Source organism: Eutrigla gurnardus, assembly GCF_963514095.1.
Source record: "Eutrigla gurnardus genome assembly, chromosome: 5".
Classification (NCBI taxonomy): Eukaryota; Metazoa; Chordata; class Actinopteri; order Perciformes; family Triglidae; genus Eutrigla; species Eutrigla gurnardus.
In genome coordinates, this window is record NC_139919.1 from 791 (window position 1) to 72,879 (window position 72,089).

Consider the following 72,089-nt stretch of genomic DNA (forward strand, 5'->3'; position numbering starts at 1 on the left):
CTGGAATCACATTGAAACGAAAGAAGATCCACTCCAGAGTGCTGTTATGACTTAAATGTGTTGATCTCGGTGGGACATTGAAGAATGCAGCTTATTTGACAACTCACACTGCAATAGTGGTTAAAACGTGTGTTACCTGCAAATAACAGCTTAAAAGCCTCTTCCCTGTGTGAAACAGCTATTACAGCCTTTTCCCCACATTAAACTTGTAAAAGCATTGTTTTGCACTTATTTGATGTTTAGGCGCCATTTTGTGTTCAAAGACACTGGAATCACATTGAAACGAAAGAAGATCCACTCCAGAGTGCTGTTATGACTTAAATGTGTTGATCTCGGTGGGACATTGAAGAATGCAGCTTATTTGACAACTCACACTGCAATAGTGGTTAAAACGTGTGTTACCTGCAAATAACAGCTTAAAAGCCTCTTCCCTGTGTGAAACAGCTATTACAGCCTTTTCCCCACATTAAACTTGTAAAAGCATTGTTTTGCACTTATTTGATGTTTAGACGCCATTTTGTGTTCAAAGACACTGGAATCACATTGAAACGAAAGAAGATCCACTCCAGAGTGCTGTTATGACTTAAATGTGTTGATCTCGGTGGGACATTGAAGAATGCAGCTTATTTGACAACTCACACTGCAATAGTGGTTTAAACGTGTGTTACCTGCAAATAACAGCTTAAAAGCCTCTTCCCTGTGTGGAACAGCTATTACAGCCTTTTCCCCACATTAAACTTGTAAAAGCATTGTTTTGCACTTATTTGATGTTTAGACGCCATTTTGTGTTCAAAGACACTGGAATCACATTGAAACGAAAGAAGATCCACTCCAGAGTGCTGTTATGACTTAAATGTGTTGATCTCGGTGGGACATTGAAGAATGCAGCTTATTTGACAACTCACACTGCAATAGTGGTTAAAACGTGTGTTACCTGCAAATAACAGCTTAAAAGCCTCTTCCCTGTGTGAAACAGCTATTACAGCCTTTTCCCCACATTAAACTTGTAAAAGCATTGTTTTGCACTTATTTGATGTTTAGGCGCCATTTTGTGTTCAAAGACACTGGAATCACATTGAAACGAAAGAAGATCCACTCCAGAGTGCTGTTATGACTTAAATGTGTTGATCTCGGTGGGACATTGAAGAATGCAGCTTATTTGACAACTCACACTGCAATAGTGGTTAAAACGTGTGTTACCTGCAAATAACAGCTTAAAAGCCTCTTCCCTGTGTGAAACAGCTATTACAGCCTTTTCCCCACATTAAACTTGTAAAAGTATTGTTTTGCACTTATTTGATGTTTAGACGCCATTTTGTGTTCAAAGACACTGGAATCACATTGAAACGAAAGAAGATCCACTCCAGAGTGCTGTTATGACTTAAATGTGTTGATCTCGGTGGGACATTGAAGAATGCAGCTTATTTGACAACTCACACTGCAATAGTGGTTAAAACGTGTGTTACCTGCAAATAACAGCTTAAAAGCCTCTTCCCTGTGTGAAACAGCTATTACAGCCTTTTCCCCACATTAAACTTGTAAAAGCATTGTTTTGCACTTATTTGATGTTTAGACGCCATTTTGTGTTCAAAGACACTGGAATCACACTGAAACAAAAGAAGATCCACTCCAGAGTGCTTTTATGACTTAAATGTGTTGATCTCAGTGGGACATTGAAGAATGCAGCTTATTTGACAACTCACACTGCAATAGTGGTTAAAACGTGTGTTACCTGCAAATAACAGCTTAAAAGCCTCTTCCCTGTGTGAAACAGCTATTACAGCCTTTTCCCCAGATTAAACTTGTAAAAGCATTGTTTTGCACTTATTTGATGTTTAGACGCCATTTTGTGTTCAAAGACACTGGAATCACATTGAAACGAAAGAAGATCCACTCCAGAGTGCTGTTATGACTTAAATGTGTTGATCTCGGTGGGACATTGAAGAATGCAGCTTATTTGACAACTGACACTGCAATAGTGGTTAAAATGCATGTAACCTGCAAATAACAGCTTAAAAGCCTCTTTCCTGCGTGAAACAGCTGTTTCCGGCTTTTTGCCCACATTAAACTTGTAAAAGCATTGTTTTGCACTTATTTGATGTTTAGACGCCATTTTGTGTTCAAAGACACTGGAATCACATTGAAACGAAAGAAGATCCACTCCAGAGTGCTGTTATGACTTAAATGTGTTGATCTCGGTGGGACATTGAAGAATGCAGCTTATTTGACAACTCACACTGCAATAGTGGTTAAAACGTGTGTTACCTGCAAATAACAGCTTAAAAGCCTCTTCCCTGTGTGAAACAGCTATTACAGCCTTTTCCCCACATTAAACTTGTAAAAGCATTGTTTTGCACTTATTTGATGTTTAGGCGCCATTTTGTGTTCAAAGACACTGGAATCACATTGAAACGAAAGAAGATCCACTCCAGAGTGCTGTTATGACTTAAATGTGTTGATCTCGGTGGGACATTGAAGAATGCAGCTTATTTGACAACTCACACTGCAATAGTGGTTAAAACGTGTGTTACCTGCAAATAACAGCTTAAAAGCCTCTTCCCTGTGTGAAACAGCTATTACAGCCTTTTCCCCACATTAAACTTGTAAAAGTATTGTTTTGCACTTATTTGATGTTTAGACGCCATTTTGTGTTCAAAGACACTGGAATCACATTGAAACGAAAGAAGATCCACTCCAGAGTGCTGTTATGACTTAAATGTGTTGATCTCGGTGGGACATTGAAGAATGCAGCTTATTTGACAACTCACACTGCAATAGTGGTTAAAACGTGTGTTACCTGCAAATAACAGCTTAAAAGCCTCTTCCCTGTGTGAAACAGCTATTACAGCCTTTTCCCCACATTAAACTTGTAAAAGCATTGTTTTGCACTTATTTGATGTTTAGACGCCATTTTGTGTTCAAAGACACTGGAATCACACTGAAACAAAAGAAGATCCACTCCAGAGTGCTTTTATGACTTAAATGTGTTGATCTCAGTGGGACATTGAAGAATGCAGCTTATTTGACAACTCACACTGCAATAGTGGTTAAAACGTGTGTTACCTGCAAATAACAGCTTAAAAGCCTCTTCCCTGTGTGAAACAGCTATTACAGCCTTTTCCCCAGATTAAACTTGTAAAAGCATTGTTTTGCACTTATTTGATGTTTAGACGCCATTTTGTGTTCAAAGACACTGGAATCACATTGAAACGAAAGAAGATCCACTCCAGAGTGCTGTTATGACTTAAATGTGTTGATCTCGGTGGGACATTGAAGAATGCAGCTTATTTGACAACTGACACTGCAATAGTGGTTAAAATGCATGTAACCTGCAAATAACAGCTTAAAAGCCTCTTTCCTGCGTGAAACAGCTGTTTCCGGCTTTTTGCCCACATTAAACTTGTAAAAGCATTGTTTTGCACTTATTTGATGTTTAGACGCCATTTTGTGTTCAAAGACACTGGAATCACATTGAAACGAAAGAAGATCCACTCCAGAGTGCTGTTATGACTTAAATGTGTTGATCTCGGTGGGACATTGAAGAATGCAGCTTATTTGACAACTCACACTGCAATAGTGGTTAAAACGTGTGTTACCTGCAAATAACAGCTTAAAAGCCTCTTTCCTGCGTGAAAAAGCTGTTTCCGGCTTTTTGCCCACATTAAACTTGTAAAAGCATTGTTTTGCACTTATTTGATGTTTAGACGCCATTTTGTGTTCAAAGACACTGGAATCACATTGAAACGAAAGAAGATCCACTCCAGAGTGCTGTTATGACTTAAATGTGTTGATCTCGGTGGGACATTGAAGAATGCAGCTTATTTGACAACTCACACTGCAATAGTGGTTAAAACGTGTGTTACCTGCAAATAACAGCTTAAAAGCCTCTTCCCTGTGTGAAACAGCTATTACAGCCTTTTCCCCACATTAAACTTGTAAAAGCATTGTTTTGCACTTATTTGATGTTTAGACGCCATTTTGTGTTCAAAGACACTGGAATCACATTGAAACGAAAGAAGATCCACTCCAGAGTGCTGTTATGACTTAAATGTGTTAATCTCGGTGGGACATTGAAGAATGCAGCTTATTTGACAACTGACACTGCAATAGTGGTTAAAACGTGTGTTACCTGCAAATAACAGCTTAAAAGCCTCTTCCCTGTGTGAAACAGCTATTACAGCCTTTTCCCCACATTAAACTTGTAAAAGCATTGTTTTGCACTTATTTGATGTTTAGACGCCATTTTGTGTTCAAAGACACTGGAATCACATTGAAACGAAAGAAGATCCACTCCAGAGTGCTGTTATGACTTAAATGTGTTGATCTCGGTGGGACATTGAAGAATGCAGCTTATTTGACAACTCACACTGCAATAGTGGTTAAAACGTGTGTTACCTGCAAATAACAGCTTAAAAGCCTCTTCCCTGTGTGAAACAGCTATTACAGCCTTTTCCCCACATTAAACTTGTAAAAGCATTGTTTTGCACTTATTTGATGTTTAGACGCCATTTTGTGTTCAAAGACACTGGAATCACATTGAAACGAAAGAAGATCCACTCCAGAGTGCTGTTATGACTTAAATGTGTTGATCTCGGTGGGACATTGAAGAATGCAGCTTATTTGACAACTGACACTGCAATAGTGGTTAAAACGTGTGTTACCTGCAAATAACAGCTTAAAAGCCTCTTCCCTGTGTGAAACAGCTATTACAGCCTTTTCCCCACATTAAACTTGTAAAAGCATTGTTTTGCACTTATTTGATGTTTAGACGCCATTTTGTGTTCAAAGACACTGGAATCACACTGAAACAAAAGAAGATCCACTCCAGAGTGCTTTTATGACTTAAATGTGTTGATCTCAGTGGGACATTGAAGAATGCAGCTTATTTGACAACTGACACTGCAATAGTGGTTAAAATGCATGTTACCTGCAAATAACAGCTTAAAAGCCTCTTTCCTGCGTGAAACAGCTGTTTCCGGCTTTTTGCCCACATTAAACTTGTAAAAGCATTGTTTTGCACTTATTTGATGTTTAGACGCCATTTTGTGTTCAAAGACACTGGAATCACATTGAAACGAAGAAGATCCACTCCAGAGTGCTGTTATGACTTAAATGTGTTGATCTCGGTGGGACATTGAAGAATGCAGCTTATTTGACAACTCACACTGCAATAGTGGTTAAAACGTGTGTTACCTGCAAATAACAGCTTAAAAGCCTCTTCCCTGTGTGAAACAGCTATTACAGCCTTTTCCCCACATTAAACTTGTAAAAGCATTGTTTTGCACTTATTTGATGTTTAGACGCCATTTTGTGTTCAAAGACACTGGAATCACATTGAAACCAAAGAAGATCCACTCCAGAGTGCTGTTATGACTCAAATGTGTTGATCTCGGTGGGACATTGAAGAATGCAGCTTATTTGACAACTGACACTGCAATAGTGGTTAAAACGTGTGTTACCTGCAAATAACAGCTTAAAAGCCTCTTCCCTGTGTGAAACAGCTATTACAGCCTTTTCCCCACATTAAACTTGTAAAAGCATTGTTTTGCACTTATTTGATGTTTAGACGCCATTTTGTGTTCAAAGACACTGGAATCACATTGAAACGAAAGAAGATCCACTCCAGAGTGCTGTTATGACTTAAATGTGTTGATCTCGGTGGGACATTGAAGAATGCAGCTTATTTGACAACTCACACTGCAATAGTGGTTAAAACGTGTGTTACCTGCAAATAACAGCTTAAAAGCCTCTTCCCTGTGTGAAACAGCTATTACAGCCTTTTCCCCACATTAAACTTGTAAAAGCATTGTTTTGCACTTATTTGATGTTTAGACGCCATTTTGTGTTCAAAGACACTGGAATCACACTGAAACAAAAGAAGATCCACTCCAGAGTGCTTTTATGACTTAAATGTGTTGATCTCAGTGGGACATTGAAGAATGCAGCTTATTTGACAACTGACACTGCAATAGTGGTTAAAATGCATGTTACCTGCAAATAACAGCTTAAAAGCCTCTTCCCTGTGTGAAACAGCTATTACAGCCTTTTCCCCACATTAAACTTGTAAAAGCATTGTTTTGCACTTATTTGATGTTTAGACGCCATTTTGTGTTCAAAGACACTGGAATCACATTGAAACGAAAGAAGATCCACTCCAGAGTGCTGTTATGACTTAAATGTGTTGATCTCGGTGGGACATTGAAGAATGCAGCTTATTTGACAACTCACACTGCAATAGTGGTTAAAACGTGTGTTACCTGCAAATAACAGCTTAAAAGCCTCTTCCCTGTGTGAAACAGCTATTACAGCCTTTTCCCCACATTAAACTTGTAAAAGCATTGTTTTGCACTTATTTGATGTTTAGACGCCATTTTGTGTTCAAAAGACACTGGAATCACACTGAAACAAAAGAAGATCCACTCCAGAGTGCTTTTATGACTTAAATGTGTTGATCTCAGTGGGACATTGAAGAATGCAGCTTATTTGACAACTCACACTGCAATAGTGGTTAAAACGTGTGTTACCTGCAAATAACAGCTTAAAAGCCTCTTCCCTGTGTGAAACAGCTATTACAGCCTTTTCCCCACATTAAACTTGTAAAAGCATTGTTTTGCACTTATTTGATGTTTAGACGCCATTTTGTGTTCAAAGACACTGGAATCACATTGAAACGAAAGAAGATCCACTCCAGAGTGCTGTTATGACTTAAATGTGTTGATCTCGGTGGGACATTGAAGAATGCAGCTTATTTGACAACTCACACTGCAATAGTGGTTAAAACGTGTGTTACCTGCAAATAACAGCTTAAAAGCCTCTTTCCTGCGTGAAAAAGCTGTTTCCGGCTTTTTGCCCACATTAAACTTGTAAAAGCATTGTTTTGCACTTATTTGATGTTTAGACGCCATTTTGTGTTCAAAGACACTGGAATCACATTGAAACGAAAGAAGATCCACTCCAGAGTGCTGTTATGACTTAAATGTGTTGATCTCGGTGGGACATTGAAGAATGCAGCTTATTTGACAACTCACACTGCAATAGTGGTTAAAACGTGTGTTACCTGCAAATAACAGCTTAAAAGCCTCTTCCCTGTGTGAAACAGCTATTACAGCCTTTTCCCCACATTAAACTTGTAAAAGCATTGTTTTGCACTTATTTGATGTTTAGACGCCATTTTGTGTTCAAAGACACTGGAATCACATTGAAACGAAAGAAGATCCACTCCAGAGTGCTGTTATGACTTAAATGTGTTAATCTCGGTGGGACATTGAAGAATGCAGCTTATTTGACAACTGACACTGCAATAGTGGTTAAAACGTGTGTTACCTGCAAATAACAGCTTAAAAGCCTCTTCCCTGTGTGAAACAGCTATTACAGCCTTTTCCCACATTAAACTTGTAAAAGCATTGTTTTGCACTTATTTGATGTTTAGACGCCATTTTGTGTTCAAAGACACTGGAATCACATTGAAACGAAAGAAGATCCACTCCAGAGTGCTGTTATGACTTAAATGTGTTGATCTCGGTGGGACATTGAAGAATGCAGCTTATTTGACAACTCACACTGCAATAGTGGTTAAAACGTGTGTTACCTGCAAATAACAGCTTAAAAGCCTCTTTCCTGCGTGAAAAAGCTGTTTCCGGCTTTTTGCCCACATTAAACTTGTAAAAGCATTGTTTTGCACTTATTTGATGTTTAGACGCCATTTTGTGTTCAAAGACACTGGAATCACATTGAAACGAAAGAAGATCCACTCCAGAGTGCTGTTATGACTTAAATGTGTTGATCTCGGTGGGACATTGAAGAATGCAGCTTATTTGACAACTCACACTGCAATAGTGGTTAAAACGTGTGTTACCTGCAAATAACAGCTTAAAAGCCTCTTCCCTGTGTGAAACAGCTATTACAGCCTTTTCCCCACATTAAACTTGTAAAAGCATTGTTTTGCACTTATTTGATGTTTAGACGCCATTTTGTGTTCAAAGACACTGGAATCACATTGAAACGAAAGAAGATCCACTCCAGAGTGCTGTTATGACTTAAATGTGTTAATCTCGGTGGGACATTGAAGAATGCAGCTTATTTGACAACTGACACTGCAATAGTGGTTAAAACGTGTGTTACCTGCAAATAACAGCTTAAAAGCCTCTTCCCTGTGTGAAACAGCTGTTTCCGGCTTTTTGCCCACATTAAACTTGTAAAAGCATTGTTTTGCACTTATTTGATGTTTAGACGCCATTTTGTGTTCAAAGACACTGGAATCACATTGAAACGAAAGAAGATCCACTCCAGAGTGCTGTTATGACTTAAATGTGTTGATCTCGGTGGGACATTGAAGAATGCAGCTTATTTGACAACTCACACTGCAATAGTGGTTAAAACGTGTGTTACCTGCAAATAACAGCTTAAAAGCCTCTTTCCTGCGTGAAAAAGCTGTTTCCGGCTTTTTGCCCACATTAAACTTGTAAAAGCATTGTTTTGCACTTATTTGATGTTTAGACGCCATTTTGTGTTCAAAGACACTGGAATCACATTGAAACGAAAGAAGATCCACTCCAGAGTGCTGTTATGACTTAAATGTGTTGATCTCGGTGGGACATTGAAGAATGCAGCTTATTTGACAACTCACACTGCAATAGTGGTTAAAACGTGTGTTACCTGCAAATAACAGCTTAAAAGCCTCTTCCCTGTGTGAAACAGCTATTACAGCCTTTTCCCCACATTAAACTTGTAAAAGCATTGTTTTGCACTTATTTGATGTTTAGACGCCATTTTGTGTTCAAAGACACTGGAATCACATTGAAACGAAAGAAGATCCACTCCAGAGTGCTGTTATGACTTAAATGTGTTAATCTCGGTGGGACATTGAAGAATGCAGCTTATTTGACAACTGACACTGCAATAGTGGTTAAAACGTGTGTTACCTGCAAATAACAGCTTAAAAGCCTCTTCCCTGTGTGAAACAGCTATTACAGCCTTTTCCCCACATTAAACTTGTAAAAGCATTGTTTTGCACTTATTTGATGTTTAGACGCCATTTTGTGTTCAAAGACACTGGAATCACATTGAAACGAAAGAAGATCCACTCCAGAGTGCTGTTATGACTTAAATGTGTTGATCTCGGTGGGACATTGAAGAATGCAGCTTATTTGACAACTCACACTGCAATAGTGGTTAAAACGTGTGTTACCTGCAAATAACAGCTTAAAAGCCTCTTCCCTGTGTGAAACAGCTATTACAGCCTTTTCCCCACATTAAACTTGTAAAAGCATTGTTTTGCACTTATTTGATGTTTAGACGCCATTTTGTGTTCAAAGACACTGGAATCACATTGAAACGAAAGAAGATCCACTCCAGAGTGCTGTTATGACTTAAATGTGTTGATCTCGGTGGGACATTGAAGAATGCAGCTTATTTGACAACTGACACTGCAATAGTGGTTAAAACGTGTGTTACCTGCAAATAACAGCTTAAAAGCCTCTTCCCTGTGTGAAACAGCTATTACAGCCTTTTCCCCACATTAAACTTGTAAAAGCATTGTTTTGCACTTATTTGATGTTTAGACGCCATTTTGTGTTCAAAGACACTGGAATCACACTGAAACAAAAGAAGATCCACTCCAGAGTGCTTTTATGACTTAAATGTGTTGATCTCAGTGGGACATTGAAGAATGCAGCTTATTTGACAACTGACACTGCAATAGTGGTTAAAATGCATGTTACCTGCAAATAACAGCTTAAAAGCCTCTTTCCTGCGTGAAACAGCTGTTTCCGGCTTTTTGCCCACATTAAACTTGTAAAAGCATTGTTTTGCACTTATTTGATGTTTAGACGCCATTTTGTGTTCAAAGACACTGGAATCACATTGAAACGAAAGAAGATCCACTCCAGAGTGCTGTTATGACTTAAATGTGTTGATCTCGGTGGGACATTGAAGAATGCAGCTTATTTGACAACTCACACTGCAATAGTGGTTAAAACGTGTGTTACCTGCAAATAACAGCTTAAAAGCCTCTTCCCTGTGTGAAACAGCTATTACAGCCTTTTCCCCACATTAAACTTGTAAAAGCATTGTTTTGCACTTATTTGATGTTTAGACGCCATTTTGTGTTCAAAGACACTGGAATCACATTGAAACGAAAGAAGATCCACTCCAGAGTGCTGTTATGACTTAAATGTGTTAATCTCGGTGGGACATGGAAGAATGCAGCTTATTTGACAACTGACACTGCAATAGTGGTTAAAACGTGTGTTACCTGCAAATAACAGCTTAAAAGCCTCTTCCCTGTGTGAAACAGCTATTACAGCCTTTTCCCCACATTAAACTTGTAAAAGCATTGTTTTGCACTTATTTGATGTTTAGACGCCATTTTGTGTTCAAAGACACTGGAATCACATTGAAACGAAAGAAGATCCACTCCAGAGTGCTGTTATGACTTAAATGTGTTGATCTCGGTGGGACATTGAAGAATGCAGCTTATTTGACAACTCACACTGCAATAGTGGTTAAAACGTGTGTTACCTGCAAATAACAGCTTAAAAGCCTCTTCCCTGTGTGAAACAGCTATTACAGCCTTTTCCCCACATTAAACTTGTAAAAGCATTGTTTTGCACTTATTTGATGTTTAGACGCCATTTTGTGTTCAAAGACACTGGAATCACATTGAAACGAAAGAAGATCCACTCCAGAGTGCTGTTATGACTTAAATGTGTTGATCTCGGTGGGACATTGAAGAATGCAGCTTATTTGACAACTGACACTGCAATAGTGGTTAAAACGTGTGTTACCTGCAAATAACAGCTTAAAAGCCTCTTCCCTGTGTGAAACAGCTATTACAGCCTTTTCCCCACATTAAACTTGTAAAAGCATTGTTTTGCACTTATTTGATGTTTAGACGCCATTTTGTGTTCAAAGACACTGGAATCACACTGAAACAAAAGAAGATCCACTCCAGAGTGCTTTTATGACTTAAATGTGTTGATCTCAGTGGGACATTGAAGAATGCAGCTTATTTGACAACTGACACTGCAATAGTGGTTAAAATGCATGTAACCTGCAAATAACAGCTTAAAAGCCTCTTTCCTGCGTGAAACAGCTGTTTCCGGCTTTTTGCCCACATTAAACTTGTAAAAGCATTGTTTTGCACTTATTTGATGTTTAGACGCCATTTTGTGTTCAAAGACACTGGAATCACATTGAAACGAAAGAAGATCCACTCCAGAGTGCTGTTATGACTTAAATGTGTTGATCTCGGTGGGACATTGAAGAATGCAGCTTATTTGACAACTCACACTGCAATAGTGGTTAAAACGTGTGTTACCTGCAAATAACAGCTTAAAAGCCTCTTTCCTGCGTGAAAAAGCTGTTTCCGGCTTTTTGCCCACATTAAACTTGTAAAAGCATTGTTTTGCACTTATTTGATGTTTAGACGCCATTTTGTGTTCAAAGACACTGGAATCACATTGAAACGAAAGAAGATCCACTCCAGAGTGCTGTTATGACTTAAATGTGTTGATCTCGGTGGGACATTGAAGAATGCAGCTTATTTGACAACTCACACTGCAATAGTGGTTAAAACGTGTGTTACCTGCAAATAACAGCTTAAAAGCCTCTTCCCTGTGTGAAACAGCTATTACAGCCTTTTCCCCACATTAAACTTGTAAAAGCATTGTTTTGCACTTATTTGATGTTTAGACGCCATTTTGTGTTCAAAGACACTGGAATCACATTGAAACGAAAGAAGATCCACTCCAGAGTGCTGTTATGACTTAAATGTGTTAATCTCGGTGGGACATTGAAGAATGCAGCTTATTTGACAACTGACACTGCAATAGTGGTTAAAACGTGTGTTACCTGCAAATAACAGCTTAAAAGCCTCTTCCCTGTGTGAAACAGCTATTACAGCCTTTTCCCCACATTAAACTTGTAAAAGCATTGTTTTGCACTTATTTGATGTTTAGACGCCATTTTGTGTTCAAAGACACTGGAATCACATTGAAACGAAAGAAGATCCACTCCAGAGTGCTGTTATGACTTAAATGTGTTGATCTCGGTGGGACATTGAAGAATGCAGCTTATTTGACAACTCACACTGCAATAGTGGTTAAAACGTGTGTTACCTGCAAATAACAGCTTAAAAGCCTCTTCCCTGTGTGAAACAGCTATTACAGCCTTTTCCCCACATTAAACTTGTAAAAGCATTGTTTTGCACTTATTTGATGTTTAGACGCCATTTTGTGTTCAAAGACACTGGAATCACATTGAAACGAAAGAAGATCCACTCCAGAGTGCTGTTATGACTTAAATGTGTTGATCTCGGTGGGACATTGAAGAATGCAGCTTATTTGACAACTGACACTGCAATAGTGGTTAAAACGTGTGTTACCTGCAAATAACAGCTTAAAAGCCTCTTCCCTGTGTGAAACAGCTATTACAGCCTTTTCCCCACATTAAACTTGTAAAAGCATTGTTTTGCACTTATTTGATGTTTAGACGCCATTTTGTGTTCAAAGACACTGGAATCACACTGAAACAAAAGAAGATCCACTCCAGAGTGCTTTTATGACTTAAATGTGTTGATCTCAGTGGGACATTGAAGAATGCAGCTTATTTGACAACTGACACTGCAATAGTGGTTAAAATGCATGTTACCTGCAAATAACAGCTTAAAAGCCTCTTTCCTGTGTGAAACAGCTGTTTCCGGCTTTTTGCCCACATTAAACTTGTAAAAGCATTGTTTTGCACTTATTTGATGTTTAGACGCCATTTTGTGTTCAAAGACACTGGAATCACATTGAAACGAAAGAAGATCCACTCCAGAGTGCTGTTATGACTTAAATGTGTTAATCTCGGTGGGACATTGAAGAATGCAGCTTATTTGACAACTGACACTGCAATAGTGGTTAAAACGTGTGTTACCTGCAAATAACAGCTTAAAAGCCTCTTCCCTGTGTGAAACAGCTATTACAGCCTTTTCCCCACATTAAACTTGTAAAAGCATTGTTTTGCACTTATTTGATGTTTAGACGCCATTTTGTGTTCAAAGACACTGGAATCACATTGAAACGAAAGAAGATCCACTCCAGAGTGCTGTTATGACTTAAATGTGTTGATCTCGGTGGGACATTGAAGAATGCAGCTTATTTGACAACTCACACTGCAATAGTGGTTAAAACGTGTGTTACCTGCAAATAACAGCTTAAAAGCCTCTTCCCTGTGTGAAACAGCTATTACAGCCTTTTCCCCACATTAAACTTGTAAAAGCATTGTTTTGCACTTATTTGATGTTTAGACGCCATTTTGTGTTCAAAGACACTGGAATCACATTGAAACGAAAGAAGATCCACTCCAGAGTGCTGTTATGACTTAAATGTGTTGATCTCGGTGGGACATTGAAGAATGCAGCTTATTTGACAACTGACACTGCAATAGTGGTTAAAACGTGTGTTACCTGCAAATAACAGCTTAAAAGCCTCTTCCCTGTGTGAAACAGCTATTACAGCCTTTTCCCCACATTAAACTTGTAAAAGCATTGTTTTGCACTTATTTGATGTTTAGACGCCATTTTGTGTTCAAAGACACTGGAATCACACTGAAACAAAAGAAGATCCACTCCAGAGTGCTTTTATGACTTAAATGTGTTGATCTCAGTGGGACATTGAAGAATGCAGCTTATTTGACAACTGACACTGCAATAGTGGTTAAAATGCATGTTACCTGCAAATAACAGCTTAAAAGCCTCTTTCCTGTGTGAAACAGCTGTTTCCGGCTTTTTGCCCACATTAAACTTGTAAAAGCATTGTTTTGCACTTATTTGATGTTTAGACGCCATTTTGTGTTCAAAGACACTGGAATCACATTGAAACGAAAGAAGATCCACTCCAGAGTGCTGTTATGACTTAAATGTGTTGATCTCGGTGGGACATTGAAGAATGCAGCTTATTTGACAACTCACACTGCAATAGTGGTTAAAACGTGTGTTACCTGCAAATAACAGCTTAAAAGCCTCTTCCCTGTGTGAAACAGCTATTACAGCCTTTTCCCCACATTAAACTTGTAAAAGCATTGTTTTGCACTTATTTGATGTTTAGACGCCATTTTGTGTTCAAAGACAGTGGAATCACATTGAAACGAAAGAAGATCCACTCCAGAGTGCTGTTTTGACTTAAATGTGTTGATCTCGGTGGGACATTGAAGAATGCAGCTTATTTGACAACTGACACTGCAATAGTGGTTAAAACGTGTGTTACCTGCAAATAACAGCTTAAAAGCCTCTTTCCTGCGTGAAAAAGCTGTTTCCGGCTTTTTGCCCACATTAAACTTGTAAAAGCATTGTTTTGCACTTATTTGATGTTTAGACGCCATTTTGTGTTCAAAGACACTGGAATCACACTGAAACAAAAGAAGATCCACTCCAGAGTGCTTTTATGACTTAAATGTGTTGATCTCATTGCGACATTGAAGAATGCAGCTTATTTGACAACTGACACTGCAATAGTGGTTAAAATGCATGTTACCTGCAAATAACAGCTTAAAAGCCTCTTTCCTGTGTGAAACAGCTGTTTCCGGCTTTTTCCCCACATTAAACTTGTAAAAGCATTGTTTTGCACTTAGTTGATGTTTAGACGCCATTTTGTGTTCAAAGACACTGGAATCACATTGAAACGAAAGAAGATCCACTCCAGAGTGCTGTTATGACTTAAATGTGTTGATCTCGGTGGGACATTGAAGAATGCAGCTTATTTGACAACTGACACTGCAATAGTGGTTAAAACGTGTGTTACCTGCAAATAACAGCTTAAAAGCCTCTTCCCTGTGTGAAACAGCTATTACAGCCTTTTCCCCACATTAAACTTGTAAAAGCATTGTTTTGCACTTATTTGATGTTTAGACGCCATTTTGTGTTCAAAGACACTGGAATCACATTGAAACGAAAGAAGATCCACTCCAGAGTGCTGTTATGACTTAAATGTGTTGATCTCGGTGGGACATTGAAGAATGCAGCTTATTTGACAACTCACACTGCAATAGTGGTTAAAACGTGTGTTACCTGCAAATAACAGCTTAAAAGCCTCTTCCCTGTGTGAAACAGCTATTACAGCCTTTTCCCCACATTAAACTTGTAAAAGCATTGTTTTGCACTTATTTGATGTTTAGACGCCATTTTGTGTTCAAAGACACTGGAATCACATTGAAACGAAAGAAGATCCACTCCAGAGTGCTGTTATGACTTAAATGTGTTGATCTCGGTGGGACATTGAAGAATGCAGCTTATTTGACAACTGACACTGCAATAGTGGTTAAAACGTGTGTTACCTGCAAATAACAGCTTAAAAGCCTCTTCCCTGTGTGAAACAGCTATTACAGCCTTTTCCCCACATTAAACTTGTAAAAGCATTGTTTTGCACTTATTTGATGTTTAGACGCCATTTTGTGTTCAAAGACACTGGAATCACACTGAAACAAAAGAAGATCCACTCCAGAGTGCTTTTATGACTTAAATGTGTTGATCTCAGTGGGACATTGAAGAATGCAGCTTATTTGACAACTGACACTGCAATAGTGGTTAAAATGCATGTTACCTGCAAATAACAGCTTAAAAGCCTCTTTCCTGTGTGAAACAGCTGTTTCCGGCTTTTTGCCCACATTAAACTTGTAAAAGCATTGTTTTGCACTTATTTGATGTTTAGACGCCATTTTGTGTTCAAAGACACTGGAATCACATTGAAACGAAAGAAGATCCACTCCAGAGTGCTGTTATGACTTAAATGTGTTGATCTCGGTGGGACATTGAAGAATGCAGCTTATTTGACAACTCACACTGCAATAGTGGTTAAAACGTGTGTTACCTGCAAATAACAGCTTAAAAGCCTCTTCCCTGTGTGAAACAGCTATTACAGCCTTTTCCCCACATTAAACTTGTAAAAGCATTGTTTTGCACTTATTTGATGTTTAGACGCCATTTTGTGTTCAAAGACAGTGGAATCACATTGAAACGAAAGAAGATCCACTCCAGAGTGCTGTTTTGACTTAAATGTGTTGATCTCGGTGGGACATTGAAGAATGCAGCTTATTTGACAACTGACACTGCAATAGTGGTTAAAACGTGTGTTACCTGCAAATAACAGCTTAAAAGCCTCTTTCCTGCGTGAAAAAGCTGTTTCCGGCTTTTTGCCCACATTAAACTTGTAAAAGCATTGTTTTGCACTTATTTGATGTTTAGACGCCATTTTGTGTTCAAAGACACTGGAATCACACTGAAACAAAAGAAGATCCACTCCAGAGTGCTTTTATGACTTAAATGTGTTGATCTCATTGCGACATTGAAGAATGCAGCTTATTTGACAACTGACACTGCAATAGTGGTTAAAATGCATGTTACCTGCAAATAACAGCTTAAAAGCCTCTTTCCTGTGTGAAACAGCTGTTTCCGGCTTTTTCCCCACATTAAACTTGTAAAAGCATTGTTTTGCACTTAGTTGATGTTTAGACGCCATTTTGTGTTCAAAGACACTGGAATCACATTGAAACGAAAGAAGATCCACTCCAGAGTGCTGTTATGACTTAAATGTGTTGATCTCGGTGGGACATTGAAGAATGCAGCTTATTTGACAACTGACACTGCAATAGTGGTTAAAACGTGTGTTACCTGCAAATAACAGCTTAAAAGCCTCTTCCCTGTGTGAAACAGCTATTACAGCCTTTTCCCCACATTAAACTTGTAAAAGCATTGTTTTGCACTTATTTGATGTTTAGACGCCATTTTGTGTTCAAAGACACTGGAATCACATTGAAACGAAAGAAGATCCACTCCAGAGTGCTGTTATGACTTAAATGTGTTGATCTCGGTGGGACATTGAAGAATGCAGCTTATTTGACAACTCACACTGCAATAGTGGTTAAAACGTGTGTTACCTGCAAATAACAGCTTAAAAGCCTCTTCCCTGTGTGAAACAGCTATTACAGCCTTTTCCCCACATTAAACTTGTAAAAGCATTGTTTTGCACTTATTTGATGTTTAGACGCCATTTTGTGTTCAAAGACACTGGAATCACATTGAAACGAAAGAAGATCCACTCCAGAGTGCTGTTATGACTTAAATGTGTTGATCTCGGTGGGACATTGAAGAATGCAGCTTATTTGACAACTGACACTGCAATAGTGGTTAAAACGTGTGTTACCTGCAAATAACAGCTTAAAAGCCTCTTCCCTGTGTGAAACAGCTTTTACAGCCTTTTCCCCACATTAAACTTGTAAAAGCATTGTTTTGCACTTATTTGATGTTTAAACGCCATTTTGTGTTCAAAGACTCTGGAATCACACTGAAACGAAAGAAGATCCACTCCAGAGTGCTTTTATGACTTAAATGTGTTGATCTCAGTGCGACATTGAAGAATGCAGCTTATTTGACAACTGACACTGCAATAGTGGTTAAAATGCATGTTACCTGCAAATAACAGCTTAAAAGCCTCTTTCCTGTGTGAAACAGCTGTTTCCGGCTTTTTGCCCACATTAAACTTGTAAAAGCATTGTTTTGCACTTATTTGATGTTTAGACGCCATTTTGTGTTCACAGACACTGGAATCACATTGAAACGAAAGAAGATCCACTCCAGAGTGCTGTTATGACTTAAATGTGTTGATCTCGGTGGGACATTGAAGAATGCAGCTTATTTGACAACTCATACTGCAATAGTGGTTAAAACGTGTGTTACCTGCAAATAACAGCTTAAAAGCCTCTTCCCTGTGTGAAACAGCTATTACAGCCTTTTCCCCACATTAAACTTGTAAAAGCATTGTTTTGCACTTATTTGATGTTTAGACGCCATTTTGTGTTCAAAGACACTGGAATCACACTGAAACAAAAGAAGATCCAATCCAGAGTGCTTTTATGACTTAAATGTGTTGATCTCAGTGGGACATTGAAGAATGCAGCTTATTTGACAACTGACACTGCAATAGTGGTTAAAACGTGTGTTACCTGCAAATAACAGCTTAAAAGCCTCTTCCCTGTGTGAAACAGCTATTACAGCCTTTTCCCCACATTAAACTTGTAAAAGCATTGTTTTGCACTTATTTGATGTTTAGACGCCATTTTGTGTTCAAAGACACTGGAATCACATTGAAACGAAAGAAGATCCACTCCAGAGTGCTGTTATGACTTAAATGTGTTGATCTCGGTGGGACATTGAAGAATGCAGCTTATTTGACAACTCACACTGCAATAGTGGTTAAAACGTGTGTTACCTGCAAATAACAGCTTAAAAGCCTCTTCCCTGTGTGAAACAGCTATTACAGCCTTTTCCCCACATTAAACTTGTAAAAGCATTGTTTTGCACTTATTTGATGTTTAGACGCCATTTTGTGTTCAAAGACACTGGAATCACATTGAAACGAAAGAAGATCCACTCCAGAGTGCTGTTATGACTTAAATGTGTTGATCTCGGTGGGACATTGAAGAATGCAGCTTATTTGACAACTGACACTGCAATAGTGGTTAAAACGTGTGTTACCTGCAAATAACAGCTTAAAAGCCTCTTCCCTGTGTGAAACAGCTTTTACAGCCTTTTCCCCACATTAAACTTGTAAAAGCATTGTTTTGCACTTATTTGATGTTTAAACGCCATTTTGTGTTCAAAGACTCTGGAATCACACTGAAACGAAAGAAGATCCACTCCAGAGTGCTTTTATGACTTAAATGTGTTGATCTCAGTGCGACATTGAAGAATGCAGCTTATTTGACAACTGACACTGCAATAGTGGTTAAAATGCATGTTACCTGCAAATAACAGCTTAAAAGCCTCTTTCCTGTGTGAAACAGCTGTTTCCGGCTTTTTGCCCACATTAAACTTGTAAAAGCATTGTTTTGCACTTATTTGATGTTTAGACGCCATTTTGTGTTCACAGACACTGGAATCACATTGAAACGAAAGAAGATCCACTCCAGAGTGCTGTTATGACTTAAATGTGTTGATCTCGGTGGGACATTGAAGAATGCAGCTTATTTGACAACTCATACTGCAATAGTGGTTAAAACGTGTGTTACCTGCAAATAACAGCTTAAAAGCCTCTTCCCTGTGTGAAACAGCTATTACAGCCTTTTCCCCACATTAAACTTGTAAAAGCATTGTTTTGCACTTATTTGATGTTTAGACGCCATTTTGTGTTCAAAGACACTGGAATCACACTGAAACAAAAGAAGATCCAATCCAGAGTGCTTTTATGACTTAAATGTGTTGATCTCAGTGGGACATTGAAGAATGCAGCTTATTTGACAACTGACACTGCAATAGTGGTTAAAATGCATGTTACCGGCAAATAACAGCTTAAAAGCCTCTTTCCTGCGTGAAACAGCTGTTTCCGGCTTTTTGCCCACATTAAACTTGTAAAAGCATTGTTTTGCACTTATTTGATGTTTAGACGCCATTTTGTGTTCAAAGACACTGGAATCACATTGAAACGAAAGAAGATCCACTCCAGAGTGCTGTTATGACTTAAATGTGTTGATCTCGGTGGGACATTGAAGAATGCAGCTTATTTGACAACTCACACTGCAATAGTGGTTAAAACGTGTGTTACCTGCAAATAACAGCTTAAAAGCCTCTTCCCTGTGTGAAACAGCTATTACAGCCTTTTCCCCACATTAAACTTGTAAAAGCATTGTTTTGCACTTATTTGATGTTTAGACGCCATTTTGTGTTCAAAGACACTGGAATCACATTGAAACGAAAGAAGATCCACTCCAGAGTGCTGTTATGACTTAAATGTGTTGATCTCGGTGGGACATTGAAGAATGCAGCTTATTTGACAACTGACACTGCAATAGTGGTTAAAACGTGTGTTACCTGCAAATAACAGCTTAAAAGCCTCTTCCCTGTGTGAAACAGCTATTACAGCCTTTTCCCCACATTAAACTTGTAAAAGCATTGTTTTGCACTTATTTGATGTTTAGACGCCATTTTGTGTTCAAAGACAGTGGAATCACATTGAAACGAAAGAAGATCCACTCCAGAGTGCTGTTATGACTTAAATGTGTTGATCTCGGTGGGACATTGAAGAATGCAGCTTATTTGACAACTGACACTGCAATAGTGGTTAAAACGTGTGTTACCTGCAAATAACAGCTTAAAAGCCTCTTTCCTGCGTGAAAAAGCTGTTTCCGGCTTTTTGCCCACATTAAACTTGTAAAAGCATTGTTTTGCACTTATTTGATGTTTAGACGCCATTTTGTGTTCAAAGACACTGGAATCACATTGAAACGAAAGAAGATCCACTCCAGAGTGCTGTTATGACTTAAATGTGTTGATCTCGGTGGGACATTGAAGAATGCAGCTTATTTGACAACTGACACTGCAATAGTGGTTAAAACGTGTGTTACCTGCAAATAACAGCTTAAAAGCCTCTTTCCTGTGTGAAACAGCTGTTTCCGGCTTTTTGCCCACATTAAACTTGTAAAAGCATTGTTTTGCACTTATTTGATGTTTAGACGCCATTTTGTGTTCAAAGACACTGGAATCACATTGAAACGAAAGAAGATCCACTCCAGAGTGCTGTTATGACTTAAATGTGTTGATCTCGGTGGGACATTGAAGAATGCAGCTTATTTGACAACTGACACTGCAATAGTGGTTAAAACGTGTGTTACCTGCAAATAACAGCTTAAAAGCCTCTTCCCTGTGTGAAACAGCTATTACAGCCTTTTCCCCACATTAAACTTGTAAAAGCATTGTTTTGCACTTATTTGATGTTTAGACGCCATTTTGTGTTCAAAGACACTGGAATCACATTGAAACGAAAGAAGATCCACTCCAGAGTGCTGTTATGACTTAAATGTGTTGATCTCGGTGGGACATTGAAGAATGCAGCTTATTTGACAACTGACACTGCAATAGTGGTTAAAACGTGTGTTACCTGCAAATAACAGCTTAAAAGCCTCTTCCCTGTGTGAAACAGCTATTACAGCCTTTTCCCCACATTAAACTTGTAAAAGCATTGTTTTGCACTTATTTGATGTTTAGACGCCATTTTGTGTTCAAAGACACTGGAATCACACTGAAACAAAAGAAGATCCACTCCAGAGTGCTTTTATGACTTAAATGTGTTGATCTCAGTGGGACATTGAAGAATGCAGCTTATTTGACAACTGACACTGCAATAGTGGTTAAAACGTGTGTTACCTGCAAATAACAGCTTAAAAGCCTCTTCCCTGTGTGAAACAGCTATTACAGCCTTTTCCTCACATTAAACTTGTAAAAGCATTGTTTTGCACTTATTTGATGTTTAGACGCCATTTTGTGTTCAAAGACACTGGAATCACACTGAAACAAAAGAAGATCCACTCCAGAGTGCTTTTATGACTTTAATGTGTTGATCTCAGTGCGACATTGAAGAATGCAGCTTATTTGACAACTGACACTGCAATAGTGGTTAAAATGCATGTTACCTGCAAATAACAGCTTAAAAGCCTCTTTCCTGTGTGAAACAGCTGTTTCCGGCTTTTTGCCCACATTAAACTTGTAAAAGCATTGTTTTGCACTTATTTGATGTTTAGACGCCATTTTGTGTTCAAAGACACTGGAATCACATTGAAACGAAAGAAGATCCACTCCAGAGTGCTGTTATGACTTAAATGTGTTGATCTTGGTGGGACATTGAAGAATGCAGCTTATTTGACAACTGACACTGCAATAGTGGTTAAAACGTGTGTTACCTGCAAATAACAGCTTAAAAGCCTCTTCCCTGTGTGAAACAGCTATTACAGCCTTTTCCCCACATTAAACTTGTAAAAGCATTGTTTTGCACTTATTTGATGTTTAGACGCCATTTTGTGTTCAAAGACACTGGAATCACACTGAAACAAAAGAAGATCCACTCCAGAGTGCTTTTATGACTTAAATGTGTTGATCTCAGTGGGACATTGAAGAATGCAGCTTATTTGACAACTGACACTGCAATAGTGGTTAAAACGTGTGTTACCTGCAAATAACAGCTTAAAAGCCTCTTCCCTGTGTGAAACAGCTATTACAGCCTTTTCCTCACATTAAACTTGTAAAAGCATTGTTTTGCACTTATTTGATGTTTAGACGCCATTTTGTGTTCAAAGACACTGGAATCACACTGAAACAAAAGAAGATCCACTCCAGAGTGCTTTTATGACTTTAATGTGTTAATCTCAGTGCGACATTGAAGAATGCAGCTTATTTGACAACTGACACTGCAATAGTGGTTAAAATGCATGTTACCTGCAAATAACAGCTTAAAAGCCTCTTTCCTGTGTGAAACAGCTGTTTCCGGCTTTTTGCCCACATTAAACTTGTAAAAGCATTGTTTTGCACTTATTTGATGTTTAGACGCCATTTTGTGTTCAAAGACACTGGAATCACATTGAAACGAAAGAAGATCCACTCCAGAGTGCTGTTATGACTTAAATGTGTTGATCTCGGTGGGACATTGAAGAATGCAGCTTATTTGACAACTGACACTACAATAGTGGTTAAAACGTGTGTTACCTGCAAATAACAGCTTAAAAGCCTCTTCCCTGTGTGAAACAGCTATTACAGCCTTTTCCCCACATTAAACTTGTAAAAGCATTGTTTTGCACTTATTTGATGTTTAGACGCCATTTTGTGTTCAAAGACACTGGAATCACATTGAAACGAAAGAAGATCCACTCCAGAGTGCTGTTATGACTTAAATGTGTTGATCTCGGTGGGACATTGAAGAATGCAGCTTATTTGACAACTGACACTGCAATAGTGGTTAAAACGTGTGTTACCTGCAAATAACAGCTTAAAAGCCTCTTCCCTGTGTGAAACAGCTATTACAGCCTTTTCCCCACATTAAACTTGTAAAAGCATTGTTTTGCACTTATTTGATGTTTAGACGCCATTTTGTGTTCAAAGACACTGGAATCACATTGAAACGAAAGAAGATCCACTCCAGAGTGCTGTTATGACTTAAATGTGTTGATCTCGGTGGGACATTGAAGAATGCAGCTTATTTGACAACTCACACTGCAATAGTGGTTAAAACGTGTGTTACCTGCAAATAACAGCTTAAAAGCCTCTTCCCTGTGTGAAACAGCTATTACAGCCTTTTCCCCACATTAAACTTGTAAAAGCATTGTTTTGCACTTATTTGATGTTTAGACGCCATTTTGTGTTCAAAGACACTGGAATCACATTGAAACGAAAGAAGATCCACTCCAGAGTGCTGTTATGACTTAAATGTGTTGATCTCGGTGGGACATTGAAGAATGCAGCTTATTTGACAACTGACACTGCAATAGTGGTTAAAACGTGTGTTACCTGCAAATAACAGCTTAAAAGCCTCTTCCCTGTGTGAAACAGCTATTACAGCCTTTTCCCCACATTAAACTTGTAAAAGCATTGTTTTGCACTTATTTGATGTTTAGACGCCATTTTGTGTTCAAAGACACTGGAATCACACTGAAACAAAAGAAGATCCACTCCAGAGTGCTTTTATGACTTAAATGTGTTGATCTCAGTGCGACATTGAAGAATGCAGCTTATTTGACAACTGACACTGCAATAGTGGTTAAAATGCATGTTACCTGCAAATAACAGCTTAAAAGCCTCTTTCCTGTGTGAAACAGCTGTTTCCGGCTTTTTGCCCACATTAAACTTGTAAAAGCATTGTTTTGCACTTATTTGATGTTTAGACGCCATTTTGTGTTCAAAGACACTGGAATCACATTGAAACGAAAGAAGATCCACTCCAGAGTGCTGTTATGACTTAAATGTGTTGATCTCGGTGGGACATTGAAGAATGCAGCTTATTTGACAACTGACACTGCAATAGTGGTTAAAACGTGTGTTACCTGCAAATAACAGCTTAAAAGCCTCTTCCCTGTGTGAAACAGCTATTACAGCCTTTTCCCCACATTAAACTTGTAAAAGCATTGTTTTGCACTTATTTGATGTTTAGACGCCATTTTGTGTTCAAAGACACTGGAATCACACTGAAACAAAAGAAGATCCACTCCAGAGTGCTTTTATGACTTAAATGTGTTGATCTCAGTGGGACATTGAAGAATGCAGCTTATTTGACAACTGACACTGCAATAGTGGTTAAAACGTGTGTTACCTGCAAATAACAGCTTAAAAGCCTCTTCCCTGTGTGAAACAGCTATTACAGCCTTTTCCTCACATTAAACTTGTAAAAGCATTGTTTTGCACTTATTTGATGTTTAGACGCCATTTTGTGTTCAAAGACACTGGAATCACACTGAAACAAAAGAAGATCCACTCCAGAGTGCTTTTATGACTTTAATGTGTTGATCTCAGTGCGACATTGAAGAATGCAGCTTATTTGACAACTGACACTGCAATAGTGGTTAAAATGCATGTTACCTGCAAATAACAGCTTAAAAGCCTCTTTCCTGTGTGAAACAGCTGTTTCCGGCTTTTTGCCCACATTAAACTTGTAAAAGCATTGTTTTGCACTTATTTGATGTTTAGACGCCATTTTGTGTTCAAAGACACTGGAATCACATTGAAACGAAAGAAGATCCACTCCAGAGTGCTGTTATGACTTAAATGTGTTGATCTCGGTGGGACATTGAAGAATGCAGCTTATTTGACAACTGACACTACAATAGTGGTTAAAACGTGTGTTACCTGCAAATAACAGCTTAAAAGCCTCTTCCCTGTGTGAAACAGCTATTACAGCCTTTTCCCCACATTAAACTTGTAAAAGCATTGTTTTGCACTTATTTGATGTTTAGACGCCATTTTGTGTTCAAAGACACTGGAATCACATTGAAACGAAAGAAGATCCACTCCAGAGTGCTGTTATGACTTAAATGTGTTGATCTCGGTGGGACATTGAAGAATGCAGCTTATTTGACAACTGACACTACAATAGTGGTTAAAACGTGTGTTACCTGCAAATAACAGCTTAAAAGCCTCTTCCCTGTGTGAAACAGCTATTACAGCCTTTTCCCCACATTAAACTTGTAAAAGCATTGTTTTGCACTTATTTGATGTTTAAACGCCATTTTGTGTTCAAAGACACTGGAATCACACTGAAACGAAAGAAGATCCACTCCAGAGTGCTTTTATGACTTAAATGTGTTGATCTCAGTGCGACATTGAAGAATGCAGCTTATTTGACAACTGACACTGCAATAGTGGTTAAAATGCATGTTACCTGCAAATAACAGCTTAAAAGCCTCTTTCCTGTGTGAAACAGCTGTTTCCGGCTTTTTGCCCACATTAAACTTGCAAAAGCATTGTTTTGCACTTATTTGATGTTTAGACGCCATTTTGTGTTCACAGACACTGGAATCACATTGAAACGAAAGAAGATCCACTCCAGAGTGCTGTTATGACTTAAATGTGTTGATCTCAGTGGGACATTGAAGAATGCAGCTTATTTGACAACTCACACTGCAATAGTGGTTAAAACGTGTGTTACCTGCAAATAACAGCTTAAAAGCCTCTTCCCTGTGTGAAACAGCTATTACAGCCTTTTCCCCACATTAAACTTGTAAAAGCATTGTTTTGCACTTATTTGATGTTTAGACGCCATTTTGTGTTCAAAGACACTGGAATCACACTGAAACAAAAGAAGATCCACTCCAGAGTGCTTTTATGACTTTAATGTGTTGATCTCAGTGCGACATTGAAGAATGCAGCGTATTTGACAACTGACACTGCAATAGTGGTTAAAATGCATGTTACCTGCAAATAACAGCTTAAAAGCCTCTTTCCTGTGTGAAACAGCTGTTTCCGGCTTTTTGCCCACATTAAACTTGTAAAAGCATTGTTTTGCACTTATTTGATGTTTAGACGCCATTTTGTGTTCAAAGACACTGGAATCACACTGAAACAAAAGAAGATCCACTCCAGAGTGCTTTTATGACTTAAATGTGTTGATCTCAGTGGGACATTGAAGAATGCAGCTTATTTGACAACTGACACTGCAATAGTGGTTAAAATGCATGTTACCTGCAAATAACAGCTTAAAAGCCTCTTTCCTGTGTGAAACAGCTGTTTCCGGCTTTTTGCCCACATTAAACTTGTAAAAGCATTGTTTTGCACTTATTTGATGTTTAGACGCCATTTTGTGTTCAAAGACACTGGAATCACATTGAAACGAAAGAAGATCCACTCCAGAGTGCTGTTATGACTTAAATGTGTTGATCTCGGTGGGACATTGAAGAATGCAGCTTATTTGACAACTGACACTGCAATAGTGGTTAAAACGTGTGTTACCTGCAAATAACAGCTTAAAAGCCTCTTCCCTGTGTGAAACAGCTATTACAGCCTTTTCCCCACATTAAACTTGTAAAAGCATTGTTTTGCACTTATTTGATGTTTAAACGCCATTTTGTGTTCAAAGACTCTGGAATCACACTGAAACGAAAGAAGATCCACTCCAGAGTGCTTTTATGACTTAAATGTGTTGATCTCAGTGCGACATTGAAGAATGCAGCTTATTTGACAACTGACACTGCAATAGTGGTTAAAATGCATGTTACCTGCAAATAACAGCTTAAAAGCCTCTTTCCTGTGTGAAACAGCTGTTTCCGGCTTTTTGCCCACATTAAACTTGTAAAAGCATTGTTTTGCACTTATTTGATGTTTAGACGCCATTTTGTGTTCACAGACACTGGAATCACATTGAAACGAAAGAAGATCCACTCCAGAGTGCTGTTATGACTTAAATGTGTTGATCTCGGTGGGACATTGAAGAATGCAGCTTATTTGACAACTCACACTGCAATAGTGGTTAAAACGTGTGTTACCTGCAAATAACAGCTTAAAAGCCTCTTCCCTGTGTGAAACAGCTATTACAGCCTTTTCCCCACATTAAACTTGTAAAAGCATTGTTTTGCACTTATTTGATGTTTAGACGCCATTTTGTGTTCAAAGACACTGGAATCACACTGAAACAAAAGAAGATCCAATCCAGAGTGCTTTTATGACTTAAATGTGTTGATCTCAGTGGGACATTGAAGAATGCAGCTTATTTGACAACTGACACTGCAATAGTGGTTAAAATGCATGTTACCGGCAAATAACAGCTTAAAAGCCTCTTTCCTGCGTGATACAGCTGTTTCCGGCTTTTTGCCCACATTAAACTTGTAAAAGCATTGTTTTGCACTTATTTGATGTTTAGGCGCCATTTTGTGTTCAAAGACACTGGAATCACATTGAAACGAAAGAAGATCCACTCCAGAGTGCTGTTATGACTTAAATGTGTTGATCTCGGTGGGACATTGAAGAATGCAGCTTATTTGACAACTCACACTGCAATAGTGGTTAAAACGTCTGTTACCTGCAAATAACAGCTTAAAAGCCTCTTCCCTGTGTGAAACAGCTATTACAGCCTTTTCCCCACATTAAACTTGTAAAAGCATTGTTTTGCACTTATTTGATGTTTAGACGCCATTTTGTGTTCAAAGACACTGGAATCACACTGAAACAAAAGAAGATCCACTCCAGAGTGCTTTTATGACTTAAATGTGTTGATCTCAGTGGGACATTGAAGAATGCAGCTTATTTGACAACTGACACTGCAATAGTGGTTAAAACGTGTGTTACCTGCAAATAACAGCTTAAAAGCCTCTTCCCTGTGTGAAACAGCTATTACAGCCTTTTCCTCACATTAAACTTGTAAAAGCATTGTTTTGCACTTATTTGATGTTTAGACGCCATTTTGTGTTCAAAGACACTGGAATCACACTGAAACAAAAGAAGATCCACTCCAGAGTGCTTTTATGACTTTAATGTGTTGATCTCAGTGCGACATTGAAGAATGCAGCTTATTTGACAACTGACACTGCAATAGTGGTTAAAATGCATGTTACCTGCAAATAACAGCTTAAAAGCCTCTTTCCTGTGTGAAACAGCTGTTTCCGGCTTTTTGCCCACATTAAACTTGTAAAAGCATTGTTTTGCACTTATTTGATGTTTAGACGCCATTTTGTGTTCAAAGACACTGGAATCACATTGAAACGAAAGAAGATCCACTCCAGAGTGCTGTTATGACTTAAATGTGTTGATCTCGGTGGGACATTGAAGAATGCAGCTTATTTGACAACTGACACTACAATAGTGGTTAAAACGTGTGTTACCTGCAAATAACAGCTTAAAAGCCTCTTCCCTGTGTGAAACAGCTATTACAGCCTTTTCCCCACATTAAACTTGTAAAAGCATTGTTTTGCACTTATTTGATGTTTAGACGCCATTTTGTGTTCAAAGACACTGGAATCACATTGAAACGAAAGAAGATCCACTCCAGAGTGCTGTTATGACTTAAATGTGTTGATCTCGGTGGGACATTGAAGAATGCAGCTTATTTGACAACTGACACTACAATAGTGGTTAAAACGTGTGTTACCTGCAAATAACAGCTTAAAAGCCTCTTCCCTGTGTGAAACAGCTATTACAGCCTTTTCCCCACATTAAACTTGTAAAAGCATTGTTTTGCACTTATTTGATGTTTAAACGCCATTTTGTGTTCAAAGACACTGGAATCACACTGAAACGAAAGAAGATCCACTCCAGAGTGCTTTTATGACTTAAATGTGTTGATCTCAGTGCGACATTGAAGAATGCAGCTTATTTGACAACTGACACTGCAATAGTGGTTAAAATGCATGTTACCTGCAAATAACAGCTTAAAAGCCTCTTTCCTGTGTGAAACAGCTGTTTCCGGCTTTTTGCCCACATTAAACTTGTAAAAGCATTGTTTTGCACTTATTTGATGTTTAGACGCCATTTTGTGTTCACAGACACTGGAATCACATTGAAACGAAAGAAGATCCACTCCAGAGTGCTGTTATGACTTAAATGTGTTGATCTCAGTGGGACATTGAAGAATGCAGCTTATTTGACAACTCACACTGCAATAGTGGTTAAAACGTGTGTTACCTGCAAATAACAGCTTAAAAGCCTCTTCCCTGTGTGAAACAGCTATTACAGCCTTTTCCCCACATTAAACTTGTAAAAGCATTGTTTTGCACTTATTTGATGTTTAGACGCCATTTTGTGTTCAAAGACACTGGAATCACACTGAAACAAAAGAAGATCCACTCCAGAGTGCTTTTATGACTTTAATGTGTTGATCTCAGTGCGACATTGAAGAATGCAGCGTATTTGACAACTGACACTGCAATAGTGGTTAAAATGCATGTTACCTGCAAATAACAGCTTAAAAGCCTCTTTCCTGTGTGAAACAGCTGTTTCCGGCTTTTTGCCCACATTAAACTTGTAAAAGCATTGTTTTGCACTTATTTGATGTTTAGACGCCATTTTGTGTTCAAAGACACTGGAATCACACTGAAACAAAAGAAGATCCACTCCAGAGTGCTTTTATGACTTAAATGTGTTGATCTCAGTGGGACATTGAAGAATGCAGCTTATTTGACAACTGACACTGCAATAGTGGTTAAAATGCATGTTACCTGCAAATAACAGCTTAAAAGCCTCTTTCCTGTGTGAAACAGCTGTTTCCGGCTTTTTGCCCACATTAAACTTGTAAAAGCATTGTTTTGCACTTATTTGATGTTTAGACGCCATTTTGTGTTCAAAGACACTGGAATCACATTGAAACGAAAGAAGATCCACTCCAGAGTGCTGTTATGACTTAAATGTGTTGATCTCGGTGGGACATTGAAGAATGCAGCTTATTTGACAACTGACACTGCAATAGTGGTTAAAACGTGTGTTACCTGCAAATAACAGCTTAAAAGCCTCTTCCCTGTGTGAAACAGCTATTACAGCCTTTTCCCCACATTAAACTTGTAAAAGCATTGTTTTGCACTTATTTGATGTTTAAACGCCATTTTGTGTTCAAAGACTCTGGAATCACACTGAAACGAAAGAAGATCCACTCCAGAGTGCTTTTATGACTTAAATGTGTTGATCTCAGTGCGACATTGAAGAATGCAGCTTATTTGACAACTGACACTGCAATAGTGGTTAAAATGCATGTTACCTGCAAATAACAGCTTAAAAGCCTCTTTCCTGTGTGAAACAGCTGTTTCCGGCTTTTTGCCCACATTAAACTTGTAAAAGCATTGTTTTGCACTTATTTGATGTTTAGACGCCATTTTGTGTTCAAAGACACTGGAATCACATTGAAACGAAAGAAGATCCACTCCAGAGTGCTGTTATGACTTAAATGTGTTGATCTCGGTGGGACATTGAAGAATGCAGCTTATTTGACAACTGACACTGCAATAGTGGTTAAAACGTGTGTTACCTGCAAATAACAGCTTAAAAGCCTCTTCCCTGTGTGAAACAGCTATTACAGCCTTTTCCCCACATTAAACTTGTAAAAGCATTGTTTTGCACTTATTTGATGTTTAAACGCCATTTTGTGTTCAAAGACTCTGGAATCACACTGAAACGAAAGAAGATCCACTCCAGAGTGCTTTTATGACTTAAATGTGTTGATCTCAGTGCGACATTGAAGAATGCAGCTTATTTGACAACTGACACTGCAATAGTGGTTAAAATGCATGTTACCTGCAAATAACAGCTTAAAAGCCTCTTTCCTGTGTGAAACAGCTGTTTCCGGCTTTTTGCCCACATTAAACTTGTAAAAGCATTGTTTTGCACTTATTTGATGTTTAGACGCCATTTTGTGTTCACAGACACTGGAATCACATTGAAACGAAAGAAGATCCACTCCAGAGTGCTGTTATGACTTAAATGTGTTGATCTCGGTGGGACATTGAAGAATGCAGCTTATTTGACAACTCACACTGCAATAGTGGTTAAAACGTGTGTTACCTGCAAATAACAGCTTAAAAGCCTCTTCCCTGTGTGAAACAGCTATTACAGCCTTTTCCCCACATTAAACTTGTAAAAGCATTGTTTTGCACTTATTTGATGTTTAGACGCCATTTTGTGTTCAAAGACACTGGAATCACACTGAAACAAAAGAAGATCCAATCCAGAGTGCTTTTATGACTTAAATGTGTTGATCTCAGTGGGACATTGAAGAATGCAGCTTATTTGACAACTGACACTGCAATAGTGGTTAAAATGCATGTTACCGGCAAATAACAGCTTAAAAGCCTCTTTCCTGCGTGATACAGCTGTTTCCGGCTTTTTGCCCACATTAAACTTGTAAAAGCATTGTTTTGCACTTATTTGATGTTTAGGCGCCATTTTGTGTTCAAAGACACTGGAATCACATTGAAACGAAAGAAGATCCACTCCAGAGTGCTGTTATGACTTAAATGTGTTGATCTCGGTGGGACATTGAAGAATGCAGCTTATTTGACAACTCACACTGCAATAGTGGTTAAAACGTCTGTTACCTGCAAATAACAGCTTAAAAGCCTCTTCCCTGTGTGAAACAGCTATTACAGCCTTTTCCCCACATTAAACTTGTAAAAGCATTGTTTTGCACTTATTTGATGTTTAGACGCCATTTTGTGTTCAAAGACACTGTAATCACACTGAAACAAAAGAAGATCCACTCCAGAGTGCTTTTATGACTTAAATGTGTTGATCTCAGTGGGACATTGAAGAATGCAGCTTATTTGACAACTGACACTGCAATAGTGGTTAAAATGCATGTTACCTGCAAATAACAGCTTAAAAGCCTCTTTCCTGTGTGAAACAGCTGTTTCCGGCTTTTTGCCCACATTAAACTTGTAAAAGCATTGTTTTGCACTTATTTGATGTTTAGACGCCATTTTGTGTTCAAAGACACTGGAATCACATTGAAACGAAAGAAGATCCACTCCAGAGTGCTGTTATGACTTAAATGTGTTGATCTCGGTGGGACATTGAAGAATGCAGCTTATTTGACAACTCACACTGCAATAGTGGTTAAAACGTCTGTTACCTGCAAATAACAGCTTAAAAGCCTCTTCCCTGTGTGAAACAGCTATTACAGCCTTTTCCCCACATTAAACTTGTAAAAGCATTGTTTTGCACTTATTTGATGTTTAGACGCCATTTTGTGTTCAAAGACACTGGAATCACACTGAAACAAAAGAAGATCCACTCCAGAGTGCTTTTATGACTTAAATGTGTTGATCTCAGTGGGACATTGAAGAATGCAGCTTATTTGACAACTGACACTGCAATAGTGGTTAAAATGCATGTTACCTGCAAATAACAGCTTAAAAGCCTCTTTCCTGTGTGAAACAGCTGTTTCCGGCTTTTTGCCCACATTAAACTTGTAAAAGCATTGTTTTGCACTTATTTGATGTTTAGACGCCATTTTGTGTTCAAAGACACTGGAATCACATTGAAACGAAAGAAGATCCACTCCAGAGTGCTGTTATGACTTAAATGTGTTGATCTCGGTGGGACATTGAAGAATGCAGCTTATTTGACAACTGACACTGCAATAGTGGTTAAAACGTGTGTTACCTGCAAATAACAGCTTAAAAGCCTCTTCCCTGTGTGAAACAGCTATTACAGCCTTTTCCCCACATTAAACTTGTAAAAGCATTGTTTTGCACTTATTTGATGTTTAAACGCCATTTTGTGTTCAAAGACTCTGGAATCACACTGAAACGAAAGAAGATCCACTCCAGAGTGCTTTTATGACTTAAATGTGTTGATCTCAGTGCGACATTGAAGAATGCAGCTTATTTGACAACTGACACTGCAATAGTGGTTAAAATGCATGTTACCTGCAAATAACAGCTTAAAAGCCTCTTTCCTGTGTGAAACAGCTGTTTCCGGCTTTTTGCCCACATTAAACTTGTAAAAGCATTGTTTTGCACTTATTTGATGTTTAGACGCCATTTTGTGTTCACAGACACTGGAATCACATTGAAACGAAAGAAGATCCACTCCAGAGTGCTGTTATGACTTAAATGTGTTGATCTCGGTGGGACATTGAAGAATGCAGCTTATTTGACAACTCACACTGCAATAGTGGTTAAAACGTGTGTTACCTGCAAATAACAGCTTAAAAGCCTCTTCCCTGTGTGAAACAGCTATTACAGCCTTTTCCCCACATTAAACTTGTAAAAGCATTGTTTTGCACTTATTTGATGTTTAGACGCCATTTTGTGTTCAAAGACACTGGAATCACACTGAAACAAAAGAAGATCCAATCCAGAGTGCTTTTATGACTTAAATGTGTTGATCTCAGTGGGACATTGAAGAATGCAGCTTATTTGACAACTGACACTGCAATAGTGGTTAAAATGCATGTTACCGGCAAATAACAGCTTAAAAGCCTCTTTCCTGCGTGAAACAGCTGTTTCCGGCTTTTTGCCCACATTAAACTTGTAAAAGCATTGTTTTGCACTTATTTGATGTTTAGGCGCCATTTTGTGTTCAAAGACACTGGAATCACATTGAAACGAAAGAAGATCCACTCCAGAGTGCTGTTATGACTTAAATGTGTTGATCTCGGTGGGACATTGAAGAATGCAGCTTATTTGACAACTCACACTGCAATAGTGGTTAAAACGTCTGTTACCTGCAAATAACAGCTTAAAAGCCTCTTCCCTGTGTGAAACAGCTATTACAGCCTTTTCCCCACATTAAACTTGTAAAAGCATTGTTTTGCACTTATTTGATGTTTAGACGCCATTTTGTGTTCAAAGACACTGGAATCACACTGAAACAAAAGAAGATCCACTCCAGAGTGCTTTTATGACTTAAATGTGTTGATCTCAGTGGGACATTGAAGAATGCAGCTTATTTGACAACTGACACTGCAATAGTGGTTAAAATGCATGTTACCTGCAAATAACAGCTTAAAAGCCTCTTTCCTGTGTGAAACAGCTGTTTCCGGCTTTTTGCCCACATTAAACTTGTAAAAGCATTGTTTTGCACTTATTTGATGTTTAGACGCCATTTTGTGTTCAAAGACACTGGAATCACATTGAAACGAAAGAAGATCCACTCCAGAGTGCTGTTATGACTTAAATGTGTTGATCTCGGTGGGACATTGAAGAATGCAGCTTATTTGACAACTGACACTGCAATAGTGGTTAAAACGTGTGTTACCTGCAAATAACAGCTTAAAAGCCTCTTCCCTGTGTGAAACAGCTATTACAGCCTTTTCCCCACATTAAACTTGTAAAAGCATTGTTTTGCACTTATTTGATGTTTAAACGCCATTTTGTGTTCAAAGACTCTGGAATCACACTGAAACGAAAGAAGATCCACTCCAGAGTGCTTTTATGACTTAAATGTGTTGATCTCAGTGCGACATTGAAGAATGCAGCTTATTTGACAACTGACACTGCAATAGTGGTTAAAATGCATGTTACCTGCAAATAACAGCTTAAAAGCCTCTTTCCTGTGTGAAACAGCTGTTTCCGGCTTTTTGCCCACATTAAACTTGTAAAAGCATTGTTTTGCACTTATTTGATGTTTAGACGCCATTTTGTGTTCACAGACACTGGAATCACATTGAAACGAAAGAAGATCCACTCCAGAGTGCTGTTATGACTTAAATGTGTTGATCTCAGTGGGACATTGAAGAATGCAGCTTATTTGACAACTGACACTGCAATAGTGGTTAAAATGCATGTTACCTGCAAATAACAGCTTAAAAGCCTCTTTCCTGTGTGAAACAGCTGTTTCCGGCTTTTTGCCCACATTAAACTTGTAAAAGCATTGTTTTGCACTTATTTGATGTTTAGACGCCATTTTGTGTTCAAAGACACTGGAATCACATTGAAACGAAAGAAGATCCACTCCAGAGTGCTGTTATGACTTAAATGTGTTGATCTCGGTGGGACATTGAAGAATGCAGCTTATTTGACAACTGACACTGCAATAGTGGTTAAAACGTGTGTTACCTGCAAATAACAGCTTAAAAGCCTCTTCCCTGTGTGAAACAGCTATTACAGCCTTTTCCCCACATTAAACTTGTAAAAGCATTGTTTTGCACTTATTTGATGTTTAAACGCCATTTTGTGTTCAAAGACTCTGGAATCACACTGAAACGAAAGAAGATCCACTCCAGAGTGCTTTTATGACTTAAATGTGTTGATCTCAGTGCGACATTGAAGAATGCAGCTTATTTGACAACTGACACTGCAATAGTGGTTAAAATGCATGTTACCTGCAAATAACAGCTTAAAAGCCTCTTTCCTGTGTGAAACAGCTGTTTCCGGCTTTTTGCCCACATTAAACTTGTAAAAGCATTGTTTTGCACTTATTTGATGTTTAGACGCCATTTTGTGTTCACAGACACTGGAATCACATTGAAACGAAAGAAGATCCACTCCAGAGTGCTGTTATGACTTAAATGTGTTGATCTCGGTGGGACATTGAAGAATGCAGCTTATTTGACAACTCACACTGCAATAGTGGTTAAAACGTGTGTTACCTGCAAATAACAGCTTAAAAGCCTCTTCCCTGTGTGAAACAGCTATTACAGCCTTTTCCCCACATTAAACTTGTAAAAGCATTGTTTTGCACTTATTTGATGTTTAGACGCCATTTTGTGTTCAAAGACACTGGAATCACACTGAAACAAAAGAAGATCCAATCCAGAGTGCTTTTATGACTTAAATGTGTTGATCTCAGTGGGACATTGAAGAATGCAGCTTATTTGACAACTGACACTGCAATAGTGGTTAAAATGCATGTTACCGGCAAATAACAGCTTAAAAGCCTCTTTCCTGCGTGAAACAGCTGTTTCCGGCTTTTTGCCCACATTAAACTTGTAAAAGCATTGTTTTGCACTTATTTGATGTTTAGGCGCCATTTTGTGTTCAAAGACACTGGAATCACATTGAAACGAAAGAAGATCCACTCCAGAGTGCTGTTATGACTTAAATGTGTTGATCTCGGTGGGACATTGAAGAATGCAGCTTATTTGACAACTCACACTGCAATAGTGGTTAAAACGTCTGTTACCTGCAAATAACAGCTTAAAAGCCTCTTCCCTGTGTGAAACAGCTATTACAGCCTTTTCCCCACATTAAACTTGTAAAAGCATTGTTTTGCACTTATTTGATGTTTAGACGCCATTTTGTGTTCAAAGACACTGGAATCACACTGAAACAAAAGAAGATCCACTCCAGAGTGCTTTTATGACTTAAATGTGTTGATCTCAGTGGGACATTGAAGAATGCAGCTTATTTGACAACTGACACTGCAATAGTGGTTAAAATGCATGTTACCTGCAAATAACAGCTTAAAAGCCTCTTTCCTGTGTGAAACAGCTGTTTCCGGCTTTTTGCCCACATTAAACTTGTAAAAGCATTGTTTTGCACTTATTTGATGTTTAGACGCCATTTTGTGTTCAAAGACACTGGAATCACATTGAAACGAAAGAAGATCCACTCCAGAGTGCTGTTATGACTTAAATGTGTTGATCTCGGTGGGACATTGAAGAATGCAGCTTATTTGACAACTGACACTGCAATAGTGGTTAAAACGTGTGTTACCTGCAAATAACAGCTTAAAAGCCTCTTCCCTGTGTGAAACAGCTATTACAGCCTTTTCCCCACATTAAACTTGTAAAAGCATTGTTTTGCACTTATTTGATGTTTAAACGCCATTTTGTGTTCAAAGACTCTGGAATCACACTGAAACGAAAGAAGATCCACTCCAGAGTGCTTTTATGACTTAAATGTGTTGATCTCAGTGCGACATTGAAGAATGCAGCTTATTTGACAACTGACACTGCAATAGTGGTTAAAATGCATGTTACCTGCAAATAACAGCTTAAAAGCCTCTTTCCTGTGTGAAACAGCTGTTTCCGGCTTTTTGCCCACATTAAACTTGTAAAAGCATTGTTTTGCACTTATTTGATGTTTAGACGCCATTTTGTGTTCACAGACACTGGAATCACATTGAAACGAAAGAAGATCCACTCCAGAGTGCTGTTATGACTTAAATGTGTTGATCTCGGTGGGACATTGAAGAATGCAGCTTATTTGACAACTCACACTGCAATAGTGGTTAAAACGTGTGTTACCTGCAAATAACAGCTTAAAAGCCTCTTCCCTGTGTGAAACAGCTATTACAGCCTTTTCCCCACATTAAACTTGTAAAAGCATTGTTTTGCACTTATTTGATGTTTAGACGCCATTTTGTGTTCAAAGACAATGGAATCACACTGAAACAAAAGAAGATCCAATCCAGAGTGCTTTTATGACTTAAATGTGTTGATCTCAGTGGGACATTGAAGAATGCAGCTTATTTGACAACTGACACTGCAATAGTGGTTAAAATGCATGTTACCGGCAAATAACAGCTTAAAAGCCTCTTTCCTGCGTGAAACAGCTGTTTCCGGCTTTTTGCCCACATTAAACTTGTAAAAGCATTGTTTTGCACTTATTTGATGTTTAGGCGCCATTTTGTGTTCAAAGACACTGGAATCACATTGAAACGAAAGAAGATCCACTCCAGAGTGCTGTTATGACTTAAATGTGTTGATCTCGGTGGGACATTGAAGAATGCAGCTTATTTGACAACTCACACTGCAATAGTGGTTAAAACGTCTGTTACCTGCAAATAACAGCTTAAAAGCCTCTTCCCTGTGTGAAACAGCTATTACAGCCTTTTCCCCACATTAAACTTGTAAAAGCATTGTTTTGCACTTATTTGATGTTTAGACGCCATTTTGTGTTCAAAGACACTGGAATCACACTGAAACAAAAGAAGATCCACTCCAGAGTGCTTTTATGACTTAAATGTGTTGATCTCAGTGGGACATTGAAGAATGCAGCTTATTTGACAACTGACACTGCAATAGTGGTTAAAACGTGTGTTACCTGCAAATAACAGCTTAAAAGCCTCTTCCCTGTGTGAAACAGCTATTACAGCCTTTTCCCCACATTAAACTTGTAAAAGCATTGTTTTGCACTTATTTGATGTTTAAACGCCATTTTGTGTTCAAAGACTCTGGAATCACACTGAAACGAAAGAAGATCCACTCCAGAGTGCTTTTATGACTTAAATGTGTTGATCTCAGTGCGACATTGAAGAATGCAGCTTATTTGACAACTGACACTGCAATAGTGGTTAAAATGCATGTTACCTGCAAATAACAGCTTAAAAGCCTCTTTCCTGTGTGAAACAGCTGTTTCCGGCTTTTTGCCCACATTAAACTTGTAAAAGCATTGTTTTGCACTTATTTGATGTTTAGACGCCATTTTGTGTTCACAGACACTGGAATCACATTGAAACGAAAGAAGATCCACTCCAGAGTGCTGTTATGACTTAAATGTGTTGATCTCGGTGGGACATTGAAGAATGCAGCTTATTTGACAACTCACACTGCAATAGTGGTTAAAACGTGTGTTACCTGCAAATAACAGCTTAAAAGCCTCTTCCCTGTGTGAAACAGCTATTACAGCCTTTTCCCCACATTAAACTTGTAAAAGCATTGTTTTGCACTTATTTGATGTTTAGACGCCATTTTGTGTTCAAAGACAATGGAATCACACTGAAACAAAAGAAGATCCAATCCAGAGTGCTTTTATGACTTAAATGTGTTGATCTCAGTGGGACATTGAAGAATGCAGCTTATTTGACAACTGACACTGCAATAGTGGTTAAAATGCATGTTACCGGCAAATAACAGCTTAAAAGCCTCTTTCCTGCGTGAAACAGCTGTTTCCGGCTTTTTGCCCACATTAAACTTGTAAAAGCATTGTTTTGCACTTATTTGATGTTTAGGCGCCATTTTGTGTTCAAAGACACTGGAATCACATTGAAACGAAAGAAGATCCACTCCAGAGTGCTGTTATGACTTAAATGTGTTGATCTCGGTGGGACATTGAAGAATGCAGCTTATTTGACAACTCACACTGCAATAGTGGTTAAAACGTCTGTTACCTGCAAATAACAGCTTAAAAGCCTCTTCCCTGTGTGAAACAGCTATTACAGCCTTTTCCCCACATTAAACTTGTAAAAGCATTGTTTTGCACTTATTTGATGTTTAGACGCCATTTTGTGTTCAAAGACACTGGAATCACACTGAAACAAAAGAAGATCCACTCCAGAGTGCTTTTATGACTTAAATGTGTTGATCTCAGTGGGACATTGAAGAATGCAGCTTATTTGACAACTGACACTGCAATAGTGGTTAAAACGTGTGTTACCTGCAAATAACAGCTTAAAAGCCTCTTCCCTGTGTGAAACAGCTATTACAGCCTTTTCCCCACATTAAACTTGTAAAAGCATTGTTTTGCACTTATTTGATGTTTAGACGCCATTTTGTGTTCAAAGACACTGGAATCACACTGAAACAAAAGAAGATCCACTCCAGAGTGCTTTTATGACTTAAATGTGTTGATCTCAGTGGGACATTGAAGAATGCAGCTTATTTGACAACTCACACTGCAATAGTGGTTAAAACGTGTGTTACCTGCAAATAACAGCTTAAAAGCCTCTTCCCTGCGTGAAACAGCTATTTCAGCCTTTTCACCACATTAAACTTGTAAAAGCATTGTTTTGCACTTATTTGATGTTTAGATGCCATTTTGTGTTCAAAGACACTGGAATCACATTGAAACGAAAGCAGATCCACTCCAGAGTGCTGTTATGACTTAAATGTGTTGATCTCGGTGGGACATTGAAGAATGCAGCTTATTTGACAACTGACACTGCAATAGTGGTTAAAACGTGTGTTACCTGCAAATAACAGCTTAAAACCCTCTTCCCTGCGTGAAACAGCTATTACAGCCTTTTCACCACATTAAACTTGTAAAAGCATTGTTTTGCACTTATTTGATGTTTAGACGCCATTTTGTGTTCAAAGACACTGATATCACAATGAAACGAAAGAAGATCCACTCCAGAGTGCTGTTATGACTTAAATGTGTTGATCTCGGTGGGACATTGAAGAATGCAGCTTATTTGACAACTGACACTGCAATAGTGGTTAAAACGTGTGTTACCTGCAAATAACAGCTTAAAAGCCTCTTCCCTGCGTGAAACAGCTATTACAGCCTTTTCACCACATTAAACTTGTAAAAGCATTGTTTTGCACTTATTTGATGTTTAGACGCCATTTTGTGTTCAAAGACACTGGAATCACATTGAAACCAAAGAAGATCCACTCCAGAGTGCTGTTATGACTTAAATGTGTTGATCTCGGTGGGACATTGAAGAATGCAGCTTATTTGACAACTGACACTGCAATAGTGGTTAAAACGTGTGTTACCTGCAAATAACAGCAGGTCACTACAGTGTACACCTTTTCAAAAGCTGTTTTTTTTGTATATGCATGAGTTTTTATGGCATAGTTGCATAGCAGCCACTACAGTGGACTCTATTGCATCATCTCATACACTTCCACTCAGTGGCAAGCCATTGCAAGTGCAAAAAAACCCAAGTCAAACCAACATGGCCGACAGACAGCCAGAAACTCCAAGTTGTTTATTTTCTTCTGTTCAAAACTTCTGTAAAAAGAGACCCTTGCAGGTAAGAAAAATATGGTGACATCAAGTAACATCTAAGGAGTCATCCAATTGCTAAATTGCCGAGGTATTGATTTTATTTTGGGAGGAAATTGTGATTAATCACATGTCCACTGTAGTGTACATCATGAATCATGAGCTATATTTCAAGTACAATTCATAGGCTACAATTAGTCTATTACTGCTGCTGTTCTTGAAAAAACTTCATTCCCAGTAATTTCCTTTCCCTGTAAATCAACTTGTTTATGTTTTTAGAATGTGATTTGAAGTTTTTGTAAATCTTTACATTTTGTAGAGCTCAGGAGCAGAGCGTAATAGACAGGCCTACAGGATAGTGGAGGAATTACCACAGTCAAGTGAGGATGATGATGATGCTAGTAGCAGTGAGGAGGAAGGGCTGCCAGAACAGGAAGGGTTATCAAGTGCTAGCAGTAGTAACATTGGAGCTGAGGACACTGAATCTGGAAAGGAGGCTGAGGAAGAAGAGGCTGATGGAGCTGAGGATGCAAATGATGGTGAGGGAGTTGAGGCTGAGGATGCATCCATCACCATAGAACTCAAGGGAAAAGGACAGGCATTGGCCTTATAAAACAGTATGTAGAGTAGGTTTCCTTGCAGTAAAGCTTGCCATAAAAACATTCAGTGTAAGTTAGTGCTGGATGAATCGTGAGCAAGAGACTTGGGAATCTATACAGGAGAGTGAATTCCTCAATGGTGTTTTAGTTATGAATGAATACATTAAATTATATTATAGTTCACATGAAAATTTCACATTTCAATACACTATATTATATAAATGTATTCATTTGTTTATTAAATACGTTTCTACAAAAACGCATGCTGTCCACCTGAGTGTACATGTAATTATATCTTTATTACATATGGGTTGAAAAAAAATAAAGTTCAAACCTTGTATTTCATGCCTAAAGATGACTAAAAACACTAAGTAAAAAAATCCTGACTGAGGTTGTCATAATTCATGCATGAAAGGGTTAAATGTGTTGATATCGGTGGGACATTGAAGAATGCAGCTTATTTGACAACTGACACTGCAATAGTGGTTAAAACGTGTGTTACCTGCAAATAACAGCTTAAAAGCCTCTTGCCTGTGTGAAACAGCTATTACAGCCTTTTCCCCACATTAAACTTGTAAAAGCATTGTTTTGCACTTATTTGATGTTTAGATGCCATTTTGTGTTCAAAGACACTGGAATCACATTGAAACGAAAGCAGATCCACTCCAGAGTGCTGTTATGACTTAAATGTGTTGATCTCGGTGGGACATTGAAGAATGCAGCTTATTTGACAACTGACACTGCAATAGTGGTTAAAACGTGTGTTACCTGCAAATAACAGCTTAAAAGCCTCTTCCCTGCGTGAAACAGCTATTACAGCCTTTTCACCACATTAAACTTGTAAAAGCATTGTTTTGCACTTATTTGATGTTTAGACGCCATTTTGTGTTCAAAGACACTGGAATCACATTGAAACGAAAGCAGATCCACTCCAGAGTGCTGTTATGACTTAAATGTGTTGATCTCGGTGGGACATTGAAGAATGCAGCTTATTTGACAACTGACACTGCAATAGTGGTTAAAACGTGTGTTACCTGCAAATAACAGCTTAAAAGCCTCTTCCCTGCGTGAAACAGCTATTACAGCCTTTTCACCACATTAAACTTGTAAAAGCATTGTTTTGCACTTATTTGATGTTTAGACGCCATTTTGTGTTCAAAGACACTGGAATCACAATGAAACGAAAGAAGATCCACTCCAGAGTGCTGTTATGACTTAAATGTGTTGATCTCGGTGGGACATTGAAGAATGCAGCTTATTTGACAACTGACACTGCAATAGTGGTTAAAACGTGTGTTACCTGCAAATAACAGCTTAAAAGCCTCTTCCCTGCGTGAAACAGCTATTACAGCCTTTTCACCACATTAAACTTGTAAAAGCATTGTTTTGCACTTATTTGATGTTTAGACGCCATTTTGTGTTCAAAGACACTGGAATCACATTGAAACGAAAGAAGATCCACTCCAGAGTGCTGTTATGACTTAAATGTGTTGATCTCGGTGGGACATTGAAGAATGCAGCTTATTTGACAACTGACACTGCAATAGTGGTTAAAACGTGTGTTACCTGCAAATAACAGCAGGTCACTACAGTGTACACCTTTTCAAAAGCTGTTTTTTTTGTATATGCATGAGTTTTTATGGCATAGTTGCATAGCAGCCACTACAGTGGACTCTATTGCATCATCTCATACACTTCCACTCAGTGGCAAGCCATTGCAAGTGCAAAAAAACCCAAGTCAAACCAACATGGCCGACAGACAGCCAGAAACTCCAAGTTGTTTATTTTCTTCTGTTCAAAACTTCTGTAAAAAGAGACCCTTGCAGGTAAGAAAAATATGGTGACATCAAGTAACATCTAAGGAGTCATCCAATTGCTAAATTGCCGAGGTATTGATTTTATTTTGGGAGGAAATTGTGATTAATCACATGTCCACTGTAGTGTACATCATGCATCATGAGCTATATTTCAAGTACAATTCATAGGCTACAATTAATCTATTACTGCTGCTGTTCTTGAAAAAACTTAATTCCCAGTAATTTCCTTTCCCTGTAAATCAACTTGTTTATGTTTTTAGAATGTGATTTGAAGTTTTTGTAAATCTTTACATTTTGTAGAGCTCAGGAGCAGAGCGTAATAGACAGGCCTACAGGATAGTGGAGGAATTACCACAGTCAAGTGAGGATGATGATGATGCTAGTAGCAGTGAGGAGGAAGGGCTGCCAGAACAGGAAGGGTTATCAAGTGCTAGCAGTAGTAACATTGGAGCTGAGGACACTGAATCTGGAAAGGAGGCTGAGGAAGATGAGGCTGATGGAGCTGAGGATGCAAATGATGGTGAGGGAGTTGAGGCTGAGGATGCATCCATCACCATAGAACTCAAGGGAAAAGGACAGGCATTGGCCTTATAAAACAGTATGTAGAGTAGGTTTCCTTGCAGTAAAGCTTGCCATAAAAACATTCAGTGTAAGTTAGTGCTGGATGAATCGTGAGCAAGAGACTTGGGAATCTATACAGGAGAGTGAATTCCTCAATGGTGTTTTAGTTATGAATGAATACATTAAATTATATTATAGTTCACATGAAAATTTCATATTTCAATACACTATATTATATAAATGTATTCATTTGTTTATTAAATACGTTTCTACAAAAACGCATGCTGTCCACCTGAGTGTACATGTAATTATATCTTTATTACATATGGGTTGAAAAAAAAATAAAGTTCAAACCTTGTATTTCATGCCTAAAGATGACTAAAAATACTAAGTAAAAAAATCCTGACTGAGGTTATCATAATTCATGCATGAAAGGGTTAAATGTGTTGATATCGGTGGGACATTGAAGAATGCAGCTTATTTGACAACTGACACTGCAATAGTGGTTAAAACACACGTTACCTGCAAATAACAGCTTAAAAGCCTCTTTCCTGCGTGAAACAGCTATTACAGCCTTTTCACCACATTAAACTTGTAAAAGCATTGTTTTGCACTTATTTGATGTTTAGACGCCATTTTGTGTTCAAAGACACTGGAATCACATTGAAACGAAAGCAGATCCACTCCAGAGTGCTGTTATGACTTAAATGTGTTGATCTCGGTGGGACATTGAAGAATGCAGCTTATTTGACAACTGACACTGCAATAGTGGTTAAAACGTGTGTTACCTGCAAATAACAGCTTAAAAGCCTCTTCCCTGCGTGAAACAGCTATTACAGCCTTTTCACCACATTAAACTTGTAAAAGCATTGTTTTGCACTTATTTGTTGTTTAGACGCCATTTTGTGTTCAAAGACACTGGAATCACATTGAAACGAAAGCAGATCCACTCCAGAGTGCTGTTATGACTTAAATGTGTTGATCTCGGTGGGACATTGAAGAATGCAGCTTATTTGACAACTGACACTGCAATAGTGGTTAAAACGTGTGTTACCTGCAAATAACAGCTTAAAAGCCTCTTCCCTGCGTGAAACAGCTATTACAGCCTTTTCACCACATTAAACTTGTAAAAGCATTGTTTTGCACTTATTTGATGTTTAGACGCCATTTTGTGTTCAAAGACACTGGAATCACAATGAAACGAAAGAAGATCCACTCCAGAGTGCTGTTATGACTTAAATGTGTTGATCTCGGTGGGACATTGAAGAATGCAGCTTATTTGACAACTGACACTGCAATAGTGGTTAAAACGTGTGTTACCTGCAAATAACAGCTTAAAAGCCTCTTCCCTGCGTGAAACAGCTATTACAGCCTTTTCACCACATTAAACTTGTAAAAGCATTGTTTTGCACTTATTTGATGTTTAGACGCCATTTTGTGTTCAAAGACACTGGAATCACATTGAAACGAAAGAAGATCCACTCCAGAGTGCTGTTATGACTTAAATGTGTTGATCTCGGTGGGACATTGAAGAATGCAGCTTATTTGACAACTGACACTGCAATAGTGGTTAAAACGTGTGTTACCTGCAAATAACAGCAGGTCACTACAGTGTACACCTTTTCAAAAGCTGTTTTTTTTGTATATGCATGAGTTTTTATGGCATAGTTGCATAGCAGCCACTACAGTGGACTCTATTGCATCATCTCATACACTTCCACTCAGTGGCAAGCCATTGCAAGTGCAAAAAAACCCAAGTCAAACCAACATGGCCGACAGACAGCCAGAAACTCCAAGTTGTTTATTTTCTTCTGTTCAAAACTTCTGTAAAAAGAGACCCTTGCAGGTAAGAAAAATATGGTGACATCAAGTAACATCTAAGGAGTCATCCAATTGCTAAATTGCCGAGGTATTGATTTTATTTTGGGAGGAAATTGTGATTAATCACATGTCCACTGTAGTGTACATCATGCATCATGAGCTATATTTCAAGTACAATTCATAGGCTACAATTAATCTATTACTGCTGCTGTTCTTGAAAAAACTTCATTCCCAGTAATTTCCTTTCCCTGTAAATCAACTTGTTTATGTTTTTAGAATGTGATTTGAAGTTTTTGTAAATCTTTACATTTTGTAGAGCTCAGGAGCAGAGCGTAATAGACAGGCCTACAGGATAGTGGAGGAATTACCACAGTCAAGTGAGGATGATGATGATGCTAGTAGCAGTGAGGAGGAAGGGCTGCCAGAACAGGAAGGGTTATCAAGTGCTAGCAGTAGTAACATTGGAGCTGAGGACACTGAATCTGGAAAGGAGGCTGAGGAAGATGAGGCTGATGGAGCTGAGGATGCAAATGATGGTGAGGGAGTTGAGGCTGAGGATGCATCCATCACCATAGAACTCAAGGGAAAAGGACAGGCATTGGCCTTATAAAACAGTATGTAGAGTAGGTTTCCTTGCAGTAAAGCTTGCCATAAAAACATTCAGTGTAAGTTAGTGCTGGATGAATCGTGAGCAAGAGACTTGGGAATCTATACAGGAGAGTGAATTCCTCAATGGTGTTTTAGTTATGAATGAATACATTAAATTATATTATAGTTCACATGAAAATTTCATATTTCAATACACTATATTATATAAATGTATTCATTTGTTTATTAAATACGTTTCTACAAAAACGCATGCTGTCCACCTGAGTGTACATGTAATTATATCTTTATTACATATGGGTTGAAAAAAAAATAAAGTTCAAACCTTGTATTTCATGCCTAAAGATGACTAAAAACACTAAGTAAAAAAATCCTGACTGAGGTTATCATAATTCATGCATGAAAGGGTTAAATGTGTTGATATCGGTGGGACATTGAAGAATGCAGCTTATTTGACAACTGACACTGCAATAGTGGTTAAAACACATGTTACCTGCAAATAACAGCTTAAAAGCCTCTTTCCTGCGTGAAACAGCTATTTCCGGCTTTTTGCCCACATTAAACTTGTAAAAGCATTGTGTTGCACTTATTTGATGTTTGGACGCCATTTTGTGTTGAAAGACAGTGGACTCACACTGAAACGAAAGAATATCCACTCCAGAGTGCTTTTATGACTTAAATGTGTTGATATCGGTGGGACATTGAAGAATGCAGCTTATTTGACAACTGGCACTGCAATAGTGGTTAAAACACATGTTACCTGCAAATAACAGCTTAAAAGCCTCTTTCCTGCGTGAAACAGCTATTTCCGGCTTTTTGCCCACATTAAACTTTTAAAAGCATTGTTTTGCACTTATTTGATGTTTGGACGCCATTTTGTGTTCAAAGACACTGGAATCACATTGAAACGAAAGCAGATCCACTCCAGAGTGCTGTTATGACTTAAATGTGTTGATCTCGGTGGGACATTGAAGAATGCAGCTTATTTGACAACTGACACTGCAATAGCGGTTAAAACGTGTGTTACCTGCAAATAACAGCTTAAAAGCCTCTTCCCTGCGTGAAACAGCTATTTCCGGCTTTTTGCCCACATTAAACTTGTAAAAGCATTGTTTTGCACTTTTTTTTAATGTTTGGACGCCATTTTGTGATGAAAGACAGTGGACTCACACTGAAACGAAAGAATATCCACTCCAGAGTGCTTTTATGACTTAAATGTGTTGATATCGGTGGGACATTGAAGAATGCAGCTTATTTGACAACTGACACTGCAATAGCGGTTAAAACGTGTGTTACCTGCAAATAACAGCTTAAAAGCCTCTTCCCTGCGTGAAACAGCTATTACAGCCTTTTCACCACATTAAACTTGTAAAAGTATTGTTTTGCACTTATTTGATGTTTAGACGCCATTTTGTGTTCAAAGACACTGGAATCACATTGAAACGAAAGAAGATCCACTCCAGAGTGCTGTTATGACTTAAATGTGTTGATCTCGGTGGGACATTGAAGAATGCAGCTTATTTGACAACTGACACTACAATAGTGGTTAAAACGCATTTTACCTGCAAATAACAGCTTAAAAGCCTCTTTCCTGCGTGAAACAGCTATTTCCGGCTTTTTGCCCACATTAAACTCGTAAAAGCATTGTTTTGCACTTATTTGATGTTTGGACGCCATTTTGTGTTCAAAGACACTGGAATCACATTGAAACGAAAGCAGATCCACTCCAGAGTGCTGTTATGACTTAAATGTGTTGATCTCGGTGGGACATTGAAGAATGCAGCTTATTTGACAACTGACACTGCAATAGTGGTTAAAACGTGTGTTACCTGCAAATAACAGCAGGTCACTACAGTGTACACCTTTTCAAAAGCTGTTTTTTTTGTATATGCATGAGTTTTTATGGCATAGTTGCATAGCAGCCACTACAGTGGACTCTATTGCATCATCTCATACACTTCCACTCAGTGGCAAGCCATTGCAAGTGCAAAAAAACCCAAGTCAAACCAACATGGCCGACAGACAGCCAGAAACTCCAAGTTGTTTATTTTCTTCTGTTCAAAACTTCTGTAAAAAGAGACCCTTGCAGGTAAGAAAAATATGGTGACATCAAGTAACATCTAAGGAGTCATCCAATTGCTATATTGCCGAGGTATTGATTTTATTTTGGGAGGAAATTGTGATTAATCACATGTCCACTGTAGTGTACATCATGCATCATGAGCTATATTTCAAGTACAATTCATAGGCTACAATTAGTCTATTACTGCTGCTGTTCTTGAAAAAACTTCATTCCCAGTAATTTCCTTTCCCTGTAAATCAACTTGTTTATGTTTTTAGAATGTGATTTGAAGTTTTTTTTTTATTTTTTTTATTATTTATACAGGTGCAACACATACATATACATATACACATAGACACACTCATATATATACACACATACATAGACGAGTAACCATAATCATACCCAAGAACATGAACACACCCCAACCATTAGACAAATTAATATCGTTACTATGTACAATTGGCAGAGACAAATCATAACTAAAGCAATGAAAAAACAACAACACACAACACCTGCACATTATTTAACCCCTTAACCCTCCCCAAACCCCTCGCACAGGTCCTTCTCTCATTTTCAAACCGTGCTGGATATTTCAGATAGATACATAAAAATATTAAATAATAATAAAAGTTTAAATCATAGCTCGAGCTAGCTCGAGTGCCTCCTTCCTTGCATTGAGCACCCTCTGACCTGCTCCATTCATTTTTGCAACAGAGAGCTCCAGGGATAACAACTCTATTAAAGAGTAAGTCCATTGAAGTATAGGAAGTGCATGCGGTGGTTGCCACCTAACCGCTAACATCTTTTTAGCCACTGTACAAGCAGAAAGCCACAGCAGCCTTTGCGTATGGTTAAGGTTTTGCCCAGAATCATCATTTAGAAGCATACATTTTGGGGAGAGGTCAAACTCTAAGCCGAGTGCATTGTACAGATGTTTTACTATTTGTTGCCAAAAATTTTGAACTGGTGGACACTCCCACATGATATGCAAAAAGGTCCCTATTTGATTCAAGTCACATAGATTACAATTTGGAGAAGGAGATAACTTAATCAGGAAGCGCCGTTTTGGTGTTAAATAAGTGCGATATAAGAAGTTGAGATTGGTTAATTTATTATTTAGATTTTGTGAGGAGTACGCATTATTCCTCCAAACTCTATTCCAGTCTATAGATGATTCAGGGCAGTCCTTATTCCACACATTAGTTATCGCTAAAGGGGTCTGCATATGTTCCAACAAACTATTATAGATTACTGAAACATGTCCTTTAGGTAGCCCTGACATTTTCTTAAATAATTCCATTATTGGATGATAAAGAGGTTTCCTATCTGTCAAAATACCTGCTGCTCTTAAGGCAGAACGTAATTGTAAATATAAAAAGAAGGAATTTGATGACAGTTTAAATGTTTCACTCAAATCCTGAAAACTTCTTAACCCATCGTCATTCATAATGTCTCCTAAACTGTGGATTCCTGCTTTAGACCACTGAGGTGAGATAAAGTGCTCCCCACCAGACTTAAGAAGGATGTTATAGAATAGTGGAGTACTTGCATGCCATTTAGATGTCCAATTATATATTCTTTCTATTTTCCTGAAATTTTGAATTGCACTGGCTATTACTGAACCATACTCCAGTTTACATTTATTGACAGAGAGACCTGTAAACAAACAATCATTTAAAGAGGCAGGTGCCACCAAATTCTTCTCTATATTAAGCCATGGAGGAGAAGTTTTCTCACTAAACCAATTTAACAAAGGACGGATAGTTAGGGCATAAAAGTAAAGTTTGAAATTAGGAACTGATAAGCCTCCCGATTCCTTCTTTCTTTGTAAATTAGTTAACTTTATTTTTGATCGTCTGCCTCTCCATAAAAACCTTGTAATAATGCTATGTATTTTCTCCCAATATCTTGGAGGAGGTGCCATAGGTAGCATATAGCTACAGAAATTAACTCTAGGAAGCACATTCATTTTAATTATTGAAATTCTACCAGACAAAAATATAGGTAGCTTCTGCCATCTTTCCAGGTCTTGTTTGACCATATTTAGGGTGTTATTATAATTCTTAGTGATTGTTTTTTGTAATGATGTATATACATTTACTCCTAAGTATTTAAAGTAAGATACTACCGGGATATTGAAATCTGTACATTCGTCCTTGCTCGCAGAGTTCAATGGTAAAAGGGAGGACTTAGACCAGTTTATCTTATAACTGGAAACATAACTAAACTGTTTGAATATATTAAGGATGCTTGGAAGAGAGTACTTAATATCAGAAAAAAATAAAAGGACGTCATCAGCAAATAAAGATATATGATGCAAAGTGGATTTAATTTTTATTGGTGTAATGTTTGGGGATAACCTAATAGACTGTGCTAAAGGCTCCAATGATAATATAAACAACATTGAAGAAATCGGATCTCCCTGCCGACTGCTCCTGCTTAATTTAAAGGGAGGAGAGTGTATATTACCTGTACTTACACTAGCTGAAGGATTTGCATAAATAGTTTTGACCATGTTAATAAAATTTGACCCCAAACCCATGGAATTGAGTACAGACCATAGAAAAGACCACTCAAGGCGATCAAAGGCCTTTTCTGCATCAATTGACAAGATGGCTCTTGATGATAGATTATCAGAAGTATCAAGAATATGCAATAGACGTCGCAAATTGTCTGCTGAGAGGCGCTTTTTTACAAATCCACTTTGATCTGGATGAATCAATTTTGGCAGATACAGCTCCAACCTACTAGCAAGTGTCTTTGAAAATAATTTGATGTCTGCATTCAGTAACGATAGGGGGCGATAATTACCGCAATTAGTTGGGTCCTTATCTTTTTTTGAAAGAAGTATTATTAACGCTGTATTTACATCTCTTCCAAAACATCCTTTTTGAATAGCTGTGTTAAACATCTCCAGTAATGGTGGTCCTAAAATGCTCCAAAATTTTGAATAGACCTCAGGATGTATGCCATCAATTCCAGGGGACCTACCTTTATTCATTTTTTCTAAGGACTGTTTAAGTTCATCCAGTGATAAAGGGGCCCCTAATATAAAAGCCTCTTCTTTTGATAATGAAGTTAGCTTTAATTTCTGGAGATAGTTATCCTTCTCTGAAACTGATGCAATATTATCTGAAGTGTACAACTTTTTATAGAAGTTAAAGAATCTTTGATTAATCAAATCAGGATCAGATATCATAGAGCCAGTTTCTGATGCAATGATTGCTATATTTGTAAGCTGATCATTTGTTTTTATTTTATTGGCTAAAAGCCGACTGGGACGATTACCATAAAAAAAGTTATTCATTCTATTTTTATGTATAACAAACTCAGCTCTCTGCGTTAATATTAAGTTAAGTTCTACTTTTATTTTTGTTAATGACTTGGCTGTTTGCTCAGAAAAATGCATTTGTTGAGATCGTTCTAAGTCAGTCATTGAGGCCTCTAATTCCCCAATTCTCTTAAGCTGGGCTTTATTGAGTCTAGAAGAATATGAACTGGCATAATTCCTTATGAAGCCTTTTATTGAGTCCCAAAGATATCTAGCATCATCCACAGAGTGACGATTCATCTCCAAAAATTCTACAAGTTCCAATTTAAATTGTTCGCAAAAATCTTGATTTTGTAACAAAGTTAGATCAAAGCGCCACCTAGTGGCTCTTTTAGACAAATTTGAGACCATTAATTGACATACATATGCATGGTGATCTGTTAGGGTCATGTGCTTTATTTCTATGTTTTGAACCAAAGATATAAGGGGAGTAGACATAAAAATAAAATCTATCCTTGTAAAAGTTTTATGCCTATTTGAGAAAAAAGTATACTCCTTAGCAGTGGGATGGTGTAACCGCCAGACATCCATAAGATTAAAGTCAGAGAGTAAATGCTGTATTGCTTTGGTTGCTTGTACATTAGAGTCAGATTTACTTGATTTATCCAATTTGTGATCCAATATGGCATTCATGTCAGAGCCGATTACCAACTCAAAGTCAGAAAGTTCAGCCAGTATACTATTCAATTGAGTAAAAAAAACATCATCATATGAGTTAGGGGCATATATTGATAAATGCCAGTTTCCTTTCATTGTAAATACACTTAACAAAAGCAACTCTACCATCTTCATCACCTCCCTTGTCAATGATGGTAAATCGTAGTGCTTTACGAATTAGTATAATGACTCCTTTTGTTTTATTTAAAGCAGAAGAGGAAGCACATACTTTATACAAGTGATTTTCCATTCTGTTAACATCATCTCTTTGCAAATGTGTCTCCTGAAACATAGCTAAATCAATTTTGTTTCTTGCTAATAGATCCAAACAGGCTACTCTCTTATTAGGGGAATTAAGGCCCTTTAAGTTGCAACAAAATATATTCAAACTGCCCATGTGGTTTTCAATACTGAAGCATTCAGGGAAAGGAAGTATATAAATGAAAAATAAGTTTCAACCATATTCTAATAAACCAAATTCATACCAGCACCATTCTTCACAAAGAGATAAACAAGATCCTGTACATCCCCCCACCCCGACCCTCTGGGTCACCCACCAATAGGACACAAATATAATCAAAAATACAGATGTAGCAGAAAGAAAATATATTGCCCTATTGAACAGACTCCTCTCACTCCGCCCCATCTGTGCGGATGTGTAACACGCTTTAAGAAGGAGAAAGAAAAACAAAAACACATCCTCGCCGCTTCTATAAGTGACTCCCAAGTTCATTAATATAGTTAAACGTAATTTCTAATCTTATTACCAAAGTTACTACTTTGATGTTAGAGGATGGGAGAGTGGAAGAAAAAAGAAAAGAGAGACAAGAGAAGACATCACTCATGTCCAACAACTGTCATGAATCAGAAAGTTTGTATCCGCACCTCATGATGTGAGGACAGAAAATGTTCAGTCAGTCGGGATATTAAGAGATGGTTTCACCTGTTGTTCGAAGAAATCCATCGCATCCGTAGCTCTAGTGAAAGCGTACGTTTTCTCCCTGAAAGTCACCAGCAGTTTGGCAGGATAAGCCATGCCATGCCTCAGGTTGGCTGTGCGTAATAGCGCCCTGATATCGTTAAAACGCGCCTGTTGTTTGCGCTGCTCTGTGGTCATATCAGGGTAGATATGAATTCTTCTTCCTCTGTAGTTTAGTTTTCCTCCCATGGCTCCGACCAGGCGCTGGATGGTGCGTCTCACTTCGAAGCTGTGTAGCCGGGTGATCATACAGTGGCTCTCATTTTGCGCAATTGGTCCGGTGCGATGCGCCATGCTCACAAGTGGTTGCGGGCCCAGTTTTTCTTCCCCGAACAGTTCATACAAAAGCTTGGTAACAAAGGCAGTGGGGTTACCTGCCTCTATCCCCTGTTGCAGGCCAATAATTCGGAGATTGTACTTCCTGCTGTGATTTTCCAGCGCTTGTGTTTTTTCTTTTAATTCTTCGTTCTCTCCCAACAGAGCTTTGTAGCTCTTCTCCAAAGATTGGATGCGTTCTTCCATTGTATTTGTAGAAATTTCCAAGTCCTCCACTTTTGATTTGTTAATGTAAGATTTAACTTACTTAGCTCCTCCTGCATCGGCTTCAGCTTCGTGTCAAAAGCCGCAGAGATTTCCTCCCGCACAATGTCTCTAATCATTTTCGCTAATGCTTCGGGATCCATTGTTGCACTGCGGAGTGTAGACGGCATAAGTTTGACGAACTGATATAAATCACCAGAAAGAGCTGATTTAGGGGAGATATAAAACTCAATCTAGAACTTAATTGTTTGAAGGAGCGGCGTGGTCGGCGTTTTTGGCGTCCTCACAGCATGTCACCGGAAGTCCCACACAGTGGCAAGCCATTGCAAGTGCAAAAAAACCCAAGTCAAACCAACATGGCCGACAGACAGCCAGAAACTCCAAGTTGTTTATTTTCTTCTGTTCAAAACTTCTGTAAAAAGAGACCCTTGCAGGTAAGAAAAATATGGTGACATCAAGTAACATCTAAGGAGTCATCCAATTGCTAAATTGCCGAGGTATTGATTTTATTTTGGGAGGAAATTGTGATTAATCACATGTCCACTGTAGTGTACATCATGCATCATGAGCTATATTTCAAGTACAATTCATAGGCTACAATTAGTCTATTACTGCTGCTGTTCTTGAAAAAACTTCATTCCCAGTAATTTCCTTTCCCTGTAAATCAACTTGTTTATGTTTTTAGAATGTGATTTGAAGTTTTTGTAAATCTTTACATTTTGTAGAGCTCAGGAGCAGAGCGTAATAGACAGGCCTACAGGATAGTGGAGGAATTACCACAGTCAAGTGAGGATGATGATGATACTAGTAGCAGTGAGGAGGAAGGGCTGCCAGAACAGGAAGGGTTATCAAGTGCTAGCAGTAGTAACATTGGAGCTGAGGACACTGAATCTGGAAAGGAGGCTGAGGAAGATGAGGCTGATGGAGCTGAGGATGCAAATGATGGTGAGGGAGTTGAGGCTGAGGATGCATCCATCACCATAGAACTCAAGGGAAAAGGACAGGCATTGACCTTATAAAACAGTATGTAGAGTAGGTTTCCTTGCAGTAAAGCTTGCCATTAAAACATTCAGTGTAAGTTAGTGCTGGATGAATCGTGAGCAAGAGACTTGGGAATCTATACAGGAGAGTGAATTCCTCAATGGTGTTTTAGTTATGAATGAATACATTAAATTATATTATAGTTCACATGAAAATTTCACATTTCAATACACTATATTATATAAATGTATTCATTTGTTTATTAAATACGTTTCTACAAAAACGCATGCTGTCCACCTGAGTGTACATGTAATTATATCTTTATTACATATGGGTTGAAAAAAAATAAAGTTCAAACCTTGTATTTCATGCCTAACGATGACTAAAAACACTAAGTAAAAAAATCCTGACTGAGGTTATCATAATTCATGCATGAAAGGGTTAAATGTGTTGATATCGGTGGGACATTGAAGAATGCAGCTTATTTGACAACTGACACTGCAATAGTGGTTAAAACACATGTTACCTGCAAATAACAGCTTAAAAGCCTCTTTCCTGCGTGAAACAGCTATTTCCGGCTTTTTGCCCACATTAAACTTGTAAAAGCATTGTTTTGCACTTATTTGATGTTTGGACGCCATTTTGTGTTCAAAGACACTGGAATCACATTGAAACGAAAGCAGATCCACTCCAGAGGGCTGTTATGACTTAAATGTGGTGATCTCGGTGGGACATTGAAGAATGCAGCTTATTTGACAACTGACACTGCAATAGTGGTTAAAACGTGTGTTACCTGCAAATAACAGCTTAAAAGCCTCTTCCCTGCGTGAAACAGCTATTACAGCCTTTTCCCCACATTAAACTTGTAAAAGCATTGTTTTGCACTTATTTGATGTTTAGACGCCATTTTGTGTTCAAAGACACTGGAATCACACTGAAACGAAAGCAGATCCACTCCAGAGTGCTTTTATGACTTAAATGTGTTGATCTCGGTGGGACATTGAAGAATGCAGCTTATTTGACAACTGACACTGCAATAGCGGTTAAAACGTGTGTTACCTGCAAATAACAGCTTAAAAGCCTCTTCCCTGCGTGAAACAGCTATGTCAGCCTTTTCACCACATTAAACTTGTAAAAGTATTGTTTTGCACTTATTTGATGTTTAGACGCCATTTTGTGTTCAAAGACACTGGAATCACATTGAAACGAAAGAAGATCCACTCCAAAGTGCTGTTATGACTTAAATGTGTTGATCTCGGTGGGACATTGAAGAAGGCAGCTTATTTGACAACTGACACGGCAATAGTGGTTAAAACGCATGTTACCTGCAAATAACAGCTTAAAAGACTCTTTCCTGCGTGAAACAGCTATTTCCGGCTTTTTGCCCACATTAAACTTGTAAAAGCATTGTTTTGAACTTATTTGATGTTTGGACGCATTTTGTATTGAAAGACAGTGGACTCACACTGAAACGAAAGAATATCCACTCCAGAGTGCTTTTATGACTTAAATGTGTTGATATCGGTGGGACATTGAAGAATGCAGCTTATTTGACAACTGACACTACAATAGTGGTTAAAACGCATGTTACCTGCAAATAACAGCTTAAAAGCCTCTTTCCTGCGTGAAACAGCTATTTCCGGCTTTTTGCCCACATTAAACTTCTAAAAGCATTGTTTTGCACTTTTTTTTAATGTTTGGACGCCATTTTGTGTTGAAAGACAGTGGACTCACACTGAAACGAAAGAATATCCACTCCAGAGTGCTTTTATGACTTAAATGTGTTGATATCGGTGGGACATTGAAGAATGCAGCTTATTTGACAACTGACACTACAATAGTGGTTAAAACGCATGTTACCTGCAAATAACAGCTTAAAAGCCTCTTTCCTGCGTGAAACAGCTATTTCCGGCTTTTTGCCCACATTTAACTTGTTAAAGCATTGTTTTGCACTTTTTTTTAATGTTTGGACGCCATTTTGTGTTGAAAGACAGTGGACTCACACTGAAACGAAAGAATATCCACTCCAGAGTGCTTTTATGACTTAAATGTGTTGATCTCGGTGCGACATTGAAGAATGCAGCTTATTTGACAACTGACACTGCAATAGTGGTTAAAACGTGTGTTACCTGCAAATAACAGCTTAAAAGCCTCTTCCCTGTGTGAAACAGCTATTACAGCCTTTTCCCCACATTAAACTTGTAAAAGCATTGTTTTGCACTTATTTGATGTTTAGACGCCATTTTGTGTTCAAAGACACTGGAATCACATTGAAACGAAAGAAGATCCACTCCAGAGTGCTGTTATGACTTAAATGTGTTGATCTCGGTGGGACATTGAAGAATGCAGCTTATTTGACAACTGACACTGCAATAGTGGTTAAAACATGTGTTACCTGCAAATAACAGCTTAAAAGCCTCTTCCCTGTGTGAAACAGCTATTACAGCCTTTTCCCCACATTAAACTTGTAAAAGCATTGTTTTGCACTTATTTGATGTTTAGACGCCATTTTGTGTTCAAAGACAGTGGAATCACATTGAAACGAAAGAAGATCCACTCCAGAGTGCTGTTTTGACTTAAATGTGTTGATCTCGGTGGGACATTGAAGAATGCAGCTTATTTGACAACTGACACTGCAATAGTGGTTAAAACGTGTGTTACCTGCAAATAACAGCTTAAAAGCCTCTTTCCTGCGTGAAAAAGCTGTTTCCGGCTTTTTGCCCACATTAAACTTGTAAAAGCATTGTTTTGCACTTATTTGATGTTTAGACGCCATTTTGTGTTCAAAGACACTGGAATCACACTGAAACGAAAGCAGATCCACTCCAGAGTGCTTTTATAACTTAAATGTGTTGATCTCAGTGGGACATTGAAGAATGCAGCTTATTTGACAACTCACACTGCAATAGTGGTTAAAACGTGTGTTACCTGCAAATAACAGCTTAAAAGCCTCTTCCCTGTGTGAAACAGCTATTACAGCCTTTTCCCCACATTAAACTTGTAAAAGCATTGTTTTGCACTTATTTGATGTTTAGACGCCATTTTGTGTTCAAAGACACTGGAATCACATTGAAACGAAAGAAGATCCACTCCAGAGTGCTGTTATGACTTAAATGTGTTGATCTCGGTGCGACATTGAAGAATGCAGCTTATTTGACAACTGACACTGCAATAGTGGTTAAAACGTGTGTTACCTGCAAATAACAGCTTAAAAGCCTCTTCCCTGTGTGAAACAGCTATTACAGCCCTTTCCCCACATTAAACTTGTAAAAGCATTGTTTTGCACTTATTTGATGTTTAGACGCCATTTTGTGTTCAAAGACAGTGGAATCACATTGAAACGAAAGAAGATCCACTCCAGAGTGCTGTTTTGACTTAAATGTGTTGATCTCGGTGGGACATTGAAGAATGCAGCTTATTTGACAACTGACACTGCAATAGTGGTTAAAACGTGTGTTACCTGCAAATAACAGCTTAAAAGCCTCTTTCCTGCGTGAAAAAGCTGTTTCCGGCTTTTTGCCCACATTAAACTTGTAAAAGCATTGTTTTGCACTTATTTGATGTTTAGACGCCATTTTGTGTTCAAAGACACTGGAATCACACTGAAACAAAAGAAGATCCACTCCAGAGTGCTTTTATGACTTAAATGTGTTGATCTCATTGCGACATTGAAGAATGCAGCTTATTTGACAACTGACACTGCAATAGTGGTTAAAATGCATGTTACCTGCAAATAACAGCTTAAAAGCCTCTTTCCTGTGTGAAACAGCTGTTTCCGGCTTTTTCCCCACATTAAACTTGTAAAAGCATTGTTTTGCACTTATTTGATGTTTAGACGCCATTTTGTGTTCAAAGACACTGGAATCACATTGAAACGAAAGAAGATCCACTCCAGAGTGCTGTTATGACTTAAATGTGTTGATCTCGGTGGGACATTGAAGAATGCAGCTTATTTGACAACTGACACTGCAATAGTGGTTAAAACGTGTGTTACCTGCAAATAACAGCTTAAAAGCCTCTTCCCTGTGTGAAACAGCTATTACAGCCTTTTCCCCACATTAAACTTGTAAAAGCATTGTTTTGCACTTATTTGATGTTTAGACGCCATTTTGTGTTCAAAGACACTGGAATCACATTGAAACGAAAGAAGATCCACTCCAGAGTGCTGTTATGACTTAAATGTGTTGATCTCATTGCGACATTGAAGAATGCAGCTTATTTGACAACTGACACTGCAATAGTGGTTAAAATGCATGTTACCTGCAAATAACAGCTTAAAAGCCTCTTTCCTGTGTGAAACAGCTGTTTCCGGCTTTTTCCCCACATTAAACTTGTAAAAGCATTGTTTTGCACTTAGTTGATGTTTAGACGCCATTTTGTGTTCAAAGACACTGGAATCACATTGAAACGAAAGAAGATCCACTCCAGAGTGCTGTTATGACTTAAATGTGTTGATCTCGGTGGGACATTGAAGAATGCAGCTTATTTGACAACTGACACTGCAATAGTGGTTAAAACGTGTGTTACCTGCAAATAACAGCTTAAAAGCCTCTTCCCTGTGTGAAACAGCTATTACAGCCTTTTCCCCACATTAAACTTGTAAAAGCATTGTTTTGCACTTATTTGATGTTTAGACGCCATTTTCTGTTCAAAGACACTGGAATCACATTGAAACGAAAGAAGATCCACTCCAGAGTGCTGTTATGACTTAAATGTGTTGATCTCGGTGGGACATTGAAGAATGCAGCTTATTTGACAACTCACACTGCAATAGTGGTTAAAACGTGTGTTACCTGCAAATAACAGCTTAAAAGCCTCTTCCCTGTGTGAAACAGCTATTACAGCCTTTTCCCCACATTAAACTTGTAAAAGCATTGTTTTGCACTTATTTGATGTTTAGACGCCATTTTGTGTTCAAAGACACTGGAATCACATTGAAACGAAAGAAGATCCACTCCAGAGTGCTGTTATGACTTAAATGTGTTGATCTCGGTGGGACATTGAAGAATGCAGCTTATTTGACAACTGACACTGCAATAGTGGTTAAAACGTGTGTTACCTGCAAATAACAGCTTAAAAGCCTCTTCCCTGTGTGAAACAGCTATTACAGCCTTTTCCCCACATTAAACTTGTAAAAGCATTGTTTTGCACTTATTTGATGTTTAAACGCCATTTTGTGTTCAAAGACTCTGGAATCACACTGAAACGAAAGAAGATCCACTCCAGAGTGCTTTTATGACTTAAATGTGTTGATCTCAGTGCGACATTGAAGAATGCAGCTTATTTGACAACTGACACTGCAATAGTGGTTAAAATGCATGTTACCTGCAAATAACAGCTTAAAAGCCTCTTTCCTGTGTGAAACAGCTGTTTCCGGCTTTTTGCCCACATTAAACTTGTAAAAGCATTGTTTTGCACTTATTTGATGTTTAGACGCCATTTTGTGTTCACAGACACTGGAATCACATTGAAACGAAAGAAGATCCACTCCAGAGTGCTGTTATGACTTAAATGTGTTGATCTCGGTGGGACATTGAAGAATGCAGCTTATTTGACAACTCATACTGCAATAGTGGTTAAAACGTGTGTTACCTGCAAATAACAGCTTAAAAGCCTCTTCCCTGTGTGAAACAGCTATTACAGCCTTTTCCCCACATTAAACTTGTAAAAGCATTGTTTTGCACTTATTTGATGTTTAGACGCCATTTTGTGTTCAAAGACACTGGAATCACACTGAAACAAAAGAAGATCCACTCCAGAGTGCTTTTATGACTTAAATGTGTTGATCTCATTGCGACATTGAAGAATGCAGCTTATTTGACAACTGACACTGCAATAGTGGTTAAAATGCATGTTACCTGCAAATAACAGCTTAAAAGCCTCTTTCCTGTGTGAAACAGCTGTTTCCGGCTTTTTCCCCACATTAAACTTGTAAAAGCATTGTTTTGCACTTAGTTGATGTTTAGACGCCATTTTGTGTTCAAAGACACTGGAATCACATTGAAACGAAAGAAGATCCACTCCAGAGTGCTGTTATGACTTAAATGTGTTGATCTCGGTGGGACATTGAAGAATGCAGCTTATTTGACAACTGACACTGCAATAGTGGTTAAAACGTGTGTTACCTGCAAATAACAGCTTAAAAGCCTCTTCCCTGTGTGAAACAGCTATTACAGCCTTTTCCCCACATTAAACTTGTAAAAGCATTGTTTTGCACTTATTTGATGTTTAGACGCCATTTTCTGTTCAAAGACACTGGAATCACATTGAAACGAAAGAAGATCCACTCCAGAGTGCTGTTATGACTTAAATGTGTTGATCTCGGTGGGACATTGAAGAATGCAGCTTATTTGACAACTGACACTGCAATAGTGGTTAAAACGTGTGTTACCTGCAAATAACAGCTTAAAAGCCTCTTCCCTGTGTGAAACAGCTATTACAGCCTTTTCCCCACATTAAACTTGTAAAAGCATTGTTTTGCACTTATTTGATGTTTAAACGCCATTTTGTGTTCAAAGACTCTGGAATCACACTGAAACGAAAGAAGATCCACTCCAGAGTGCTTTTATGACTTAAATGTGTTGATCTCAGTGCGACATTGAAGAATGCAGCTTATTTGACAACTGACACTGCAATAGTGGTTAAAATGCATGTTACCTGCAAATAACAGCTTAAAAGCCTCTTTCCTGTGTGAAACAGCTGTTTCCGGCTTTTTGCCCACATTAAACTTGTAAAAGCATTGTTTTGCACTTATTTGATGTTTAGACGCCATTTTGTGTTCAAAGACACTGGAATCACATTGAAACGAAAGAAGATCCACTCCAGAGTGCTGTTATGACTTAAATGTGTTGATCTCGGTGGGACATTGAAGAATGCAGCTTATTTGACAACTGACACTGCAATAGTGGTTAAAACGTGTGTTACCTGCAAATAACAGCTTAAAAGCCTCTTCCCTGTGTGAAACAGCTATTACAGCCTTTTCCCCACATTAAACTTGTAAAAGCATTGTTTTGCACTTATTTGATGTTTAAACGCCATTTTGTGTTCAAAGACTCTGGAATCACACTGAAACGAAAGAAGATCCACTCCAGAGTGCTTTTATGACTTAAATGTGTTGATCTCAGTGCGACATTGAAGAATGCAGCTTATTTGACAACTGACACTGCAATAGTGGTTAAAATGCATGTTACCTGCAAATAACAGCTTAAAAGCCTCTTTCCTGTGTGAAACAGCTGTTTCCGGCTTTTTGCCCACATTAAACTTGTAAAAGCATTGTTTTGCACTTATTTGATGTTTAGACGCCATTTTGTGTTCACAGACACTGGAATCACATTGAAACGAAAGAAGATCCACTCCAGAGTGCTGTTATGACTTAAATGTGTTGATCTCGGTGGGACATTGAAGAATGCAGCTTATTTGACAACTCACACTGCAATAGTGGTTAAAACGTGTGTTACCTGCAAATAACAGCTTAAAAGCCTCTTCCCTGTGTGAAACAGCTATTACAGCCTTTTCCCCACATTAAACTTGTAAAAGCATTGTTTTGCACTTATTTGATGTTTAGACGCCATTTTGTGTTCAAAGACACTGGAATCACACTGAAACAAAAGAAGATCCAATCCAGAGTGCTTTTATGACTTAAATGTGTTGATCTCAGTGGGACATTGAAGAATGCAGCTTATTTGACAACTGACACTGCAATAGTGGTTAAAATGCATGTTACCGGCAAATAACAGCTTAAAAGCCTCTTTCCTGCGTGAAACAGCTGTTTCCGGCTTTTTGCCCACATTAAACTTGTAAAAGCATTGTTTTGCACTTATTTGATGTTTAGGCGCCATTTTGTGTTCAAAGACACTGGAATCACATTGAAACGAAAGAAGATCCACTCCAGAGTGCTGTTATGACTTAAATGTGTTGATCTCGGTGGGACATTGAAGAATGCAGCTTATTTGACAACTCACACTGCAATAGTGGTTAAAACGTCTGTTACCTGCAAATAACAGCTTAAAAGCCTCTTCCCTGTGTGAAACAGCTATTACAGCCTTTTCCCCACATTAAACTTGTAAAAGCATTGTTTTGCACTTATTTGATGTTTAGACGCCATTTTGTGTTCAAAGACACTGGAATCACACTGAAACAAAAGAAGATCCACTCCAGAGTGCTTTTATGACTTAAATGTGTTGATCTCAGTGGGACATTGAAGAATGCAGCTTATTTGACAACTGACACTGCAATAGTGGTTAAAATGCATGTTACCTGCAAATAACAGCTTAAAAGCCTCTTTCCTGTGTGAAACAGCTGTTTCCGGCTTTTTGCCCACATTAAACTTGTAAAAGCATTGTTTTGCACTTATTTGATGTTTAGACGCCATTTTGTGTTCAAAGACACTGGAATCACATTGAAACGAAAGAAGATCCACTCCAGAGTGCTGTTATGACTTAAATGTGTTGATCTCGGTGGGACATTGAAGAATGCAGCTTATTTGACAACTGACACTGCAATAGTGGTTAAAACGTGTGTTACCTGCAAATAACAGCTTAAAAGCCTCTTCCCTGTGTGAAACAGCTATTACAGCCTTTTCCCCACATTAAACTTGTAAAAGCATTGTTTTGCACTTATTTGATGTTTAAACGCCATTTTGTGTTCAAAGACTCTGGAATCACACTGAAACGAAAGAAGATCCACTCCAGAGTGCTTTTATGACTTAAATGTGTTGATCTCAGTGCGACATTGAAGAATGCAGCTTATTTGACAACTGACACTGCAATAGTGGTTAAAATGCATGTTACCTGCAAATAACAGCTTAAAAGCCTCTTTCCTGTGTGAAACAGCTGTTTCCGGCTTTTTGCCCACATTAAACTTGTAAAAGCATTGTTTTGCACTTATTTGATGTTTAGACGCCATTTTGTGTTCACAGACACTGGAATCACATTGAAACGAAAGAAGATCCACTCCAGAGTGCTGTTATGACTTAAATGTGTTGATCTCGGTGGGACATTGAAGAATGCAGCTTATTTGACAACTCACACTGCAATAGTGGTTAAAACGTGTGTTACCTGCAAATAACAGCTTAAAAGCCTCTTCCCTGTGTGAAACAGCTATTACAGCCTTTTCCCCACATTAAACTTGTAAAAGCATTGTTTTGCACTTATTTGATGTTTAGACGCCATTTTGTGTTCAAAGACAATGGAATCACACTGAAACAAAAGAAGATCCAATCCAGAGTGCTTTTATGACTTAAATGTGTTGATCTCAGTGGGACATTGAAGAATGCAGCTTATTTGACAACTGACACTGCAATAGTGGTTAAAATGCATGTTACCGGCAAATAACAGCTTAAAAGCCTCTTTCCTGCGTGAAACAGCTGTTTCCGGCTTTTTGCCCACATTAAACTTGTAAAAGCATTGTTTTGCACTTATTTGATGTTTAGGCGCCATTTTGTGTTCAAAGACACTGGAATCACATTGAAACGAAAGAAGATCCACTCCAGAGTGCTGTTATGACTTAAATGTGTTGATCTCGGTGGGACATTGAAGAATGCAGCTTATTTGACAACTCACACTGCAATAGTGGTTAAAACGTCTGTTACCTGCAAATAACAGCTTAAAAGCCTCTTCCCTGTGTGAAACAGCTATTACAGCCTTTTCCCCACATTAAACTTGTAAAAGCATTGTTTTGCACTTATTTGATGTTTAGACGCCATTTTGTGTTCAAAGACACTGGAATCACACTGAAACAAAAGAAGATCCACTCCAGAGTGCTTTTATGACTTAAATGTGTTGATCTCAGTGGGACATTGAAGAATGCAGCTTATTTGACAACTGACACTGCAATAGTGGTTAAAACGTGTGTTACCTGCAAATAACAGCTTAAAAGCCTCTTCCCTGTGTGAAACAGCTATTACAGCCTTTTCCCCACATTAAACTTGTAAAAGCATTGTTTTGCACTTATTTGATGTTTAAACGCCATTTTGTGTTCAAAGACTCTGGAATCACACTGAAACGAAAGAAGATCCACTCCAGAGTGCTTTTATGACTTAAATGTGTTGATCTCAGTGCGACATTGAAGAATGCAGCTTATTTGACAACTGACACTGCAATAGTGGTTAAAATGCATGTTACCTGCAAATAACAGCTTAAAAGCCTCTTTCCTGTGTGAAACAGCTGTTTCCGGCTTTTTGCCCACATTAAACTTGTAAAAGCATTGTTTTGCACTTATTTGATGTTTAGACGCCATTTTGTGTTCACAGACACTGGAATCACATTGAAACGAAAGAAGATCCACTCCAGAGTGCTGTTATGACTTAAATGTGTTGATCTCGGTGGGACATTGAAGAATGCAGCTTATTTGACAACTCACACTGCAATAGTGGTTAAAACGTGTGTTACCTGCAAATAACAGCTTAAAAGCCTCTTCCCTGTGTGAAACAGCTATTACAGCCTTTTCCCCACATTAAACTTGTAAAAGCATTGTTTTGCACTTATTTGATGTTTAGACGCCATTTTGTGTTCAAAGACAATGGAATCACACTGAAACAAAAGAAGATCCAATCCAGAGTGCTTTTATGACTTAAATGTGTTGATCTCAGTGGGACATTGAAGAATGCAGCTTATTTGACAACTGACACTGCAATAGTGGTTAAAATGCATGTTACCGGCAAATAACAGCTTAAAAGCCTCTTTCCTGCGTGAAACAGCTGTTTCCGGCTTTTTGCCCACATTAAACTTGTAAAAGCATTGTTTTGCACTTATTTGATGTTTAGGCGCCATTTTGTGTTCAAAGACACTGGAATCACATTGAAACGAAAGAAGATCCACTCCAGAGTGCTGTTATGACTTAAATGTGTTGATCTCGGTGGGACATTGAAGAATGCAGCTTATTTGACAACTCACACTGCAATAGTGGTTAAAACGTCTGTTACCTGCAAATAACAGCTTAAAAGCCTCTTCCCTGTGTGAAACAGCTATTACAGCCTTTTCCCCACATTAAACTTGTAAAAGCATTGTTTTGCACTTATTTGATGTTTAGACGCCATTTTGTGTTCAAAGACACTGGAATCACACTGAAACAAAAGAAGATCCACTCCAGAGTGCTTTTATGACTTAAATGTGTTGATCTCAGTGGGACATTGAAGAATGCAGCTTATTTGACAACTGACACTGCAATAGTGGTTAAAACGTGTGTTACCTGCAAATAACAGCTTAAAAGCCTCTTCCCTGTGTGAAACAGCTATTACAGCCTTTTCCCCACATTAAACTTGTAAAAGCATTGTTTTGCACTTATTTGATGTTTAGACGCCATTTTGTGTTCAAAGACACTGGAATCACACTGAAACAAAAGAAGATCCACTCCAGAGTGCTTTTATGACTTAAATGTGTTGATCTCAGTGGGACATTGAAGAATGCAGCTTATTTGACAACTCACACTGCAATAGTGGTTAAAACGTGTGTTACCTGCAAATAACAGCTTAAAAGCCTCTTCCCTGCGTGAAACAGCTATTTCAGCCTTTTCACCACATTAAACTTGTAAAAGCATTGTTTTGCACTTATTTGATGTTTAGATGCCATTTTGTGTTCAAAGACACTGGAATCACATTGAAACGAAAGCAGATCCACTCCAGAGTGCTGTTATGACTTAAATGTGTTGATCTCGGTGGGACATTGAAGAATGCAGCTTATTTGACAACTGACACTGCAATAGTGGTTAAAACGTGTGTTACCTGCAAATAACAGCTTAAAACCCTCTTCCCTGCGTGAAACAGCTATTACAGCCTTTTCACCACATTAAACTTGTAAAAGCATTGTTTTGCACTTATTTGATGTTTAGACGCCATTTTGTGTTCAAAGACACTGATATCACAATGAAACGAAAGAAGATCCACTCCAGAGTGCTGTTATGACTTAAATGTGTTGATCTCGGTGGGACATTGAAGAATGCAGCTTATTTGACAACTGACACTGCAATAGTGGTTAAAACGTGTGTTACCTGCAAATAACAGCTTAAAAGCCTCTTCCCTGCGTGAAACAGCTATTACAGCCTTTTCACCACATTAAACTTGTAAAAGCATTGTTTTGCACTTATTTGATGTTTAGACGCCATTTTGTGTTCAAAGACACTGGAATCACATTGAAACCAAAGAAGATCCACTCCAGAGTGCTGTTATGACTTAAATGTGTTGATCTCGGTGGGACATTGAAGAATGCAGCTTATTTGACAACTGACACTGCAATAGTGGTTAAAACGTGTGTTACCTGCAAATAACAGCAGGTCACTACAGTGTACACCTTTTCAAAAGCTGTTTTTTTTGTATATGCATGAGTTTTTATGGCATAGTTGCATAGCAGCCACTACAGTGGACTCTATTGCATCATCTCATACACTTCCACTCAGTGGCAAGCCATTGCAAGTGCAAAAAAACCCAAGTCAAACCAACATGGCCGACAGACAGCCAGAAACTCCAAGTTGTTTATTTTCTTCTGTTCAAAACTTCTGTAAAAAGAGACCCTTGCAGGTAAGAAAAATATGGTGACATCAAGTAACATCTAAGGAGTCATCCAATTGCTAAATTGCCGAGGTATTGATTTTATTTTGGGAGGAAATTGTGATTAATCACATGTCCACTGTAGTGTACATCATGAATCATGAGCTATATTTCAAGTACAATTCATAGGCTACAATTAGTCTATTACTGCTGCTGTTCTTGAAAAAACTTCATTCCCAGTAATTTCCTTTCCCTGTAAATCAACTTGTTTATGTTTTTAGAATGTGATTTGAAGTTTTTGTAAATCTTTACATTTTGTAGAGCTCAGGAGCAGAGCGTAATAGACAGGCCTACAGGATAGTGGAGGAATTACCACAGTCAAGTGAGGATGATGATGATGCTAGTAGCAGTGAGGAGGAAGGGCTGCCAGAACAGGAAGGGTTATCAAGTGCTAGCAGTAGTAACATTGGAGCTGAGGACACTGAATCTGGAAAGGAGGCTGAGGAAGAAGAGGCTGATGGAGCTGAGGATGCAAATGATGGTGAGGGAGTTGAGGCTGAGGATGCATCCATCACCATAGAACTCAAGGGAAAAGGACAGGCATTGGCCTTATAAAACAGTATGTAGAGTAGGTTTCCTTGCAGTAAAGCTTGCCATAAAAACATTCAGTGTAAGTTAGTGCTGGATGAATCGTGAGCAAGAGACTTGGGAATCTATACAGGAGAGTGAATTCCTCAATGGTGTTTTAGTTATGAATGAATACATTAAATTATATTATAGTTCACATGAAAATTTCACATTTCAATACACTATATTATATAAATGTATTCATTTGTTTATTAAATACGTTTCTACAAAAACGCATGCTGTCCACCTGAGTGTACATGTAATTATATCTTTATTACATATGGGTTGAAAAAAAATAAAGTTCAAACCTTGTATTTCATGCCTAAAGATGACTAAAAACACTAAGTAAAAAAATCCTGACTGAGGTTGTCATAATTCATGCATGAAAGGGTTAAATGTGTTGATATCGGTGGGACATTGAAGAATGCAGCTTATTTGACAACTGACACTGCAATAGTGGTTAAAACGTGTGTTACCTGCAAATAACAGCTTAAAAGCCTCTTGCCTGTGTGAAACAGCTATTACAGCCTTTTCCCCACATTAAACTTGTAAAAGCATTGTTTTGCACTTATTTGATGTTTAGATGCCATTTTGTGTTCAAAGACACTGGAATCACATTGAAACGAAAGCAGATCCACTCCAGAGTGCTGTTATGACTTAAATGTGTTGATCTCGGTGGGACATTGAAGAATGCAGCTTATTTGACAACTGACACTGCAATAGTGGTTAAAACGTGTGTTACCTGCAAATAACAGCTTAAAAGCCTCTTCCCTGCGTGAAACAGCTATTACAGCCTTTTCACCACATTAAACTTGTAAAAGCATTGTTTTGCACTTATTTGATGTTTAGACGCCATTTTGTGTTCAAAGACACTGGAATCACAATGAAACGAAAGAAGATCCACTCCAGAGTGCTGTTATGACTTAAATGTGTTGATCTCGGTGGGACATTGAAGAATGCAGCTTATTTGACAACTGACACTGCAATAGTGGTTAAAACGTGTGTTACCTGCAAATAACAGCTTAAAAGCCTCTTCCCTGCGTGAAACAGCTATTACAGCCTTTTCACCACATTAAACTTGTAAAAGCATTGTTTTGCACTTATTTGATGTTTAGACGCCATTTTGTGTTCAAAGACACTGGAATCACATTGAAACGAAAGAAGATCCACTCCAGAGTGCTGTTATGACTTAAATGTGTTGATCTCGGTGGGACATTGAAGAATGCAGCTTATTTGACAACTGACACTGCAATAGTGGTTAAAACGTGTGTTACCTGCAAATAACAGCAGGTCACTACAGTGTACACCTTTTCAAAAGCTGTTTTTTTTGTATATGCATGAGTTTTTATGGCATAGTTGCATAGCAGCCACTACAGTGGACTCTATTGCATCATCTCATACACTTCCACTCAGTGGCAAGCCATTGCAAGTGCAAAAAAACCCAAGTCAAACCAACATGGCCGACAGACAGCCAGAAACTCCAAGTTGTTTATTTTCTTCTGTTCAAAACTTCTGTAAAAAGAGACCCTTGCAGGTAAGAAAAATATGGTGACATCAAGTAACATCTAAGGAGTCATCCAATTGCTAAATTGCCGAGGTATTGATTTTATTTTGGGAGGAAATTGTGATTAATCACATGTCCACTGTAGTGTACATCATGCATCATGAGCTATATTTCAAGTACAATTCATAGGCTACAATTAATCTATTACTGCTGCTGTTCTTGAAAAAACTTCATTCCCAGTAATTTCCTTTCCCTGTAAATCAACTTGTTTATGTTTTTAGAATGTGATTTGAAGTTTTTGTAAATCTTTACATTTTGTAGAGCTCAGGAGCAGAGCGTAATAGACAGGCCTACAGGATAGTGGAGGAATTACCACAGTCAAGTGAGGATGATGATGATGCTAGTAGCAGTGAGGAGGAAGGGCTGCCAGAACAGGAAGGGTTATCAAGTGCTAGCAGTAGTAACATTGGAGCTGAGGACACTGAATCTGGAAAGGAGGCTGAGGAAGATGAGGCTGATGGAGCTGAGGATGCAAATGATGGTGAGGGAGTTGAGGCTGAGGATGCATCCATCACCATAGAACTCAAGGGAAAAGGACAGGCATTGGCCTTATAAAACAGTATGTAGAGTAGGTTTCCTTGCAGTAAAGCTTGCCATAAAAACATTCAGTGTAAGTTAGTGCTGGATGAATCGTGAGCAAGAGACTTGGGAATCTATACAGGAGAGTGAATTCCTCAATGGTGTTTTAGTTATGAATGAATACATTAAATTATATTATAGTTCACATGAAAATTTCATATTTCAATACACTATATTATATAAATGTATTCATTTGTTTATTAAATACGTTTCTACAAAAACGCATGCTGTCCACCTGAGTGTACATGTAATTATATCTTTATTACATATGGGTTGAAAAAAAAATAAAGTTCAAACCTTGTATTTCATGCCTAAAGATGACTAAAAATACTAAGTAAAAAAATCCTGACTGAGGTTATCATAATTCATGCATGAAAGGGTTAAATGTGTTGATATCGGTGGGACATTGAAGAATGCAGCTTATTTGACAACTGACACTGCAATAGTGGTTAAAACACACGTTACCTGCAAATAACAGCTTAAAAGCCTCTTTCCTGCGTGAAACAGCTATTACAGCCTTTTCACCACATTAAACTTGTAAAAGCATTGTTTTGCACTTATTTGATGTTTAGACGCCATTTTGTGTTCAAAGACACTGGAATCACATTGAAACGAAAGCAGATCCACTCCAGAGTGCTGTTATGACTTAAATGTGTTGATCTCGGTGGGACATTGAAGAATGCAGCTTATTTGACAACTGACACTGCAATAGTGGTTAAAACGTGTGTTACCTGCAAATAACAGCTTAAAAGCCTCTTCCCTGCGTGAAACAGCTATTACAGCCTTTTCACCACATTAAACTTGTAAAAGCATTGTTTTGCACTTATTTGTTGTTTAGACGCCATTTTGTGTTCAAAGACACTGGAATCACATTGAAACGAAAGCAGATCCACTCCAGAGTGCTGTTATGACTTAAATGTGTTGATCTCGGTGGGACATTGAAGAATGCAGCTTATTTGACAACTGACACTGCAATAGTGGTTAAAACGTGTGTTACCTGCAAATAACAGCTTAAAAGCCTCTTCCCTGCGTGAAACAGCTATTACAGCCTTTTCACCACATTAAACTTGTAAAAGCATTGTTTTGCACTTATTTGATGTTTAGACGCCATTTTGTGTTCAAAGACACTGGAATCACATTGAAACGAAAGAAGATCCACTCCAGAGTGCTGTTATGACTTAAATGTGTTGATCTCGGTGGGACATTGAAGAATGCAGCTTATTTGACAACTGACACTACAATAGTGGTTAAAACGCATTTTACCTGCAAATAACAGCTTAAAAGCCTCTTTCCTGCGTGAAACAGCTATTTCCGGCTTTTTGCCCACATTAAACTCGTAAAAGCATTGTTTTGCACTTATTTGATGTTTGGACGCCATTTTGTGTTCAAAGACACTGGAATCACATTGAAACGAAAGCAGATCCACTCCAGAGTGCTGTTATGACTTAAATGTGTTGATCTCGGTGGGACATTGAAGAATGCAGCTTATTTGACAACTGACACTGCAATAGTGGTTAAAACGTGTGTTACCTGCAAATAACAGCAGGTCACTACAGTGTACACCTTTTCAAAAGCTGTTTTTTTTGTATATGCATGAGTTTTTATGGCATAGTTGCATAGCAGCCACTACAGTGGACTCTATTGCATCATCTCATACACTTCCACTCAGTGGCAAGCCATTGCAAGTGCAAAAAAACCCAAGTCAAACCAACATGGCCGACAGACAGCCAGAAACTCCAAGTTGTTTATTTTCTTCTGTTCAAAACTTCTGTAAAAAGAGACCCTTGCAGGTAAGAAAAATATGGTGACATCAAGTAACATCTAAGGAGTCATCCAATTGCTATATTGCCGAGGTATTGATTTTATTTTGGGAGGAAATTGTGATTAATCACATGTCCACTGTAGTGTACATCATGCATCATGAGCTATATTTCAAGTACAATTCATAGGCTACAATTAGTCTATTACTGCTGCTGTTCTTGAAAAAACTTCATTCCCAGTAATTTCCTTTCCCTGTAAATCAACTTGTTTATGTTTTTAGAATGTGATTTGAAGTTTTTTTTTTATTTTTTTTATTATTTATACAGGTGCAACACATACATATACATATACACATAGACACACTCATATATATACACACATACATAGACGAGTAACCATAATCATACCCAAGAACATGAACACACCCCAACCATTAGACAAATTAATATCGTTACTATGTACAATTGGCAGAGACAAATCATAACTAAAGCAATGAAAAAACAACAACACACAACACCTGCACATTATTTAACCCCTTAACCCTCCCCAAACCCCTCGCACAGGTCCTTCTCTCATTTTCAAACCGTGCTGGATATTTCAGATAGATACATAAAAATATTAAATAATAATAAAAGTTTAAATCATAGCTCGAGCTAGCTCGAGTGCCTCCTTCCTTGCATTGAGCACCCTCTGACCTGCTCCATTCATTTTTGCAACAGAGAGCTCCAGGGATAACAACTCTATTAAAGAGTAAGTCCATTGAAGTATAGGAAGTGCATGCGGTGGTTGCCACCTAACCG